The 72,089-nt window shown below is 43.8% G+C and overlaps 1 protein-coding gene and 1 pseudogene across 1 annotated transcript; one reads left to right on the forward strand and one right to left on the reverse strand.

The window, feature by feature from the left end:
- The first annotated feature begins 20,185 nt into the window (after positions 1-20,185).
- Positions 20,186-46,189, forward strand: LOC136506866 (uncharacterized; annotated as a pseudogene).
- Positions 46,190-55,519: 9,330 nt separating this feature from the next.
- Positions 55,520-58,340, reverse strand: LOC136506867 (uncharacterized). The gene is made up of 3 exons (XM_066501766.1): positions 57,479-58,340; positions 57,162-57,166; positions 55,520-57,002 (listed from the first exon to the last, which is right to left on the reverse strand). The coding sequence occupies exons 1-3, from the start codon at positions 58,228-58,230 to the stop codon at positions 55,657-55,659; spliced, it is 2,103 nt and encodes a 700-aa protein (XP_066357863.1). The 5' UTR covers positions 58,231-58,340; the 3' UTR covers positions 55,520-55,656.
- Positions 58,341-72,089: the final 13,749 nt, after the last annotated feature.

The following is a 72,089-nucleotide window of genomic DNA, read 5'->3' on the forward strand; positions in this document are numbered from 1 at the left end:
ATAAAAAATTTGTCACGTCATCAGATATAGTTAATCATCATGTTTGTGTGTATATATAGTTGCTAGAGATACCAAAATTACCTCTGGATAATATCTATCATATCTTGGTAGTCTTGTTGTGGTTTTCTCATCGAGTCATAGATTATCAAGTGACTTTTCACCAGATCGATGTCCATCAATATCCAGTGATTGCTGCATGTGTTTATAGGATATAACGCATAACACTCATTAATTAACTAGAATCAACATATGAGCCATTAAGGATGATCGACATTATTAACACTCACTTAAAGTTGTAGGGAAAGAGTATATCCTTCTTGTGGCGTTGGTTCACTAAGAAGTTCATGATGTTACTCTCTGACTCAGACTTCCAATTAGTCTTTGGAGTAACTGGGTCTTTGAATACTATATGGGGATCAACAAAACCAATTTCATTGCAGCCTTCCTTTCTGAGCTCTGTCATTGTAAATCTGCATATATATAGTACTTGTTAGGATAATTTATATGCATATACACACATATGATGAGTTTAATAATAGATCGAAAGAATTATTACTTACAGGCAATAGCAGCTAATGATAACTTTGTCCAGAGAGGTCAGGTGGCATAGTTGATGAAATTCTGCAAAGTCAACATACATAACATCATCGCCACGGAACCAATGTTCGTCTCTAATTCTGACACAAACGCAGAAGTCTCCACCGGTAGACGCCTGCATGTACCACTTGTTTAGCAGGTACATTTGCATCCCCAGATTAGATAAGGCTTGAGGGTTGTATAGACTCTGGCCTAGTACAAATTTTTTCTTCCAAATATCAACCTCCGCCGCACTCTCAATGTTTCCATCACCAAACATCTGGTAAAGGTCGAGACCAGTCTCATCAATAAATTCACCAAGGTGATCTAAATCGACATCCGGAGGTATGTTTGCCTGATGCATTAATCCTAAATTCAAACCATATTCATTACCAACAACTAGCGGGTGGACTGATTGGTGCGCTTGTTGTCCGAGTTGGGCAACTCCTTTCCCTGCCCGCTTCTTTTTCTGTGCCGCCTCAATTGACTTGGTGAGAGTGCGGTCATAGTCCGTTAACGTTGATTTGGACGGCTTACGAGATTCTCGCTGTTGTTGCTGGTAAGAAGCCACCTTTTTTCTTAGAATATCTGGAGCTACGAAGAAGTACGGTTTCTCCGGGTTTCTCCTTGCTTCTTGATTCTTTTTAAGTTTGTCATAGAATCTGGACATATCTTTTTTATATGCATCCGTTACTTCTTCCTTCTGTTCAGATATTATTTTGGGAATAGCCCTTGGTTTCACGGAGGCTTTCTTTGCTGGCGGGGACTGGTTCTTCGTTTGCGGGGCTGGCCTCTTGGTACTTGGCTTCTTGGTAGGCGGGGGCGGGGGAGGCGTTGGAGACCTCCTTGGAGGTGGTGGCTGTGGCGTTGGAGACCTCCTTGGAGATGGCGGCTGTGGCGTTGGAGACCTCCTTGGAGATGGTGTGGATGCAGCCTCGCCTTCCAACACATTGTCATCGTACAGAGCACTATGATGATCTGGCGATTGAACAATTGGATTTAGGTTGGGGGAGGATCTGCTACAAAAAAAGGAATGACATATTATTATGAGCAGATTGTTAATTATTTAAGCCAATATAAATTAATGATGTAGTGTTTTCATCTGCACCTATGGTGAGGTAGTTTAGGAGGAGGTGGAGGCGACATCCCGGGAATGATGATGTAGCGCTTGCGCCATAGAATGAATGTCTTCTCTGCTTCTCCTAGAGTCTTCTCGCCATCACCTCCAGGAATGTCAAGAGGCAAATCACTAAAACCTTTTTTAGCTTTATCTACCGAGATGTTAGCATATCCTTCTTAGATTATATTCCCATGAATCCTTGGTGTCTTGGTTCGATCGATAGGATTAACAAGACTGATAGCCACCTTGATTGTGGAATTCCCCTTCGGAATGTGTAGCTCACACGATGTAAAAGGTTCAGTGACGTCATCCACAGGGAAGTGTAGTCCTGTGTCCCCTTGATTTGGTATCTCTGTGGAAGCGCAGCTGCTTTTCAACTAAACAGATTAGCTAATGTTGATTCCTAGCTCTGATGTCTGCTTGCTTGCACTCACTGCTATTTGCACTTGCCTTCTGATTTCCTCCTGCATTCTTGCTTCAAGGTTTTTTTCCCGCTCCTGTGCTTCACGCACCGCTTCCTCCAACCTCTGGAGCCGCTGTGCCTCTTCTTCCTTCTTTCTATGGCCTGTAGGAAGGTCTGTCCTGAGGGAATCCATGCTCCCACAAGACACTTCCTTTGCCTCTAGTTCGGCCACCATGTTCAATAGTCCCGATGGCGTATGTGAGTTCATCCTTCTCTCTGTTGGGCCTGAACGCACCACTAGCAGTAGCTCTCTGAGCATAAAACAATCTTTCTGCTGCTTCTTGCAGTCTTGCACCATAAACGCACTTCCCTGTCTCCTGGTTCAGTGTTCCCCCATGAGCGAAAAACCAATTCTTTGCACGCTCTCCCCACTCAAGTGATTCTGGTGTGATACCCTTGGCAAGAAGGTCTGCTTCCATTTTGTTCCACTTCTTCATGGCAGTCGAGTAGCCACCTGATCCCAAGTTATGGTGGTATGTCTTCTGTTGGGCATTACGTTGGTTCTTTATCACCCGACTCACACCCTCTTCTGATGTTTTGTACTGTACAAACTCATCCCAATAGGGCCTCTGCTTTGAGATCGGGCCTAGGACAGTAAAATCTGGTGCTATGTTCTTCTTGACATACGTCGTGTATAAGTGTTTCTTCCAAGTCTAAAACTGGGTGGCCATCTTCTTCATTGCCCAATCCCTAACTCGCTCCTTCAATTCATCACCATCTATTATATCACCATAACCATCTGTTTGGAGCGTGAAATGTTCCAAGACATCATTCCAAATTAACGTCTTGTCACGATCGGAGACAAAACTGATATGAGGAGCATTGGTCTTCTTCTTCCATTCGTGGGTACTGATCGGGAGCCGGTCCCGTACAAGATAACCACAGTGGTGCACGAATTTCGTTTTATTTGGCCCCCCTGGTTCGCCTGTATCCACATTGAACTCCGAGATGATGAAGCGGCCCTCCAATGCCTTTTTGGGACCTCGAACATTTTTACTCTTCGTTGTAGTTGTTGATGTCGATCCAGAGGGCTACAAAACATAAACATTATTTTTAATGTCATGAGCACACATAAGACATATGATAATATATATAGCTAATAATAAAAAATATATACTTGGCCAATATGTTGTTGCTCATTTTGTTCAAGAGCTAAGTACTGACTCCCGTCATCTGCATCCTCTTGCACGTTATTGTTAGCACCATCATCGCCGGCAACTTGAGTGCCAGTGTTGATCAAATTTATCATCAACTCCTCCTCATCCATGTTTCTCGGGTCGGCCATCTAGCTTCAAAAAACAAAACCAATATATAGTACGTCAAATCTTTGCTTACATGCGTAAAATCTATGAACAATATGCATTATTAAATCTTGCCCCTCGGTCACGGATGCAATTTGCCACACTAGGGTGAATTAGGGCTATACATAAACGGCCGAGGGCGAATTGTGTCGATGACTAGGGCGAACCACGTTGGTGACATCAACGGCGCGGTTCGCCCTGGTGTGATTGTTTAGCATTAACGATAACGATAATACGAATGTTGATCGACTAGGCCGCGAGAGAGGGCGGTGTGACAAGAGTGGTGGTGCTCCACTCCACCGTATATATGTTTGTACACATGGGTGAACGAGGGCGGCGGTGCTCCGCCGTATACATAGAAACGCATGGGCGAACGAGGGCGGCGGTGCTCCACGACGTTTATATACATGCATATGAATACAAATGACGTATATATACGTGTCGGCGTAGGGGCCGATGTGCTGACGATGACGACGTGAGGCGGGCTGGCGTGCTGACGATGACGACGTGAGGCGGGCTGGGGCGGTGTCGGTGCGTGTTGTGATCCTATGTACCATGTGAACCATGTAGTCATTCATCATATGAGAAAATTCTATGCTGATAATGTAAGTATAAGTCATTATGAAATGTAAGTATATGTGTCTTATTGCTAATATAACCATTACTAATTCCGAAATGATAAGAATTTATTTTCTTCTTCTACAGGCATAGTACTTCGTCTCTGATGCTATGATATAAAGTTTGAAGATAGTCTTCCCAGAAAAAATATGTAATGCTCATATTACTTTAGCAACATTAATATATTATATCTGTATATTCAAAGTTCACAAATGAAGAAACGTTGAAGTTTTCCTTCATTTTTATATGATATTTGCGTATATAAAATCTAGGACATTTGTAATTTACTTTAGAACATCTATATTCGGTATCACAGCAAAATATAACATTTTTTGAAGTTTTCCGGCCACCGTCTGAGAATGTACAAAGAGACGAACTGATCACCTCGAGCTCAGCAGTGGAGGGCCTCAGACGCGCGCGGAGGAGGGCGCGGTGGAGGGCCACGGGCGCGCGCGGTGGAGGCCGCACGAGGAAGAAGAGGGCGGCGGTGTCACGGAAGGCGAACGGACGGCGGCGCGAGGAAGAAGAGGGCGGCGGTGTTCGACGAGGAAGAAGAGGAGCAGATCGATCTGCGCCAGGCGCTGGCGGTTATATACCAGGGAGATTTACTCCCGGTGCCAGCCACCAGCCGGGAGTAAATGGTCTTTACTCCCGGTGCGAGTTACCAACCGGGAGTAAAGGTCCCTTTACTCCCGGTGCGTGTTACCAACCGGGAGTAAAGGTATACCTTTACTCCCAATTGGTAACACGCACCGGAAGTAAAGGGTTTTTTTTGGCGGGCCACGAAACTGCAGGCCACCTTTACTCTCGGGTGGGCTTCCCACCCGGGAGTAAAGGTGGCCTGCAGTTTCGTTTCCTGCCTGTTTTGAGCAGACTTTTTTTAATAGAAATATGGATTTTCTTGTTAAATACATAGTAAATTAAATAAAAAGCATAAAATTATTTTGTTAAAAATATGGATTTTCTTTTTCTTTATTGCACATAGGAAAAATCTATAACCTAACTTTTTTTATTTTTTGTTATAATTGTAAAACATAATGTAACTAATATTTATTATTTCGTTAATGCAAAAATGTAGTGTTTAATTAAAATTATTAAAACTATTGGTTTTGGACAGGAAATTTGTTTTCACATCATTTTAACGTTAATATTTTAATTTTTCATCACTCAATATCCTAATTTTACTTTTCGAGAGAGAAATCCCACCAAATCAAACATTGATTTAATTTGAAACACGACATAATAAACATCTGAATTCACAATTATTACATAATATCTCAAACATACACTACATTAAATCACTATATCATCAAGTGGGCACAGCAGTGAACTTCTTCTTTATGTATGTCCCTTGGTTATGATCGCGTCGTAACCATGGAGTGTCCTCATCATTTACCAAGATGCTAGGGTCTTTGTTCACTTTGAAGGGCGGAATTCGGTCATACTTTTCATAATCTTCTGACATGTCCGACTTGTCCTCGATTCCCACGATGACTCTTTTCCCTGAAAGAACTATGTGGCGCTTTGACTCTTTGGTTGAGTCATTATCGTTTTTCCCTCTTTTTGGTTTGGTAGACATATCATTGACATAGAACACCTGATTCACATCCTTAGCAAGGACAAATGGTTCGTCTTTGTACCCAATATTACTAAGGTCTACTGTTGTCATTCCATACTCGTTGTCTACTGTTACCCCGCCTCCAGTCACCTTGACCCATTGGCACTTGAACCATGGGATCTTCAAAGTAGGTGCATATTCTAGTTCCCATATTTTATCTATGCGACCATAATATGTCTGCTTATTCCCATTCGGGTCTGTGGCATCTATACGGACACCACTATTTTGGTTGGTACTCCTTTTATCTTGGGCTACTGTGTAGAATATGTTCCCATTTATCTCGTACCCTTTGTATGTTACGATATGCCATGATGGTTGCATAGCCAATAAATACAGTTGCTCATGGATGCTCTTATCACCTTGACATTTTTTTCGCAACCAACCGCCGAAAGTTTCCATGTGCTTACGCGTAATCCAAGCTTCAGTCTTCCCTGGAAACTCGGATCGTAAGAGATCCTTGTGTGTTTCAATATACGGATCTACCAAAGAGGAGTTCTGTAGAACTATGTAGTGCACTTTATTGAAATAATCATCCTCCGTACCAATATATGTTTTCCTCCCTAGTGTCCCCTTTCCGCTTAGTCTCCTCTCATGTCTCGATTTAGGAACACCAATCGAGTCAAGGTCGGGAATAAAGTCAACACAGAACTCAATGACCTCTTCTGTTCCATAGCCCTTGGTGATGCTTCCTTCTGGGCGAGCACGGTTGTGAACATATTTCTTTAGGACTCCCATGAATCTCTCTAAGGGGAACATGTTGTGTAGGAACATAGGACCGAGAATGAAAATCTCCTTGACTAGGTGAACTAGGAGGTGTGTCATGATATCAAAGAAGGAAGGAGGGAACACCAACTCAAAGCTGACGAGACATTGAACCACATCATTCTGTAGTTTAGCTAGATCAGTTGGATCAATTGCCTTCTGAGAAATTGCATTGAGGAATGCACATAGCTTCACGGTGGCTAGACGTACATTTGGAGGTAGAATTCCTCTTAATGCAACTGGAAGTAATTGCGTCATGAGAACGTGACAGTCATGGGACTTTAAGTTATAGAATTTCTTCTCTAGCACATTTATAATACCCTTTATATTCGAGGAGAATCTAGATGGTACCTTGATGTTGTTTAAGCATTCAAACATGATTTCCTTCTCCACTTTGGTTAGAGTGTAGCTGGCAGGACGTAAGTAATGGCGTCCATCATCTGTCTTCTCTTGCTGCAGGTTATCTCTTTCTCTCAAACAACGCAGGTCCTATCGTGCTTCATATGTGTCATTAGGCTTTCCATACACACCCATGAAGCCTAGCAGGTTCACACAAAGATTCTTCGTCAGGTGCATCACGTCGATCGAGCTGCGGACCTCTAGGACTTGTCAATAGGGTAGGTCCCAAAATATGGACTTCTTCTTCCACATGGGTGCATGACCGTTAGCGTCGTTCGGAACAGGTTGGCTGCCATGTCCTTTTCCAAAGACGACTTTCACATCATTGACCATATCGAGTACATCCTCACCGGTTCGGTTGCGAGGCTTGGTCAGGTGGTCTGCCTTCCCTTTAAAATGCTTGCCTTTCTTTCTTATGGGGTGATTTGCAGGAAGAAATCGACGATGGCTAAGGTACACGACCTTTTGTCATTTTTTTAAGAATACACCTCTAATATCACCGAAGCAGTGTGTGAATGCATTATATCCCTTGTTTGACTGTCCTGAAAGATTACTTAGAGCAGGCCAATCATTGATTGTTACGAACAACAATGCTCGCAGATCAAAGTGTTCCTGTTTGTACTCATCCCACACACGTACACCTTCTTTATTCCACAAAATGAGAAGTTCATCAATAAGTGGTCTCAGGTACACATCGATGTCATTGCCAGGTTGCTTCGGGCCTTGGATGAGCACAGGCATCATAATGAACTTTCGCTTCATGCATAACCAAGGAGGAAGGTTGTAGATACTTAGAGTAACAGGCCAAGTGCTATGACTACTGTTTTGCTCTCCAAAAGGATTGATACCATATGTACTTAAAGCAAACCTTAAGTTTCTTGCGTCATTTGCAAACTCCGGGAATTCTCTATCGATTGCTCTCCACTGGGACCCATCAGTAGGGTGTCTCAATATATTGTCTACCTTACGGTCTTCTTTGTGCCATCGCAATAATTTTGCATGTTCTTTGTTTCTGAATAGACATTTCAAGCGTGGTATTATAGGAGCATACCACATAACCTTGGCAGGGATTTTCTTCCACGGACGTTTGCCCTCAACATCACCAGGGTCATCTCGTCTGATCTTATACCGCGATGCATGGCATACCGGGCATGCATCCAATTTCTCGTACTCTTTGCCATGGTACAGCATGCAGTCATTAGGACATGCATGTATCTTCTCGATTTCTAGCCCCATAGGACAGACAACTTGTTTTGCTTCGTAGGTAGTGGAGGGCAATTCATTGTCCTTCGGAAGCATCTTCTTTTGGATTTTTAGTAACTCTCCAAATCCCTTGTCAGATACACCATTCTTTGCCTTCCATTGCAGCAATTCTAGTGTAGTTCCTAACTTTTTCTGCCCTGCATCACAAGTTGGGTACAACAATTTGTTGTGATCTTCTAGCATCCGCTCGAACTTGATATTCTCCTTTTCACTTTCACATTCTCTTTGTGCCTCACAAATGACCTGACAAAGATCATCAGTAGGCTCATCTTCTGTGGCTACCTCTTCTTCAGCTTCTCCCATTGCAGTATCATTGAAGCACGCACCATCGAGAATAATATCATTATCGTGCCATTGTTCTTCTTCACCTTCTTCCATTACAACGCCGGTTTCTCCGTGCTTCGTCCAACAAATATAGTTTGGCATGAAACCCGACTTGAACAAGTGTGAATGAAGAGTCCTTGAGCAAGGATATTCCACCATATTCTTACATATGGCACATGGGCAGCACATGAAACCATCGCGTTTGTTTGCCTCGGCCGCACATAACAAAGAATGCACGCCGTCAATGAACTCTTGGGAGCGGCGATCAGCATTGTACATCCAATGCCGGCTCATCTGCATTACATGACATAAATACCATATTAAAACCTAGATCATAATTAATTATTTATACAACATGTGTGCCACCACAAAAGGTACAAATTTATGAAAGCATTGCTACAATGTAGACAATCCCAACTACAACTAAAAGAACTAAAGCTAAAATACATTTCAGGAGCACAAGGATTTCACGACCAATCACAACTAAAACAGACAGATCCCTTGATTGTGCAACATCTTTGGGCTTCTTCGGCTGGATCACTGCCTCATTAGCCGCCGTATCTGCCTGTTGTGCAAGATATTTTTGCATGAGTTCAACATACTCTTCCTCCCAGTAGAAGCCTGAACATCATCCACCGCCATCCCACTGAAATTAAAACAAAAAATTAGAACTTTAACCACAACCATCATGAAAATAGGTATAAACTAACCATAATCATTAAATACGATAAAATAACTCACATTGCGATCCGGACACTTGTAGAAGATACGATCCTTGTTGGGACCCTCCTTCTTCACTCGGTACTCCATCACAATCTTCGTCTCATCACGACACTTGTCGCATGGAATGAGAGGGAGGCCCGGCCGAAGTCGCTTTGGAAACCCATGAGAGGCCGAGGACCCGGAAGCAGTTGCCATCTACTCTCTAAACTCATTTTTTAATACACTATAAATTTCTCATTTTATAAACAAATAAAATTAAAAAACTATAAAATTATTTATATCTCTAAACAATGAAGCAGTTGCCATCTTCTCTCTATACTCATTTTTAATACACTATAAATTTCTTATTTTATAAACAAATAAAATTAAGAAACTATAAAATTATCTATATCTCTATACTCATTTTTTAATACACTATAGCTCAAAAACATGTTTTAATAAATAACCATCCGTACTAGTTGAACTTGCTTACGTGATCATCTCGGCGAGCATTTCTCCACCGGACGGCACCGTACTTGGCCACGGAAGAGCTCCAATTCTACGAGGAAGGGAACACGGTCTTCCACGACCGTTGCCGCTCTCCCTCGTAGAATCAAAGCTCCTCCTTGACGTCCGTTACCGCTCAGCAGAGAACATGCTCGCCGAAATGAACACGGTCCGCTAGTTCAACTAGTACGGAATTTCTATAATTTTCTAACTATTTTCTAAGTTTTTTATTTCATAAAAAGTTAAAATAAAAAGTACGGTGATTGACAGACTACTGCGACGATATCGGGACATGTGAATAAATAACCATCCGTACTAGTTGAACTTGCTTACGTGATCATCTCGGCGAGTATTTCTCCACCAAACGGCACCGTACTTGGTCAAGGAAGAGCTCCGATTCTACGAGGAAGGGAACACGGTCTTCCACGACCGTTGTCGCTCTCCGTCGTAGAATCAAAGCTCCTCCTTGATGTCCGTTACCACTTGACAGAGAACATGCTCGCCGAGCTGAACACGGTCCGCTAGTTCAACTAGTACGGATTTTCTATAATTTTCTAACTATTTTCTAAGTTTTTCATTTCATAAAAAGTTAAAATAAAAAGTACGGTGATTGACAGACTACTGCGACGATATCGGGACATGTGAATAAATAACCATCCGTACTAGTTGAACTTGCTTACGTGATCATCTTGGCGAGCATTTCTCCATCGGACGGCACCGTACTTGGTCAAGGAAGAGCTCTGATTCTACGAGGAAGGGAACACAGTCTTCCACGACCGTTGTCACTCTCCCTCGTAGAATCAAAGCTCATCCTTGATGTCCGTTACCGCTCGACAGAGAACATGCTCGCCGAGCTGAACACGGTCCGCAAGTTCAACTAGTACGGATTTTCTATAATTTTCTAACTATTTTCTAAGTTTTTCATTTCATAAAAAGTTAAAATAAAAAGTATGATCGTCGAGATGAACACGGTCCGCAAGTTCAACTAGCTACTTTAACATTCTTTCATGTAAATATGCAAGCTTGAAGTGATTTTGAGCTCAAATTGCTTACAAATGAAAAAAAACCACAAAAAAGAACCATATATATATAGTGAACAAAATGAGATAAGACAATGGTGAAAAATGAGAGTATGAGATTGGTAACCTTTACAACTGAAGAATCGACGGAGAAATCGAAGAAATCGACGGAGGAATCGAAGAATGGATGGAGGAACAATGGAGGGAGGGAGGAAGCAAGAACACTACTGCAGTGAGCTTCAAAATGTGATGAGCTCGGGCTCGGGGAGGAAGGAGACGGCCGGGATATATAAAGGAGGGACCTTTAGTCCCGGTTGGTGGCTCCAACCGGGACTAAAGGTAACTTTCCAACCCCGGGCGCAGCCACGGCTCGGGAGTAGACCTTTACTCCCGGTTGGAGCAACCAACCGGGAGTAAAAGTATACCTTTAGTCCCGGTTGGTGGCTTCAACCGGGACTAAAGGTCCCTGCCACCTCTGTCTGGCGCAGTAGCCGTTGGGCAGGGACCTTTAGTCCCGGTTGGAGCCACCAACCGGGACTAAAGGTATCTCTAGTCCCGGGCGCACAAAATTCCGGGACTAGAGCCCATTTTGGCCGAGGATCAAAGGTCTATTCTCGACTAGTGATGTGATCAAGGAAAATAAGAAGTCAAGCCCGTGTCACTTGTCTGGTTTCCAATTGTGCCATAACTTATACCACCTGCCAAAACAGGGAAGCACATCAGTCTGCGTTGGGGCACGAAAAGCCAAGCCTGGAACAGATGAACCACCAAACCTGAAATGTTAAGGAACACGTGACCAAGTGGTGGTCGCAGGTTTCCTCCACTTGATCACACACAAGTGACACAATGGGTGGGGTTCTAGTGGTTTCGATCCGTGGTTGTGGGTCGTAGCACAAGTAGGGCCCACGTATTAGATCGAACCATCATGGCTTTTAGGGTAAAAAGTGCTCATGAAAGGCTAAAATTATGTGGTTAGATTTGCAAAGTGACCATGCTTCGGTTCGATTGAAGGCATCTAAGAGTTTTAGCGGGTTATTTGTGAAAACACCAACTAACAAAGAAATGAAGATAAGTGAAAGGGGATGTTTTACGATTGAAACCTATATACCAAAAAAGAATTGCATATGACGCTTTGAGCGCCACATGTAGATCTCTCGAATGTGCAAGAGGACTGCGCATTTTTGTATTAAGATAGAAGAATAATTAAAAGTCTACACGACGTGGCATGGCCAACCATGCACTAAATTTGAAATGTGAACAACCATCGAATTGTCAATCTAAGGAGATTGGGCCGTCATCAAACTACCTAGATGGTCGTTTCTGACTCTGATTCATTGCTCCGCTTTGCCCTTCATTACCTGATCTGGAGCACCTGGCATTCCTCTCCTTCCAGATGCTCCAAATGATCAAGGAAAACAAGAAGTCGAGCCTGTGTTGCTTGTATGGTTTCCAGCTGTGCCGCAACTTATACCACCGGTCAAGCAGGGAAGCACATCCGTCTGCGCTGGGGCATGGAAAACCAAGCCTAGAACGGATGAACCACCAAACATGAAATGTATGGAACACATGACCAAGAGGTGGTTGTAGGTTTCCTCCACTTGATCACACAAGTGACACAACAGGTGGGGTTCTAGTCCGTCCATGGTGTCTTCGGCGATCCATTGTCTAGAATGTTTGTGCTTGACTAAGAGTCAAAAGAAGATCTTCACCCGGAGCACGTTGCCCAACACTTCCAAATCAGGTCATGGCCCCGGAATTGCTTGGCTCTTAGGTGAAGCACCCGCAACGTCACATGTAAAAAGAATACTAGAATAGCATGCAGGGACCCATGCTTGTGGCTAGAAAGTAAGTTTGTACTTAAATGCACATGTCCTCTCTGATGTGCACATATCACGCTACACATCAAACGGTGGACATCATAAGAGCATGTGACCTTGAGGGTAAAAAAACAGTAATGCTCTCATGAGGGCGTCCGGACGGAGGGACGTGGCTTCCACACTCGCTAATCACTACCGCGCCGTCCGTTCGCTCCCGTCCACACCCCTTCCGAAAAAATAATCTCTCCACTGCGCTGCCGCCTTCCCCACTCCGCGCTCCATCGCGCCGCTCGCCTGCACTACGGCATCCGCCCACAGTGGCCGCCTCCACCATGCTACCCACTCGCCACAGCCGCCTCCACCGAGCCGGCGAGCTTCCGCAATGGATGCACCAGCAAGTAGGCGATGGGAGGAGCTTCATGTGACGCCACCCCGCCAGCAAGTTACCCATGCCGTTGTTGCACCGCCAAGCTCCATGCGCTGTTGCTGACCTCCGCACCGGCATCGAGCTCCGCAACGATGAGCCTCCATTCATCCATGCCGCAAGGTGACATTGCGCTGAAAGCGTACGTTTCAAGTGTCTCGGAAGTTTCATCTGGATGTTGCATGTGTTTGATTTAGATGTTGCACATGTTGCAATGGCTATACACGTATGTTGCGAGTGTATGTTCCAAATATTTCAGTTGACACATGTTGCAAGTGTATGTTTCAGGTGTTTCAGACATATGTTGCAATTATTTTATCTAGATATTGCATATGTTGCAGTGACTATACACATATATTGCAAGCGTGTGTTCCAAATGTTTCACCTGTTTTAGATGGATGCTGCAGCAAGTGCTTCATGTTGCAACTGTTTTCATTAGTAAGCGCGGCAAGCGCCCAGGCAGAGGTGGAGGCGGTCCCCGTGGGTGCAGTAGCATACGTAGTAGTGGCAGGCGGGCAGCCATGCCGCCTGCATAGGTGCAGCAGCATGTGTAGCAGCAGCAGGGGGTAGCATGCGTAGCAACAGGAGACGGGCGCACAACAGCAGGCGCATGTCGACAGCGCAACATGCGCAGATAGGTGCAGCAGGCGGGACAGGCTCAGCAGGCAAGGCTTGGGCATCCGGACGGGGGCTAGCGTTCGGATGTCCGTGCACTAGCCACGCCAAAAAGAAAACTATAAAGCCTGTCTGCTGTACAACCATGTGTTTCAGCCAAAGCTAGCACACGGTTGTTGGCTGTCTAAAAAACACACGAATTCCAACAGACAAAAAACCATGTGTTTTAAGAGAAGCTAGCACATGGTTGTTGGCTATCTAAAAAACATATAAATTACAACAGGGAAAAAAACCATGTGTTTTAGGGGAAGCTAGCACACAAATTCTATCAGACAAAAAAGGCCCACGCAGACCAGATCTGTTGCTGTTGTTAGATGTAAGTTCTATGCAATTGAAAAGCCCAATAACTAAGATGAAAGAGAGAGGCCCACTAAACATGTAGCAGCCCATAAGCCCAACAAACAGGAATTCTATAGGAATATAACAGGTAAACTTGGGAAAGAAGCAAAGAAAACAGGGGAAAGGATCTGCGTGGAGATGAGATCTGCTTTGCGTGAGAAAAGGCGCCGCTCTACTCACGTAGAGCAGGAGAAAGCTAGAGAAATCATGCAGAACAGAGGAAAGGAGCACAGATCAGATGGAATAGAAAGCACAAACCTCAACAACCAAGGTTAGCACACAAATCTTATCAATCCAATCTATTTGTATATGTTACATCCATGGAATCTGTGGTCATCAGAGAGCAAAAGGATAGCCTACACCTTGTACTTCATCCAGCAACAGGGCTCGGCCCTGGTTCCATGGTTCCTCACTGTGAACAAGGAGAAGATCCAGCATATATTACGTGAGATAAGAGGATCTTATAGCTAGCAGAATAACACACACACATACAGACATAAAACACATTTTTCTTGGCCAATTTCTATAAGTAATTTTCCAGCCACAGCACACATAAATGTTCTGCATTTCCTATATTCCTCTTGTAAAAGAATTATAAAATCTGAAAGATAAAATTGGAGATTTCAAAATAGTGCAACTAGTATTTCCTATTAATGCAATTATTCTGTACATGTATATAATTTAAAAAACCAGCTCATGCAAGTATTCATACCGCTAGGACTATCAATTCAATTAGCAGTTTTGGCAAGATTTCACAAATACAACCAGAAATACTGCTACATGGCTTTTGTAATCAGACCAAAATTAAACACCTAATGCTAGCTTTTGCACAATATTAGGTTCAATGCATGGAGAAAAGGTCGTGCTCTACTCATGCAAAGCAGGGCAAAAGGGCAAAAATCAGATCAAAGAGGAACCACAAACCTCAACAGCCAAGGTTAGTAGACCGATCATTTGAATCCAATCTCCTTGTGTGTGTTAGATGCACAGAATATGTAATGATGAGAAACCTTCTAACTGTCAAAACATGAAATCTAGATGTTATAATAGAACATGAATCTCGAAAGAAGAACAAGGCAGCAGGAAATGTCAGAGGCACAATATCAGATTCAGAATTATGAGGAAATGATTCACCAAGAAGAAAGCAACAATGATGTAAAATTACTCCTAATTCAAAATAGTTGACACAAACAATAAATAAATGAGAACTAATGGCTTCTTTATTTTCTTGCAGGTTTCAATTGCTTCCCTTCTGCAACTAATACAAGCACCAGTCGAGTTTGATCAACTACTTGAGGTAAGAAACACAATTCAATGATGCAATGAAAAAAAGAAGAATCTGATAAAAAGCTATATAAGTACTCAGCTACTTGCTTTTTTTATGAAGCAGAATGATATGTACGTCACAACAAGCAGATGTGATGATTATCCAACATCAATGAACTCACAAGAAGCAATTAAAGAAGTGCAGTCAGCTCCTTATCAAATATTTGCAGGCACAAATTGTTCTAGTGACCTTTTAAATAACTTCACATACAAAAAGGTGAGCAAAATCATTGCTTAGATTAAAAAATGCCAAGATAAGAAGGTTATTTTTTGACTAAAATATATTTCAATGCAGGGAGGCTACACTAAACAAATCATGAACTCTCAGGAGGATAATCAGACGGACAGGAATATGAAGGTAAAATTTATAATACCAGTATACAAAAATTACAATTCAGACATATGCAAATTACACACATATGTGCAATGTAAATTCAGCATAACAGGACTGTAATTTCAATGCTTTATTATAAACTGTGCAGCAACATGAAGAGATGCCAGGATCATTAACAAAGATGATACTTGGAAATGACAGGAATGAGGTAAAACTATATTATATATGATTTCAAACTAGTTATATTATATTATAAATGGTAACCATTATCATTATCAAACAAATAAAACAGAATATGAGCCTTAAAGATCTAGATGAAATCTTTGGATCACAAACTGACTGGTCAATATCAGAGTCAAGAATATCATATGAGGTAGATACAAATAGCTGAGCCAATTTGATTACATTTATAAGCAATACAAATATGTACTGGTATCAAAGTAAAACTTATCTTTGCAAAAACAGGAAGGAGAAATGGCAATCGTCGTTGATGATGATGATGGAGCAACGACAAGCATAGCTGATGATTATAGATCTGAAATTCAACAATACCATTGCAAACTTATGTATTCAATAACATGGACGTTGATGAGGTACATAAAAAATGATCTCTTCAACTATTTCAGTACAAGGTTTTTTTATGAAGATTCGGGTTGAATGACATCCCAAGGACATGAGTACAAGGTTTTCGTGACTTTATTATGTACATATTCCATGCACGTACAACCTCTTGAAATATTTGTATATATAGTTTCATATATATTTGTATGTTATTTGTGTATACTGCTTGAACGGAACCTTACACTTACGTATTTATGGACGTATATTAGCAGCGTAGAATTCGTATACAAAAAGCTAGTCGAAACAAAAAAGAATTGAATTAAAAAGAAACTATAAAATGAAAAGGAATGAAATAGAAAAAAAGGAACCTTTAGTCCCGGTTGGAAACACGAACCAGGACTAAACGTGCCAGCCCCGGTGCAAGGTCTGGGGGACCATTTAGTCCCGGTTGGTAATAGCAACCAGGGCTAGAGGTCCACTTTTAGTCCCGGTTCCCAGAACAAGACTAAAAGGGGGGGCCTTTAGTTCCAGATTCGCCCGGTTGGGAAACAAGGACTAAAGGGGGTTTCCCAATAGGGACTGATGCTCAGTCCTGCACTAGTGGGTGGTAAGAGATGGATCCAATGGTCCTTTACATTGTCGAGTCAACCCAAAACCCTACAATGATACCACTATGACGCTGCTAAATCAAGCCACAACATGGTATCACTACCGGACTCCTTTAGTTTGCCGAGTGTCCGAAACACTCGGCAAAATACATAAAACACTCGGCAAATTGTTCGCCGAGTGTAACACTCGGCGAATAGCACTCGCTATAAACAGTTCCGGCAAAGCCAACTTTGCCGAGTGCCATTTATCGGGCACTCGGCAAACATTTTGCCGTGTGCAGTTTGGCTCTCGGCGAAAAGAAACGGTCATAACGCCAGACCCGCCGTTAACAGTGACTTCGCCGAGTGTCAAACAGCAAGGCACTCGGCAACTAATTTTTTTTAAAATATTTTTTGGTTTTTAGAATTCCTTGTCGCCGAGTGCTGCACTCGGCAAATGCTAAACATATGCCGAGTGTTGAACTGTCAGACACTCGGCAAACATTTTTCAAACAGTATTTGGTTTTTAAAAAAATATCTTTTCGCTGAGTGTCTTGGTGATAACACTCGGCAAATTATGTTTGCTTTGCCGAGTGTCTTGGTCATAACACTCGGCAAAGCCTCAGAACAGAAATCTGAATTTTTTTTTGTTTTTGCATTACATTTCACAGCACATATATATATCATAGCACAGATATGTTTCACAGCACAGATATATTACACAGGACATATATCACATATATATATCATCTCCACACACCACATATCACATACATCACAATAATCCACAATGGTACACAAATGTCATACCACAATACCAACATAAGGTTCGAGTTTAAAGTATCCACCACAAGTGCATTACAAGCATAAGTGCAACACAAGGAATAAGTTCAACACATGAAAAGAAGCAAATCACCAATTAGACCACGGCGACTGCTGCGGTGGGTCATGAGGTACATCATTTGATGCCGCCGATTGACCCTGCACAAAGAATAGATAAGATTACTTGATAGCTGCAAAAGGAATTGTTGAGACATATATAGCTAGTAGCATTGCAATTCAAAAGGCAATACAACAAATACAACTGTGTGTGTGAGTGTGTGTGTGCTGGTGTGCTGGTAGCATTCCTCAGCTAACACAGCAAAGCATGCATAACACAGTGATAATGGTTGTCATTGTCACTTCTAAGGCGGCAAAGCTCCGAGTGTATCTTGACTGGACTAGGACAGATCCCATGAAGCGGAGGCTTAGAGAAACTGCAGCATACATTCAAAAGATCAAGGTGCTTGTAGGAGGGAGAAGGCTGTCGCTTCAAGACAAAACGTTGGAGCAGTGGAGCCAAGTAAAATTTCCAACATGCTGGTAGCCAGAGTTAGCACCATCAGCTATGCTTAAAATACTATTTCCTTTACATGCAAACGTTACGCGAAGGAGTTGATCAAAAAGCAAGATGGATGAGCATTTCATCAATACCGTTAGTCCTATAGTATGATGCAAGATTACACTAAATGCTCGAGCATAATGGGTAAGTTAGCGCAGCCAGACACGCTGCCGCTGCTCTGCTGTGTATTACCAGAGTTAATTTTCTTGGTAGAGTTCGAAGCTTGCCATGCCAACCTTAATTTTAGTACAGCACAAAATAGTTGGACTGTATTATCTTGGCACAAATATGAGGGTTCACTACCGGACTCCTTGAGTGTGTGTGTGCTGGTGTGTGTGTGAGTGTGTGTGAGTGAGTGGACATGGGGATAGATGTACTCCCAGGAGTGTCTTCAGGAGGACGAGGAGGAAGGAATAGCGCTTGTGGCAGAGGTTCACCCATCTTCGCGCCGAGATTTTGCATCCACTGAAACATCTGCTCCTGCCTCTGCCGATCAGCGTCAATCTTCGCCTCCAACGCTATTCTCTGCCTCCTCTCTTTTTCTAGCTCGGCCTACAAAATTTCACCCTAATGTTACAATGGAAATCAAAGGTATGTAAGAAACAATGAACGACGAATAAAAGAGTAATAACCTGCAAAGTCTGCATGGCGTGCTGTGTACTGGTCGGCCGTGGGCGTATGGGCGGCCTCTGGCCCATGTCGCTTGCTCAGATCTGGGAGAGAGTGGGAGTAGTGGCCGTGTCGACGACACTGTCGCCAAGCCAGTACCTGCCATGCTTCTTGCCTCCTCCCACCCTCATGACAAGGTCTCCTTTGAAATCCTAGGTGCTCGGATCATACTCCGGCCCATGGACCGCCTTGGCCGCCGTTGTGTACTCGGTGAGATGGCTGTGGATGGAGGGATTGCTGTACGCCGAGGGAGGGTCCTCCGGGTTGAAGTCAACGGCGGACGTCGCCTTGCCCTTGTGGGCCATAGCCCATGCCTTCACCTGGGAGCAAGGTGCGCCACCATGTGACGCCGACTGTGAAACAAACAGTAAGATCATTAGAAACTATGCAGAAGCAAGCATTGGAATACATAAATGAAGTCACGTACCCATCTCTCCGCGTACTCGGCAAGGGTAAGGTTCCCCTGATGGTGTGGTGCACCTGTCATCATCAAACGCCGCTCCCGGCAAGCGGCGTGTGTCTCCGACCACTCCGGGGAGCACCACTTGTCCACCATCCTCCTACAGCACTCGCCTTTACCGGCCACCCAATTTGGAGGCACCTACACGTCAACAAGCATTTGTCATATAAGAACACAGTAAGTGTACTTAATCTCAGGAAGAAACAGTATTTACCAGCATGTATTGCTCTTTAGTCAGCGTCAAGGTTCTTGCGAGGTCTTTGTCGATCTTCACTTCCTCGAAGATAGCTTTGCATTGCTGTACAGCCAGGATACGCGCCTCGTAGTGCATGTCCTTCACGAGCTTGTAGCAGGCTTTGTGAGCGTGCCTCTCGGCCCTCTCCTCGTATCCCTCGTCACATCTGTAGAAATCCTGCATATAAACATTATGTATGTAGTCATTATTTCAAGGATGTGATAGGAATGCGATGTATTGAGCAAGATAGTGCGGGGAAGGCTTACCCACAGCTCTTTCACAACCCGCTGCGCCTTGTTGTCGAATTTCCTGCCTTCCCGATCTCGTGCATCGGGGGCAGACGCGTAGTGCTCGAACATGTAGGCCGGCTCCACCCCTCTTGCCCAGTCCACCAGGGCGGGGAAGTGTTCCCTACACAGAAGACCCAGGATTCCACCGGGAAGGTGTTTGTGATCACCTGCAGCCACAACCTTCCATCCCCTGTCCAAGTGATTAACGAAAAAATATTAGTTTGTATTTTGCCATGTTAAACATATCAAAAGAAGTAGCGATAACATCTTAAGATACTTACCTTGGCCCATTGGGGCGAATCACCGACCGTTTCGTGAAAGGTATAGGCTGTTCCGGGAGGCGTGAAGGGCCTCGCAACCAGATCTTCGAAGTAGAGGAAGAGGAACCCCCCGTCGAGGGCTCCTCCTCTGCCTCATGCTCGACCTCCCCCTCCTCGTGCTCGCCCTCCTCCTCCTCGCGCTCGCCCTCCTCCTGCTCGGCCTGCTCCTCGTAGACAATTCGAAACAGATATGGTTATCGATATGCAAAGAGCTGCATATTTCCAACCGTATCTCTTTCGAACGGGAGACGCCTAACCGGGTTACGTGCTCTACAAACATGCATGATACGGAAAAGAGGGGTGTTTTATGCCTCACCTCATTGTCCCGCAAACAGGAGAAGCCTCAACCGCTACAAGGTCCACGGAACACCAACAAACAGCCAGAAGCCTCAGTCCTCCCTAAAAGAATAAGTCATTTCACATGAGTAAGTAATTACCTTTATATCACCATAAACAAAGTAAAAAGAAACAAGATCTGGACTTTTCATCGAATAGAAGCTAGCTAGCTAGGTTCCCAAAAACAGGACCTAAAAGCATCTCTACGTTTCAAGGCCTACTCCAAAAACCATGATCTGGACTTTTTAGCCTCCTGGTGTGATGTGAGCTTTTTTAGTTCTCGCCTAGCCCTATAAATAGGGAGTCTAAATTTCTACTAAACTACTGGCAGATCAGTTTCTGAACTCTGAAAAATATTGTTTCTGTGAGACTAAGCTGATGTGACCTGTGAGCAATAGATTTTAGCAAGCAAACTGAATCGGTCTCATGTCTCAATTTCATTTGTTCATTCTCACGAGATTGCAACCAGGGGAACAGAATCAGGGCTACACGTAGTCAGTTGGTGTGTAAATCATACAACTTAGTTGATTGCTTGGGTGGAAACGTCCCACTGGATTCCATTACTTCCACTATCACTACTACAGAATGGACTTGTTGTCCCGGGCGGTAACGGCCTTTAGTCCCGGTTACCGCGCCGGGACAACGATCCCGGGACTAAAGGTGCCACCTTTAGTCCTGGGTTATCGAGCCGGGACTAAAAAGGGACCTTTAGTCCCGGTTGGTGTTACCAACTGGGACTAAAGGCCCTCCAGCCGAGCAAACGTGGTGGCACCCTTTAGTCCCGGTTGGTAACCCCAACCGGGACTAAAGGTTCCTTTTCTTTTTTTTTGTTTAATTTGTTTTTAGTTCAGTTACACGTATTTGTTTAATATATAATATGTTTTTATGTACGTATTCTATGCTGCTAATATAAATACACGCACGCATATAATTACATCTAATTCTCATCTCGAGCATTATTATATTCGAATAAAGTATGAACCTATATATATTATAGATATATATATGTATATATACAACACTTTCGTAATCTTGTTCTCGAAAATAACGATATCAATAAACATTTAATTTACATCATTTATTTCTTAGGATCAAAGTAGAACTCGCCGTTGGGATTGAGCACTTTTTCTAGAAGATATCCTGCTATTGACTCTTGAACTGCTTTCAGATGGTCTTTTTGCATGACCCTTCGTTTCAACCATTCAGTCTTGCATTTGAAATAAAAGGAAAAGTATTAATACATATATATATATATTCATTTAAAAATAAATAAAAAATTGATATATATGTACTCTGAGGACATCTTTAGGAGTTCTTTTTATGTGCGCAGTGATAAATTCACAAACATAGTATCCACACAAGTTATTACCTGGTTCCTGCCGCAAACACCACTGTACGAGAAGAAGATTATTCTCATCATCTCACACGTAAATTGAAGTACGATATAGTAATTAAACACGTGGGGAAGTGTATATAGTACAACTTACTGGTATTTCAACTACATTAAGTGGTGCCTTGCAATCCTTGCGATGTTGCTGAATAAACTCTTTCCAAACCATGTGCGACCAATAATGTACGATCGTTAATAAATTATGGCAAAGTCTATTCAATAATAGTTGTGCGCGAGAGATCGAAATTACCCCTAGATAATGTCTATCATATCTTGGTATAGTGCCCGCTCTTTTCTCAACGAGTCAAAGATTACTAACCGACTTGAGTTTAACTCAATGACAATGAGTATCCAGTGAAACCTGCATTGGTTTATACACACACGTACATGCATATAAGTTGTATTGATATTACATAAAATGTGTAGACTACATTATTATTAACACTTACTCAAAGTTGTACGGGAAAAGTATTGTTGTCTTGTCGTGCTGCTTCACGAAGAACATCATGATATTCTCCTGTGCTTCAGATACCCACCGCTCCTTGACAATAATACCGGTTTTGAATACGATATAAGGATCAATGAAGCCAACACTGGTGTCTTGTATTCTTTGGAGCTCTGACATCTGGAATCTGTATATAAATATAAGTTACATGTGAGGATAATTATATACACGTACACATGGAAGTGAGTTTATTAAATAAAAGTAAAAATCACTTACAAACAAAAGGAGCTAATGATTGATTTTTCTAGAGCGTCCATGTGGTATAGTTGATGCAATTCTTCGAAACTAATATGTAAGATGTCATCGCCACGGAAGTAATGATGGTCTCTAAATCTGACAAAGATCCACTGCTCACCCCTGCCACACGCCTGCATGTACCACTTGTTGAGCAAGTACATTTGCGTACCCAATTCATTCAGAGCCGCAGGGTTGTACAGACTTTTGCCATATTTATAAGTCTTCCAGGTATCAACTTCCAGGTTCTGGATTGGAGCTTTGCCCGTCAATTGATCCAAGGTTAAACCAGTATCTTAAAAAAAAGCATTAAGGGCTTGAACTGACACTTCTCCAGAGTTGTCTGGTCGATAGACTTCTATGTTGGAACCATATTCATTAGCAACAACAAGATTTTGCATTGGTTGCTTCTGTTATCCAAGCTGTGGGACATCCTTCCCTAATGCTCTTTTCCTTTTCTTATCTGCATCATGTGACTTCACGAGGGAGCGGTCATAGTCTGATAGTGGCGAAGGCTTACGAAGTTCAATCATCTTTTTCTTGTGAGCATCGACCTTCTGCCTCAGCACCTCTCGTGGTAGGTAAAAGTACGGCTTCTCCTTAAGCTTCGCTTGACTCTTGTTTTTGGTATCTATAAAAAAATCTTTCACTTTTTTGTCTTCTTCAGCTGCTATTTGCTCATCAGTCTTTTCAGGAAGTATTTCTTGAGAAATAACTCTTTTTCTCGGGGTCTTCTTTGCCGCCAGGACCTTAGACGTCTTTGTAGTGCGTCGCTGTGGAGGGGGTGGGGGCGGTGTTGGAGACCGGCGTGGAGGCGATGTGGCAGGTGTTGGTGGAGACCGGCGTGGAGGCATTGGAGATCGTTGTGGAGGCGGTGGAGCCAGTGTAGGAGTTGGAGATCGTTGTGGAGGCGATGGGGCCGGTGTAGGAGTTGGCGATCGCCGTGGGGATGAAGTCGTCTCGCCCCTCGCGACGCTGTGATGAGATGGGGAATGAATGATTAGGCTAGGCTGGGGGGAGACCCTGCTACAAAAACAAGTTGTGTGTCAATTATTTTTGAAGCCAATAGAAAATTAATGGAAAATAATATTTCATTCACTTTCATTCGTACCTAGGGTGAGGTAGGGGAAGCGGTGGCGCCCCAAGAATGATGATGAAGCGTTTGCGCCATTGAATAAATGTCTTCTCTGCTTCTCCTAGTGTCTTCTCCCCATCACCGCCTTCAATGTCAAGAGGAACATTGATGTAACCTTTGAGCACTCTATCGACCGAGACGCTAGCATATCCAGGTTGAATAACTGACCCATGGATTCTTGGTGTCTTCGTTCGGTCTATTGGAGATACAACCCCAACAGCCACCATGATTGATGCATTATTACCATCTAGAATGTGCAGCTCACATGTTGTTAGAGGCTCGGTAATGTCATCAACAGGGAAGCGCAACCCAGCGTCATCTTGAATAACTGGCAGCTCCGTAGAAGCACAACTGCTTTTCATCTGACCAACGGGGCTAATGGTGACTCCCGGCGTTGATTGCGATTGCATTTGACTCATTGCTAGCTGCACTTGCCTCTTGATCTCCTCCTGCATTCTTGCTTCAAGAGATTTTTCTCGTTCACATGATTCAAGCAATGCTTGTTGTGACTCATCAACAAATTGCTCCAATGCGCGGATTCGTTCTGCCTCCTCATCCTTCTTTCTCTGGCGGCTTCTGTAGGTATCCTTGTCTGCTGGAAATGTGTGTAGCCATGGAACCACCCCATAGCCTCTTGTTCGACCACCGTGTTTGGGATTCTCTAGGGCATATGTCAATTCATCCTTCTCTCTGTTGGGCTTAAAAACACCACTATCAGCTTCTTCCCTAGCACGAGCTAGTCTCTGTGTTGCTCTCTCAATTTTTTGGCCGAAAATTAGCTTGCTAGTGTCTGGGTCTAGGCTTCCACCATGAGCGTAGAACCAATTCTTCGCGCGTTGAGGCCAGTTCTTCTCTATTGTTTCAGGTATGATTCCCTTAGCAGTAATCTCTGCTTCTAGGTTCTGCCACTTGGGAATAGCACTCCTATAACCACCTGATCCCATGCGATGATGGTATTGCTTCTGTCGGGCATTCTGCCGATTCCTCATCACACGTTCCTCACTGTCTTGAGATGTCTTGTATTCTACGAAGGCATCCCAATGGGACTCCAACTTGACAAACGCCTTAGCATTGAAATTTGGCGTAGCATTCTTCAAGATAAACTTTTTATACAATGTCTTCTTCCAACTCTAGAACAATGTTGCCATCTTCTTCATTGTCCAATCCCTCACTAGCTCCTTCAAAGCATCATCTGCTTGTAATGTGAAATGCAGAGTGATATCTCTCCAAGCTAGGTTCTTGTCATGATCAGATATAAAACTAACATTAGGAGCGGATATCTTCTGCTTCCATTCACGAGCACTAACTGGGATCCTATCCCTTACAATGAAAACACATTGATTGACATATGTCTGAGCATGTGGTCCCAATGGTTTGCCGGTGTCAGTGTCGAATTCTGATATTATGAAACGGCCCTCTAATGGCTTTTTTGGCCCTCGGACTTTCCTACTTTTGTCGGTGGTTGATGTAGATCCAGAGACCGGCTACATGAGTAGAAACACAACGATTAACAACAAATATATGTATGCATGCATCTATAAGAGATGATAGATAATCAAATATACCTCGCCAGTATTTTCTTGCGCGACAATTTTGTTGATCTTCAACCACCGGCATATTCAGGATATCCTCATAATCAGCAAAGTACTGACTCATATCATCTACATCCACATTGGTGCCGGTGTTGATAATATCCGCCATTATGTCATCACTCAAGTTATCATCCGGAGCAGCCATTTGTATCTTCAAGATAACACATAGATAGAATTACTATGGTACATAACATAAGTACATGTGATAACACATATAGAATTACTAAATCCAATTAAATATAATAACATATAATATTTCATAAGGATAAACAATAATAAGGTATAGGCTTTGGAATCGAATCAAAAACACTTTCGATCCAAAAACATGGAAATAAGTACATGTATATATATACACATTGAATGATACAATATATTTTCTCTCTCTCAACACATAGAAATAAGTGCATATGTCTATATCTCTAGATATGCATGTGATACACATAGAATATTCTCTCTAGATACAATTTTCTCTCTCTCTCAACACATGAAAATAAGTACATGTATATATACATATAGAAATAATTAAGTACATATGTATACATATAGAATCTCTCTCTAGATATAATATATATAGAGAGATAGAATATATTATTACTAAATCCAATTAAATAAATCTAACACGAAATTAGATAAACTACTAATAGATAATACATTTTAATCTAACATATATCAAAAACTATAATAAAAAACTATCTAAAAAAACTATCTAAATAAAATACTAATTAAATTTTAATACATTTAAATCTAATATATCAAAACTATCTAAAAAATAACTAAAAAACTAACAATAAACTACTAATTAAAATTTAATACATTTTAATCTAACATACAGACGAGACTTTGTAAAAAAAAACTAAAAAACATGGCCGATCGAGAGCAGCAGATCAAGATTTCGACGGAGGCCGTACGGTGGGCGCACGGGAAGCGTCGGCGACGGAGGGTGGGGTCAGGTGCGGCGGCGGAGACGGGATGCGGCGATGCGGGCCGGGAGAATAGCGCGGCCGGGCGGGGGTAGACGACGGCGGCGCGGCAGAGACGAGCTCGACGACGGCGGATGGCGCGGCCGGGCGGGGCTGAGCGACGGAGGCGAGATCGAAGATGAACAGAATAGACGTTCGATATATATAGGCCGGGACTCTTTAGTCCCGGCTGGTAACACCAGCCGGGACTAAAGGACATTTAGTCCTGGCTAGTAAGACCAACCGGGACTAAAGGTCCAACCCTTTAGTCCCGGTTGGTCTTACCAGCCGGGACTAAATGTCCTTTAGTCCCGGCTGGTGTTACCAGCCGGGACTAAAGGTATTTTTGGGCGAGCAACGAAATTGCCGCCCACCGTTTAGTCCCGGTTCTTGGTCTGGGCCGGGACTGAAGGCCTGAAAATTTTGGCAACCCGCCAGTGTAATTGGAAAGGCCTGGGATTTTAATTTTGTTTAATACTAGGTTAATCAATTAATTCCATAGCAACTTCAATACTTTGCAATATTTATTTTAAAAAATACTATTGATTAACTAATTATTTATTGTAAATAGGAAATTTTTGTAACCTAAAGTTTTTAATTTCTTTTATGAATATAGAATATAAATATTACTAATACTAAGTATTTTGTTAATGCAAAAATATATTTGTAACTTAAAATTAATAAAACTAATATTATTCGATATGAAATTTATTATCACATTATTGTAACGTCAATGTTTCAATTTTGTCTCGGTTTTTGACCAAAATTGACAAGAAATTTTTGTTGAACCTATAAAAATAAAGAAAATGTAGTATTTTTTGTTCTACAACTTTTCAAATGAAAAAATGGCCTATATAAGGATTGTATATATTGATGAGCTGAACAAACTCGGTATTCAAAACTTTTCAATTTGAGACAATCTAGGGTTCTGAAAACTAGTTTGTAGGCATCGAAATTTAAAAATCACAAATTTGAACCGTCCAAACTTTCTCAAATGGAAAGTTGACCAAAACAACAATTGTAGATCTTTTTGAGTGTAACAAACTTGGTATTCAAAACTTTTCAATTTGAAGTCATTTAGAGTTCATAATACTAAAGTCAAAGTGTTGTTTTTTATTTGACCAAATTTGACTTGGTCAAACTTGCTCAAATGAGACACTAAATGACCTCAGATGAAAAAACTCTGAATACCAAGTTTGATCATCTCAGCAAGATCTACAATTGTTACATATTACATAATATCCGTCTCTAAAACATAATATATTAAACATGCATCGTTGTATCATGCGGGCACAACAGTGAATTTCTTCTTGACGTATGACCCTTGGTTATGATCTTGTCGTAACCATGGAGTGTCTTCATCATTTAACATGATGCTTGGATCTTTCTTCACTATAAAGGGTGGAATTCGGACATTTCTTTCGTAATCTTCTGACATGTCTGACTTGTCTTCAATTCCCACTATATTTATTTTCCCAGAAAGAATTATGTGGCGCTTTGGCTCATTGATCATTGAGTTGATGTCTTCGTTTTTTCCTCTCTTTGATTTTGTAGACATGTCTTTCACATAGAACACCTGACTCATATCGGCAGCAAGGACGAATGGTTCCTCTTTGTACCCAATATTGTTGAGGTCCACTGTTGTCATTCCATACTCTTTGTCGACTATTACCCCTCCTCCGGTCAGCTTCACTCATTGGCACCGGAACAAAGGGACTTTAAAATTAGGTGCGTAGTCTAGTTCTCATATCTCTTCTATGCGGCCATAATATATTTGTATATTCCCATTTGGATCTGTGCCATCTAAGCGAACACCACTATTTTGATTGGTGCTCCTTTTATCTTGGGCAACTGTGTAAAATATATTCCCATTTATCTCGTACCCTTGGTACGTGAGGATATGCCACGATGGCTGCCTAGCCAACAAATACATTTTCTCATCAATATTGTCATCGCCTTGACATTCTTTTCGCAACCAACCACTAAAACTTTCCATGTGCTGACGCCTAATCCAAGCTTCAGTCTTCCCTAGAAACTTGGATCGTAAGAACTCCTTATGTATCCCGATATACGGATGCACCAATGACAAGTTCTGAAGAACTATGTAGTGTGCTTTATTGAAATAATCGTCTTCCATGCCGATATATGTTTTCTTCCCTAAAGTTCCTTTACCACTGAGTCGCCCCTCGTGTCGTGATTCGGGAACACCAATCGGGGCAAGGTCAGGAATAAAGTCAACATAGAACTCAATGACCTCCTCTGTTCCATAGCCCTAGGCGATGCTTCCTTCAGGCTTAGAACGGACTTTCACATATTTCTTCAAGACTCCCATAAACCACTCGAAGGGGAACATGTTATGTAAGAACACAGGTCCAAGAATACTAATCTCCTTCACCAAATGAACTAGGATGTGTGTCATGATATTAAAGAAGGATGGAGGGAACACCAACTCAAAGCTGACAAGACATTGAACCACATCATTCTATAGAGTAGCTAGTTCCACTGGATTGATTGCCTTCTGAGAAATTGCATTGAGGAATGCACATAGCTTCACGGTGGCTAGACGTACATGTGGAGGTAGAATTCCTCTTAAAGCAACTAGAAGCAATTGCGTCATAAACACGTGGCAGTCGTGGGACTTTAAGTTTAGGAATTTCTTATCTGGCACATTTATTATACCCTTTATATTGGAGGAGAATCCCGATGGGACCTTGATGCTGCTTAGACATTCGAACATGCTGTCCCTCTTCTTTGCTAAGCGTGTAGCTAGCAGGACTTAAGTAATGACGTCCATCATCTATCTTCTCTGGATGAAGGTTGTCTCGTTCTTTCATGCCCTGCAAGTCCTGGCGTGCTTCAAGTGAATCCTTTGGCTTCCCGTACACACCCATGAATCCTAACAGGTTCACACAAAGATTCTTTGTCAGGTGCATCACATCGATTGCGTTGCGGACCTCTAGGACTTGCCAATAGGGTAGCTCCCAAAAGATGGACTTCTTCTTCCACATGGGTGCGTGTCCCGTAGCATCTTTGGGAACAGATTCACTGCCTTGTCCCTTTCCAAATACTACTTTCACATCCTTGACCATTGCGAGTACATCTTCCCCGGTTCGGTTATGAGGCTTCTTCCGGTGGTCTGGCTTACCTTTAAAATATTTCCCTTTCTTTCTTACTTGGTGATTCAAAGGAAGGAATCGACGATGGCCAAGGTACACAAACTTTCAACATCTTTTCAAATATATACTGTCAAGGTCATCAAAACAATGTGTGCATGCATTATATCCTTTGTTTGTCTGACCTGAAAGATTACTTAAAGCATGCCAATCATTGATTGTTACAAACAACATTGCTCGTAGGTCAAAGTGTTCTTGTTTGTACTCATCCCAGACACGTACACCTGGTTTGTTCCATAAAACTAGAAGTTCTTCAACTAATGGCTTCAGATAGACATTAATATCGTTGCCAGGTTGCCTCGGACCTTAGATGAGGATCGGCATCATAATGAACTTCCGCTTCATGCATAACCATGGAGGAAGGTTGTAGATACATAGAGTAACTAGCCAAGTGCTATGACTAGTGCTCTGCTCTCCAAAAGGATTCATACCATCTATACTTAAGACAAACCTTAAGTTTCTAGCCTCATTTGCAAACTCTGGAAATTCCCTGTCTATCGCTCTCCACTGGGACCCATCAGCTAGGTGTCTCAGCATATTGTCTACCTTGCGGTCTTCTTTATACCACCGCAACAACTTTGCATGGTCTTTATTTCTGAACAAACGTTTTAAGCATGGTATTATAGGAGCATACCACATAACCTTGGCAGGGATTTTCTTTCTAGGACGTTGTTCACCCTCGACGTCACCAGGATCATCATGTCTGATCTTATACCACGATGCTTTACATACCGGGCATTCATCCAAATTCTCATATTCATTACCATGGTAGAGGATGCAGTCATTAGGACATGCATGTATCTTCTGGATTTTTAATCCCAATGGGCAGACAACCTTTTTTGCTTCGTACGTAGTGGTGGACAATTCATTTGGCTTCGGAAGCATCTTCTTTATGAGGTTCAATAAATTCCCAAATGCCTTGTCAGATATACCATTCTTTGCCTTCCACTGTAGCAATTCCAGTGTTGTACCCAGCTTTTTTTGCCCCTCTTCGGCCATTGGGTATAGCAACTTCCTATGATCCTCAAGCATGCGCTCGAACTTAACTTTCTCTTTTTCACTTTCCCATTCTTGTTGTGCATCACGAATGGCATCGCCAAGAGCATCATCGAGATCATCTTCTACCACTACCTCTTCTTCATCTCCCCCCATTGTAGTATCATCAAAGGCACCATACTGAGCAATAATGTCATCAATGTCTAAATCTTCTCCTTCACCTTCTTCCATCATGACCCCGCTTTCTCCATGCTTAGTCCAACATATATAGTTTGACATGAAACCTGACTTAAGCAAATGTGAATGAAGACTCATTGAGCTTGAATATTCCTTTAAATTCTTACATAGGGCACATGGACAGCACATGAAACCATCCCGCTTATTTGCCTCAGCCACACCTAAGAAATAGTGCAAGTCCTCAATAAAGTCTTGGGAGCGGCGATCGGCATTGTACATCCAATGGCGTGACATAATCTGTATTACACGACAAATTATGAAAACCTTGAACATAATTAAGTATTTTATTACACAACATAAATGACACACACACGGTTGATTAATTAACTAAGTCTGGCTACAATGTAAGCAATCCCAACTATCACTAAACAAACTAAAACTACAATGCACTTCAGTAACATAATTATTTCGTGATCGTACGCAACTAAAACAGACAAATTATTCTTCTGTTGAATATCAATAAGCTTCTCCTGCTGGCTCACTGCCTCATCAGCAGCAGCCGCTACCTCAAGCACACCCAAATTCTACACGTATGTAGCATAATCTTCCTCCCAGTACCAACCATCGCATCCATTGCCCTCCCACTGAAATTAAAGCCAAAAAATATTTAGTCAAAAATATTCAAGAAAAGCAGGTCAATTAGCCATAATTATAAAATGCGTAAGAAACTCACATCGCGATCCGGGCACTTGTAGAAAACACGACCCTTGTTGGGTCCCTGTCTCTTAACTCGGTACTCCATCACAATCTTCTGCTTACACTTGCCGCATATAATGAGAGGGAGTTCTGGCCTCAGTCGTTTCACAACCGAACGAGAGGCCGATGATCCGATACCAGTTGTCATCTACTTTCTATACTTATTTTTGCAAACTAGTGTAAATTTCATATTTTCTAAAATAATATATTTAAACAAAACTAGTACGGATTTCACATGTTTCAATAAATAACCATCCGTACTAGTTGACCTTGCTTACGTGATCAGCTCGGCCAGCATTTTTCCACCGGACGGCACCGTACTTGGCCAAGGAAGAGCTCCGATTCTACGAGAAAGGGAACACGGTCTTCCACGACCGTTGCCGCTCTCCCTCGTAGCATCAAAGTTCCTCCTTGACGTCCGTTACCGCTTGGCAGAGAACATGTTGGCCGAGCTGAACACGGTCCGCAAGTTCGACTAGTACGGATTTTCTATAATTTTCTAACTATTTACTAAGTTTTTCATTTCATGGAAAATTTAATTCTAAAAAAAAGGCATGATTTCTAAGTAGTTCATTTCATGGAAAAAATAATTCTAAGTGACCTGCTCGATATCGGCGAGCTCGCGGACGTTTAGGTTGCCGAGGATAGTAACATTTGTAGATGACATTTGTAGGTCTGAAGTTATCAAATATCCATCAAATTATAGCTCAAAAACATGTTTCAATAAATAACCATCCGTACTAGTTGACCTTGCTTACGTGATCAACTCGGCGAGCATTTCTCCACCGGACGGCACCGTACTTGGCCAAGGAAGAGCTCCGATTCTACGAGAAAGGGAACACGGTCTTCCACGACCGTTGCCACTCTCCCTCGTAGAATCAAAGCTCCTCTTTGACGTCCGTTACCGCTCGGCAGAGAACATGCTCGCCGACCTGAACACGGTCCACAAGTTCAACTAGTATGGATTTTCTATAATTTTCTAAGTTTTTCATTTCATGGAAAATTTAATTCTAAAAAATAAAAGGCATAATTTCTAAGTATTTCATTTCATGGAAAAAATAATTCTAAGTGACCTGCTCGATATCGGCGAGCTCGTGGGCGTTTAGGTTGCCGAGGATAGTAATATTTGTACATAACATTTGTAGGTCTGAAGTTATCAAATATCCATCAAATTATAGCTCAAAAACATGTTTCAATAAATAACCATCCGTACTAGTTGACCTTGCTTACGTGATCATCTCGGCGAGCATTTCTCCACCGGACGGCACCGTACTTGCCAAGGAAGAGCTCCGATTCTACGAGAAAGGGAACACGGTCTTCCACGACCGTTGCCGCTCTCCCTCATAGAATCAAAGCTCCTCCTTGACGTCCGTTACCGCTCGGCAGAGAACATGCTTGCCGAGCTGAACACGGTCCGCAAGTTCAACTAGTACGGATTTTCTACAATTTTCTAACAATTTTCTAAGTTTTTCATTTCATGGAAAAATTAATTCTAAGATCACGTAAGCCACCGGGGACGAGGATGGCGCGTGCTCCAGCGAGGACGAGCGAGGCGTGATTTTGATGAACTAATTTAACTTTTGTTTATCCAAACATATATGCAAATCATCATGTGATTTTGAGCTAAAAATGACATATAAAATCATAATAAAGTCCAACATATAAAGTTACACATGCATCTACATTGCAAAATGAGATAAGCTACTAATAAAACATAAGAGGATTAAGTTTGTTACCTCCAAAATCGAAGAGCAACACCAATGGAGGGGGAGAAAGCAAGAACAACAGCAAGCTAAAGAACAGAGGCAGTGAGTTTGAATGGAATGGCTCGGGCTCGGGGAGAAAGAAATGAGCTGAATTATAGGCCGGGATGATTAGTCCTGGTTAGGGGTCCAAACCGGGACTAAACATTAATCTTTATTCCCGGGGCATCACCCAAACCGGGACTAAAAGCTTTTGTCCCGGTTGGTATTACCAACCGGGACTAAAGGTAAACCTTTAGCCTCGGTTGGTAATACCAGCCGGGACTAAAGATCCCTGCCCCGCGGACGACCGTTGGGCAGGGACCTTTAGTCCCGGTTGGTATTACCAACCGGGACTAAAGGGTCCTTTAGTCCCGGGGGCAAAAAATGCCGAGGCTAATGCTAATTTGGGACATCGTTCTAAAGTCTGTTCTCTAGTAGTGTATAACTCAAACTAATGAGGAGGGCAGTTCAGAATCAGTCCATCTAGAGGAATGGGAGGATTGTTCAAATCAGTGTGTACTGCAGTTAGTCTCTATGGAGAAGGCAATAAAATCAGCAAGTGACAAGATGGGAGACAAAAAGGTGGATAGTGAGGAGTTGGATCTATGGCAGTATGAGAATACAGCAGAAGCTGCTAAAACAATATGCTCCAGTGTAAAATTTCTGTGGTCTGCAATGGAACCGCACTTGCTGCAGATATTGGCATGCTTGTCTTTTGCAGGTTTGGTGTCTGCATTGTATAGGTACTATCAAAGATCAAGAGAGTGTTGCAACTCCACCATAACCTATGACTCACTTGCCGAACAACCATTGTTAGTTCAACATCAAGTTGTGCAATTGTCAGTGACTACTTCAGTTCAAGATGCAGAGCTACTTGTACACTCTTCAGAGCAACCTATGCAATTGACAATTCCTAACCAAGGCCTGGCTGGTAGTTTGGAGGTTCCTATGGAGTTGACATTGCCCATGTTGGACCCATTGGTCAGTCTTGAGGATCCTGTGCAAGAATCATTGCCCAAGACAGACCCACTGGTCACTCTCAAGGTTCCTATTATTGGTCATGGGATCCATGATCAGAAACTTAAACAAGGGGATCCCGAGAACATGAAGGCTTCCAGTGGTAGGTTTCTGAACCACAGCGATGTTGACAGCTCCAAGGCACCAGTGGTTGAACTACTTGGAGAGTTCATGTTTGCAAATAGCTCAAGAGGAAGATCTATCAAGAGATTGAATCAGAATCCTGGAGATGCTACAGTTCAGGAATTGTTGGAACATTTGGGAAAGGATGAGGATGTCAAAAAGATGCCAGGTGCATTCAAGCATCATTCAAAGACCTAGTGTTCGAGGAGCAATAAAAGAGGTAATCCAATCCTTACTAGTTTCATCTATGTGCGTGCATAGGAGGGCCGTACTGTCCATAGTGCTTTGCTTCTGCTATAAATAAGAATGAAATCCTGTCATCTTGACCAAACGCAGCCAGTACAATGATTTAATCACAGGAAGATAAGTAGTACTACTAAATATAATGAAGGATTCACAGATCAGATTAGCTGTATGCGGGGGGGCACGCACGTGCCATGGAACCGCTGGGGTTAAACCAAGTACAGGCTACCCTACTGCTCCTGCAGTCCTGCACTCAACTAGGAGAAGTGGAGGCCGACATGTGGACCTGAACCATCTGCCTGAGAACGGAATCCCAGTCAGTTCTCACTCATCTTCACTATCACACTGATGAAGATGAAATGGAGCATTAGGATTTGGAGCAAGTAGGGTAGCTGGAATACACATTTTCTCTTGAGAGATAAATCTGGATTGCTCCAGTTCCTGCCACATGCGTCCCGGCACTGACTGAGATCACGATCGGATTAATTAATAACAAAACAAATGTGCTGTCTACTCCTACATGACAGAACAAAACAGTGCAGCTTCAGCTCTACGGAGTACTTAATCCGTTCGGCTGCCGCTCCCGGTCTTAAAAATGCGTTGCTGCATCGACATTCTCGTGGACACGGAAGGGCTCTGATATGTTGGGTGTAAAAAATATCAGCAGCAGGGGCAACGTGTCTGTCCCGCGCCCACTACAATTTGCACATCTCGAGATGATGATGATCGTCCCGCCTCGTTTCATCAGCTCTGAAGTACACGAGGCAGGCATATACGAATACGGTAGCGATACGAATGCAACAGGCTAGTAGGGGGGTCGCTCAAGTGGTCAACGCAAGCCGGAAAGGAACAGCATCCGAAAAGATCGGATGCCCGCCCGTCCGCTCGGCGTCGTCTGATCGTCTCCAGTCCCTCGCGGTGTATCGGTCCCTCACTTTTCCTCGCTCGGCGCCCAGGTTTTTCTAATAAAGTGCTTCTGAAGGAAACTTTAGAGGAACTACGTCTAGAGTATTTGCTACAGTAGCATGTTCATGTCAAACTATATTATAGAAATTTGGATACTGTGCTTTGAGAGGATATGCAACCAACCAGATATCTTTCCAAAAACTTATTTCAGTGCCATATCCTAATTTGAATTTCTCTAAGCTCATGAATTAATCCTTCACTCCCAAAAGATCCATCCAAAAATTAGAATCATCAGGGCAATGTCTTGTCTTTAATGTACTTATTTATTTCTTAGCAGCTCCTGCGAAATACCGGCTTCATTGCACAATTTAAAAAACCATTTGTTCAACAAGCATTTATTCTATAAGTTCAGGTTCTGTATACTCAAACCTCCATGTTCCATTGGTTGACAGATAACAGACCACTTAGCAAGTATATTTTTTTCAGTTGATCATAGTACCAATAAAATCAAAATCTAAAATACTCTATTTTCTTTATATTAGAACACCTCTTGGGATGTCAAAGAAAGAAATCATGAACATGGGTAGGCTAAATAAGGCTGAACTAATCTGGACTAATGCTCCACCCAACGACGGTAATTTTCCTTTGCAGCTACTTTGTGGGATTTGTTGGAAAATGAATTTGGCATCCAAGTACTCCAGCACATAAACATTTTAAGACTAGGAACAATGTGTTCTTCAAATCAACAACAAAATTATGGCGTCTCCTATGGACTATGCTGGTACTTCACAAGACTGTCATGCTTATCAAGACATGGAAGCCACTTCTGAAACCGAAATCAAAACTGAAACGAGTCCCAAATCGGAAGCAACCGAGCAGGGCGACTTTGAGTTACCTGGGTCGCCGTAGAACAGCTGTCGTCGGAGAGGCGGCCGCGCTGTAGAAGCCGCCCAGGAGTTCGTCGGAGTGGCGTCGAGCAAGGGGCTCCCTGCGGGCGGGCACCGAGGTGGCGCAGGGACTCGCTGGGGGCAGGCGGGCGGGGTCGTGCTCGCGCTCGGTTTCACGGCGGGGAAAGGGGCGTGGGCCAGCTGGTGGCTGTGGCAGACCGACCGGGCGGGGTGGAGGTCGACGGCGGAGGCGGGCGGGGTGGGGAGGGAGGGGGCCACGGAGTGGGGAGGGAGGGGGCGGCAGAGGGGTTGCGGTGGAGGGTGTGCGGTCAGTGGCGCGTGGGGAGGGAGCTCGACGGTGGCGGTCGTGGGGAGCACGATGGAGTGGGCAGGGAGGAGGGCGCGTGGGGGGGAGCTCGACGGCGGCGCGAGGTGAGGGAGGTCGACGGTGGCGCGTGCGCGGGGATAGAATGGAGAAATGGCCAGAGCTGGCCAGCGGCCTAGCTATTTTGCGGCCTGTTTGCCGAGTGTCGGCCCGATACGACACTCGGCAACGTTTTTTTAAAAAAAATCCCATCAGTTTGCCGAGTGTCTGCCGATGGCGCACTCGGTAAACTACTTAAAAAAACCTAAACGCCTAGTTGCCGAGTGTCGTGACGATTGGGCACTCGTCAAACATTTTTTTTTAAAAAGTGCCCTCCTATTTTCCCTATTTTAAAAAAAAATCCCTGTTCTCCCTTAACAAGAAATTTTAAAAAAAGTTTATTACATTTTTGCCGAGTGCCACCTATGCAGCACTCGGTAAACTTATTTCTATATTTCATGCTGCCCTTTTCTTTCCTCTACTTAATTACTTTCCTCTATTTCATGTTTCACTAATTTCATGAAATGAACTTGCATTACACTTTGTTAGGTGCACTCACAAATGTATGTTTCAAGCTTGTACAAAAAATGGACTATTATTTCATGTGTTTGTATATCACGCATCTAAAATTCAATAATTGCGACGAAAGAATTAAAACTACGAAATGGCTCCGAAAAATTGCCAAAAATTCACAAGAAGCGATATTTGTTCTCTATTGTATATACAAAAAATTTTGAAGTGAAACTCCAAATCGACATTCAAATTGTCTCCTCATCTTACCGGATCTTTCTCAAATCTCAGAAAGCATACGTGTCAACTTTGCCGAAACACTCTCAATTTTTTACCATAGTCTCCACGTATGATATCATGACAACTCGACGAATTTCGTGATTTTCAGACTTCGTTTGCTTTTTATAGAATTTTCAGACTTTTCCGCCACGCGTTTCTGCTCATGTTTCACGAACACAATGTTCGAAATTTCTAGTCTGGCCCTGGATACGGTCTCAAAACAGACTCAGTGACAAGAATATCATTTTTTATTCACTTTTTCGGATATTCGAAGCACTTGCAGTTCAAATCAAAAAAATTACCGAAAATTCATTTGACTAAAATAAATTGTCAAAATATAGTAAAATAACTCAGAAATGTACAAAACTTCAACACAGAGCAACAGGTATTGTAAGACAACAGTACAAAAAGTTTGGGAGGCACAATAAAAAAAAAATTGTTTGCCGAGTGTCATATTCTGACACTCAGCATATAGTAGGATTTGCCGAGTGTTGTATTTTGACACTCGGCATATAGGTTGGTTTGCCGTGTGTTAACAGGTGGCACTCGGCAAAATGATAACGGAGGTCGACGGTGTTACCCCGGACATGAAGTTGCCGTGTGTCTGTTGTTTGCCGAGTGTCAGCACTCGGCGTAAATTGTTATGCCGTGAGTTTTGTTTTTGCCGAGTGTCGTCTTTGGGACACTCGGTAAACACCATGTTTGCCGAGTGCCCGAAATCTTGCCCACGGCAAAGGTGGGGACACTCGGCAACTTAGGTGTTTCCGGTAGTGTATTAGCATGTCAATGCCAGCTAGTGGCCTAAACTGGTAGCAATATCCCAACTAGAACTGTAGGTTGGTGGCCTAAACTGGAAGCAATATCCCAACTAGAACACAGTCGGTTGGTGGATGTAATTAACCGGGACATTGTCGGGTTATGCCTCCACTCGTAACAGTGATAGGTGTCTTAAGTGTTGGGTCTGTCGAATCCACACACTAGTAGAGAACAGACCTTTGATCCTCGGCCAAAATGGGCTCTAGTCCCGGAATTTTTTGCGTCCGAGACTAGAGATACCTTTAGTCCCGGTTGGTGGCTCCAACCGGGACTAAAGGTCCCTGCCCAACGGCTACTGCGCCAGACAGAGGTAGCAGGGACCTTTAGTCCCGGTTGGAGCCACCAACCGGGACTAAAGGTATACTTTTACTCCCAGTTGGTGGCTCCAACCGGGAGTAAAGGTCTACTCCCGGGCCGTGGCTGCGCTCGGGGTTGGAAAGTTACCTTTAGTCCCGGTTGGAGCCACCAACCGGGACTAAAGGTCCCCCCTTTATATCCTGGCTGTCTCCTTCCTCCCCGAGCCCGAGCTCAGCACATTTTGAAGCTCACTGCAGTAGTGTTCTTGCTTCCTCCCTCCCTCCATTGTTCCTCCATCCATTCTTCGATTCCTCTGTCGATTTCTTCGATTTCTCCGTCGATTCTTCAGTTGTAAAGGTTACCAATCTCATACTCTCATTTTTCACCATTGTCTTATCTCATTTTGTTCACTATATATATATGGTTCTTTATTGTGGTTTTTTTCATTTGTAAGCAATTTGAGCTCAAAATCACTTCAAGCTTGCATATTTACATGAAAGAAGGTTAAAGTAGATAGTTGAACTTGCGGACCGTGTTCATCTCGGCGACCATGTTCTCTGCCGAGCGGTAATGGATGTCAAGGAGGAGCTTTGATTCTATGAGGGAGAGCGGCAACGGTCGTGGAAGACCGTTTTCCCTTCCTCGTAGAATCGGAGCTCTTCCGTGGCAAGTACGGTGCCGTTCGGTGGAGAAATGCTCGCCGAGATGATCACGTAAGCAAGTTCAACTAGTACGGATGGTTATTTATTCATATGTCCCGATATCGTCGCAGTAGTCTGTCAATCACCGTACTTTTTATTTTAACTTTTTATGAAATGAAAAACTTAGAAAATAGTTAGCAAATTATAGAAAATCCGTACTAGTTGAACTTGCGGACCGTGTTTAGCTCGGCGAGCATGTTCTCTGTCGAGCGGTAACGGACATCAAGGAGGATCTTTGATTCTACGAGGGAGAGCGACAACGGTCATGGAAGACCGTGTTCCCTTCCTCGTAGAATCGGAGCTCTTCCTTGACCAAGTACGGTGCCGTTCGGTGGAGAAATGCTCGCCGAGATGATCACGTAAGCAAGTTCAACTTGTACGGATGGTTATTTATTCACATGTCCCGATATCGTCGCAGTAGTCTGTCAATCACCATACTTTTTATTTTAACTTTTTATGAAATGAAAAACTTAGAAAATCGTTAGAAAATTATAGAAAATCCGTACTAGTTGAACTTGCGGACCGTGTTCAGCTCGGCGAGCATGTTCTCTGTCGAGCGGTAACGGACATCAAGGAGGAGCTTTGATTCTACGAGGGAGAGCGACAATGGTCGTGGAAGACCGTGTTCCCTTCCTCGTAGAATCAGAGCTCTTCCTTGACCAAGTACGGTGCCGTCCGGTGGAGAAATGCTCGCCGAGATGATCACGTAAGCAAGTTCAACTAGTACGGATGGTTATTTATTCACATGTCCCGATATTGTCGCAGTAGTCTGTCAATCACCGTACTTTTTATTTTAACTTTTTATGAAATGAAAAACTTAGAAAATAGTTAGAAAATTGTAGAAAATCCGTACTAGTTGAACTAGCGGACCGTGTTCAGCTCGGCGAGCATGTTCTCTGCCGAGCGGTAATGAACGTCAAGGAGGAGCTTTGATTCTACAAGGGAGAGCGACAACGGTCGTGGAAGACCGTGTTCCCTTCCTCGTAGAATCGGAGCTCTTCCTTGACCAAGTACGGTGCCGTCTGGTGGAGAAATGCTCGCCGAGATGATCACGTAAGCAAGTTCAACTAGTACGGATGGTTATTTATTCACATGTCCTGATATCGTCGCAGTAGTCTGTCAATCACCGTACTTTTTATTTTAACTTTTTATGAAATGAAAAACTTAGAAAATAGTTAGAAAATTATAGAAAATACGTACTAGTTGAACTAGCGGACCGTGTTCATTTCGGCGAGCATGTTCTCTGCCGAACGGTAACGAACGTCAAGGAGGAGCTTTGATTCTACGAGGGAGAGCGACAACGGTCGTGGAAGACCGTGTTCCCTTCCTCATAGAATCGGAGCTCTTCCTTGACCAAGTACGGTGCCGTCCGGTGGAGAAATGCTCGCCGAGATGATCACGTAAGCAAGTTCAACTAGTACGGATGGTTATTTATTCACATGTCCCAATATCATCGCAGTAGTCTGTCAATCACCGTACTTTTTATTTTAACTTTTTATGAAATGAAAAACTTAGAAAATAGTTAGAACATTATAGAAAATCCGTACTAGTTGAACTCGTGGACCGTGTTCATTTCGGCGAGCATGTTCTCTGCCGAGCAGTAATGGACGTCAAGGAGAAGCTTTGATTCTATGAGGGAGAGCGGCAACGGTCGTGGAAGACCGTGTTCCCTTTCTCGTAGAATTGGAGCTCTTCCGTGGCCAAGTACGGTGCCGTCTGGTGGAGAAATGCTCGCCGAGATGATCACGTAAGCAAGGTCAACTAGTACGGATGGTTATTTATTCACATGTCCCGATATCGTCGTAGTAGTCTGTCAATCACCGTACCCAAACGTAGTATATATATAAATATAAACGATAATCGATTGTTATGTGTGTACACTCCCATTCTTCTGTTAATTTGCGGAAATATCATGTGAATTACTTACCTGCTGCAGTAAAAGACGAGAACACAATGACCATTAAAAATATCATTGTTTAGAGATATAGATAATTTTATAGTTTCTTAATTTTATTTGTTTATAAAATGAGAAATTTATAGTGTATTAAAAATGAGTTTAGAGAGTAGATGGCAACTGCTTCCGGGTCCTCGGCCTCTCATGGGTTTCCAAATCGACTTAGGCCGGGCCTCCCTCTCATTCCATGCGGCAAGTGTCATGATGAGACGAAGATTGTGATGGAGTACCAAGTGACGAAGGAGGGTCCCAACAAGGATCGTATCTTCTACAAGTGTCCGGATCGCAATGTGAGTTATTTTATCGTATTTAATGATTATGGTTAGTTTATACCTATTTTCATGATGGTTGTGATTAAAGTTCTAATTTTTTGTTTTAATTTCAGTGGGATGGCGGTGGACGATGTTCAGGCTTCTACTGGGGGGAAGAGTATGTTGAACTCGTGCAAAAATATCTTGCACAACAGGCAGATACGGCGGCTAATGAGGCAGTGATCCAGCCGAAGAAGCCCAAAGATGTTGCACAATCGGGGGATCTGTCTGTTTTAGTTGAGATTGGTCGCGAAATCCTTGTGCTCCTGAAATGTATTTTAGCTTTAGTTCTTTTAGTGGTAGTTGGGATTGTCTACATTGTAGCGATGCTTTCATAAATTTGTACCTTTTGTGGTGGCATGCATGTTGTATAAATAATTAATTATGATCTAGTTTTTAATATGGTATTTATGTCATATAATGCAGATGAGACGGCATTGGATGTACAATGCTGATCGCCGCTCCCAAGAGTTCATTGACGGCGTGCATTCTTTGTTACGTGCGGCCGAGGCAAACAAACGCGACGGTTTTATGTGCTGCCCATGTGCCATATGTAAGAATACGGTGGAATATCCTTGCTCAAAGACTCTTCATTCACACTTGTTCAAGTCAGGTTTCATGTCAAACTATATTTGTTGGACGAAGCACGGAGAAACCGGTGTTGTAATGGAAGAAGGTGAAGAAGAACAATGGGACGACAATGATATTATTCCCGATGGTGCGTGCTTCAATGATACTGCAATGGGAGAAGCTGAAGAAGAGGTAGCCGCAGAAGATAATCCGGCTGATGATCTTTGTCAGGTCATTCGTGACACACAAAGAGAATGTGAAAGTGAAAAGGAGAAGATCAAGTTCGAGCAGATGCTAGAAGATCACAAGAAATTGTTGTACCCAACTTGTGATGCAGGGCAGAAAAAGTTGGGAACCACACTAGAATTGCTGCAATGGAAGGCAAAGAATGGTGTATCTGACAAGGGATTTGGAGAGTTAATAAAAAATCCAAAAGAAGATGCTTCCGAAAGACAATGAATTGCCCGCCACTACCTACGAAGCAAAACAAGTTGTCTGTCCTATGGGGCTAGAAATCGAGAAGATACATGCATGTCCTAATGACTGCATCCTGTACCATGGCAAAGAGTACGAGAAATTGGATGCATGCTCGGTATGCCATGCATCGCGGTATAAGATCAGGCGAGATGACCCTGGTGATGTTGAGGGCGAATGTCCACGGAAGATAATCCCTGCCAAGGTTATGTGGTATGCTCCTATAATACCATGTTTGAAACGTCTGTTCAGAAACAAAGAATATGCAAAATTGTTGCGATGGCACAAAGAAGACCGTAAGGTAGACAATATGTTGAGACACCCTGCTAATGGGTCCCAGAGGAGAGCAATCGACAGAGAATTCCCAGAGTTTGCAAATGACGCAAGAAACTTAGGGTTTGCTTTAAGTACAGATGGTATCAATCCTTTTGGAGAGTAGAACAGTAGTCATAGCACTTGGCCTGTTACTCTAAGTATCTACAACATTCCTCCTTGGTTATGCATGAAGTGGAAGTTCATTATGATGCCTGTGCTCATCCAAGGCCCAAAGCAACCTGGCAATGACATCGATGTGTACTTGAGACCACTTATTGACGAATTTCTCATTTTGTGGAATAAAGAAGGTGTACGTGTGTGGGATGAGTACAAACAGGAACACTTTGATCTGCGAGCATTGTTGTTCATAACAATCAATGATTGGCCTGCTCTAAGTAATCTTTTAGGACAGTCAAACAAGGGATATAATGCATGCACACACTGCTTCGATGATATTAGAGGTGTATTCTTGAAAAAATGTCGAAAGATCGTATACCTTGGCCATCGTCGATTTCTTCCTGCAAATCACCCTGTAAGAAAGAAATGCAAGCATTTTAAAGGAAAGGCAAACCACCTGACCAAGCCTCGCAACCGAACCTGTGAGGATGTACTCGATATGGTCAATGATGTGAAAGTCGTCTTTGGAAAAGGACATGGCAGCCAACCTGTTCCGAACGACGCTAATGGTCACGCACCCATATGGAAGAAAAAATCCATATTTTGGGACCTACCCTATTGGCAAGTCCTAGAGGTCCGTAGCTCGATCGACGTGATTCACCTAACGAAGAATCTTTGTGTGAACCTGCTAGGCTTCATGGGTGTGTATGGAAAGCCTAAGGACACATTTGAAGCACGACAGGACCTGCGTTGTTTGAGAGAAAGAGACAACCTGCATCCAGAGAAGACAGATGATGGACGCCATTACTTACGTCCTGCCAGCTACACTCTAAGCAAAGAGGAGAAGTAAATCATGTTTGAATGCTTAAACAACATCAAGGTACCATCTGGATTCTCCTCGAATATAAAGGGTATTATAAATGTATCAGAGAAGAAATTCTATAACTTAAAGTCCCATGACTATCACGTTCTCATGACGCAATTGCTTCTAGTTGCATTAAGAGAAATTCTACCTCCAAATGTACATCTAGCCACCATGAAGCTATGTGCATTCCTTAATGCAATTTCTCAGAAGGCAATTGATCCAACTGATCTAGCTAAACTACAGAATGATGTGGTTCAATGTCTCGTCAGCTTTGAGTTGGTGTTCCCTCCTTCCTTCCTTTGATATCATGACACACCTCCTAGTTCACCTAGTCAAGGTGATTTTCATTCTCGGTCCTATGTTCCTACACAACATGTTCCCCTTAGAGAGATTCATGGGAGTCCTAAAGAAATATGTTCACAACCGTGCTCGCCCAGAAGGAAGCATCGCCAAGGGCTATGGAACAGAAGAGGTCATTGAGTTCTGTGTTGACTTTATTCCCGACCTTGACTCGATTGGTGTTCTTGAATCGAGACATGAGGGGAGACTAAGCGGAAAGGGGACACTAGGGAGGAAAACATATATTGGTACGGATGATGATTATTTCAATAAAGCGCACTACACAGTTCTACAGAACTCCTCTTTGGTAGATCCGTATATTGAGACACACAAGGTTCTCTTACGATCCGAGTTTCCAGGGAAGAATGAAGCTTGGATTACGCGTAAGCACATGGAAACTTTCGGCGGTTGGTTGTGAAAAAAATGTCAAGGTGATGAGAGCATCCATGAGCAACTGTATTTATTGGCTATGCAACCATCATGGCATGTCATCACATACAAAGGGTACGAGATAAATGGGAACATATTCTACACAGTAGCCCAAGATAAAAGGAGTACCAACCAAAACAGTGATATCCGCATAGATGCCACAGACCCGAATGGGAATAAGCAGACATATTATGGACGCATAGATGAAATATGGGAACTAGAATATGCACCTACTTTGAAGATCCCATTGTTCAAGTGCCAATGGGTCAAGGTGACCGGAGGCGGGGTAACAGTAGACAATGAGTATGGAATGACAATAGTAGACCTTAGTAATATTGGGTACAAAGATGAACCATTCGTCCTTGCCAAGGATGTGAATCAGGTGTTCTATGTCAATGATATGTCTACCAAACCAAAAAGAGAGAAAACGATAATGACTCAACCAAAGAGTCAAAGCGCCATATAGTTCTTTCAGGGAAAAGAGTCATCGTGGGAATTGAGGACAAGTCGGACATGTCATAAGATTATGAAAAGGATGACCGAATTCCGCCATTCAAAGTGAACAAAGACCCTAGCATCTTGGTAAATGATGAGGACACTCCATGGTTACAACGCGATCATAACCAAGGGACATACGTAAAGAAGAAGTTCACTATTGTGCCCACTTGATGATATAGTGATTTAATATAGTGTATGTTTGAGGTATTATGTAATAATTGTGAATTCAGATGTTTATTATGTCATGTTTCAAATTAAATCAATGTTGATTTGGTGGGATTTCTCTCTCAAAAAGGTAAATTAGGATATTGAGTGATGAAAAATTAAAATATTAACGTTAAAATGATGTGAAAACAAATTTCCTGTCCAAAACCAATAATTTTAATAATTTTAATTAAACACTACATTTTTGCATTAATGAAATAATAAATATTAGTTACATTATGTTTTATAATTGTAACAAAAAATAAAAAAAGTTAGGTTATAGATTTTTCCTATGTGCAATAAAGAAAAAGAAAATCCATATTTTTAACAAAATAATTTTATGCCTTTTATTTAATTTACTATGTATTACACAAGAAAATCCATATTTCTATTAAAAAAATTTGCTCAAAACAGGCGGGAAATGAAACTGCAGGCCACCTTTACTCCCGGGTGGGAAGCCCACCCGGGAGTAAAGGTGGGCTGCAGTTTCGTGCCCCGCCAAAAAAAACCCTTTACTCCCGGTTGGTAATACGCACCGGGAGTAAAGGACCTTTACTCCCGGCTGGTGATTGACACCGGGAGTAAATCTCCCTGGTATATAACCGCCACTGCCTGGCGCAGATCGATCCCCTCCTCTTCTTCCTCGTCGAACACCGCCGCCCTCTTCTTCCTCGCGCCGCCGCTGATTCATCTTCCGTGACACCGGAGCCTGTGCCTCGCCTCGTGCGGCCCTCCACCGCCGACGACCTCGTGTGGCCCTCCACCGCGCGCGCCCATGGCCCTCCACCGTGCCCACCTGAGGTGAGTTCGTCTCTCGGCTTTCGTGGCAATGGCGCGCGGCTGTCATGGCCACTGGTCGGGTTCCAAAAACCAGTGAGCTAGACAACGCTAACAACGCTAGCAACGACGAGAGCTTCCACAACATTCAAAGCTTCCATTTTTTTTATCCCACCCAACCCAGACTACCCAGCCAGGCAGCCATGGCCGCCTCGCCGGAGGATTTCGTGGCTGACCCTGCCGAGCCCTTCTCCCCCTCCATCTTCCTCGACCTGCCCCCGACGCCCTGCTCGAATGGCAATGGCGAGGGCAAGGACCCGGCCTCGCGACGACCTCGGCCTCCCCTTCATCGAGCGCATGCTCATGGAGGAGGGGATCGACGAAGAGTTCTTCTACCAGTACCCGGACCACGCATGCAACTAGGGGATGCTGGCGTCCAGAGTGACGCTGCCGCCGCAGAGATGGAGAAAATGGCCAACCGTACCATGCTTGCAGCCATCGATGGTGACCATGCCGCGCTGGCCTCGGCGTTCTTCAGCGCCCAGCAGGATGGGGGAAGCAACGCCATGCTCAACTTGGCATTCCTGAAGGGCATGGAAAAGGCCAACAAGTTCCTACCTAGACACATCGATCTGCTGCGTGGCTCTGCCACCGTCCTTCAACAAGGTCACCTTTCAAGGTTCAAGCCTTCTATTGGTACCTAGGGAGCATGTAACCATGCCGTAGATATAAGGGTCGCTCGCCTAGGAGCCGTCATCCACATCCTGGTAACGGTAGGTGGCCTCTCGAAGCTGCGGTGCGTGAATCATTTCCTTGATTGTTACTAGCGAATCATATACGTCGCGGAGCACCGGCCCGCCGCCCTCGTTCACCTATGCGTTTCTATGTATACGGCGGAGCACCGCCGCCCTCGTTCACCCATGTGTACAAACGTATACTTAGCTAATTTTCATGGCACATCGCACATGGCGTTCAGACGGGCATTATTCTCTGTCACGCTAACTATTATAAGAAAGAAAGCGCCAAAGGAATAGATCAAAAAAAAATTCCAGTGTATACGCGCCATCTATAAGCGCCATGCGTTTCTATGTATAAGCGCCATGCGTTTCTATGTATACGGCGGAGCACCGCCGCCCTCGTTCGCCCTAGGGTTTATACGGTAGAGCACCACCGCCCTCGTTCACCCTAGGGTTTAGGGTTTATACGGCGGAGCTCCGCCGCCCTCGTTCGCCCTAGGGTTTAGGGTTACGCCGCCCTCGTTCGATCATTTTTGGTGGGTGAAGGTTGGTTTGTAGGTGGTTGTGGATGATATAGCTGAGTCTATGAAGGATATAGCTGAGTCTATGAAGAGTGTGCTTGAAGTGGTTTTGTTGTAAATTTGGCGTGTTGTTGTGAACCTCTTCGAGGGTTCCAATCATTTTAAACATTATTTGGAGTTGTTTACTCGACGAGTCAGGATGTAGTGTGATTTTGTTGTCACTTTGGTTTGCAGCAATGCCCCCTTTTCTTTTAGGCGATGCTCATCGTTTATTGTTCTCAGAAACTTGACGCGCAACAATGCCCCCTTTCTTTCAGGTGAGGCTCGCTATTTTCTGTTTAATAAAACCTAATGCATAGCGATGCCCCCCTTTTGTTTCAGGCGGGATCGCTGCCAAAACCTACTCGCTTCCTGATTCTTCTTATCATACAAACCAACCTTCACCCGTCAAAACCTACTCGTTTAGGGTTTAGGGTTTATACGGCGGAAGATTTTACGCATGTAAGCAAAGATTTGACATACTATATATTAGTTTTGTTTTTTGAAGCTAGATGGCCGACCCGAGAAACATGGATGAGGAGGAGTTGATGATGAATTTGATCAACACTGGCACTCAAATTGCCGGCGATGATGGTGCTAAAAATAACATGCAAGAGGATGCAGTTGACGGGAGTCAGTACTTAGCTCTTGAACAAAATGAGCAACAACATATTGGCCAAGTATATATTTTTTATTATTAGCTATATATATTATCGTATGTCTTATGTGTGCTCATGACATTAAAAATAATGTTTATGTTTTGTAGCCCTCTGGATCGACATCAACAACTACAACGAAGAGTAAAAATGTTTGAGGTCCCAAAAAGCCATTGGAGGGCCGCTTCATCATCTCGGAATTCAATGTGGATACAGGAGAACTGGGGGGCCGAATAAAATGAAATTCGTGCACCACTGTGGTTACCTTGTATGGGACCGGCTCTCGATCAGTACCCGCGAATGGAAGAAGAAGACCAATGCTCCTCATATCAGTTTTGTCTCCGATCGTGACAAGACGTTAGTTAGGGATTGGGCAATGAAGAAGATGGCCACCCAGTTTCAGACTTGGAAGAAACACCTATACACGATGTATGTCAAGAAGAACATAGCACCAGATTTTACTGTCCTAGGCCCGATCTCAAAGCAGAGGCTCTATTGGGATGAGTTTATACAGTACAAGACTTCGGAAGAGGGTGTGAGTCGGGTGATAAAGAACCAACGTAATGCCCAACAAAAGACATACCACCATAACTTGGGATTAGGTGGCTACGCGACTGCCATTAAGAAGTGGAACAAAATGGAAGCAGACCTTCTTGCCAAGGGTATCACACCAGAATCACTCGAGTGGGGAGAACGTGCAAAGAATTGGTTTTTCGCTCATGAGGGAACACTGGACCAGGAGACAGGGAAGTGCGTTTATGGCGCAAGACTACAAGAAGCAGCAGAAAGATTGTTTTATGCTCAGAGAGCTACTGCTAGTGGTGCGTTCAGGCCCAACAGAGAGAAGGATGAGCTGACATACGTCATCGGGACTATTAAACATGGTGGCTGAACTAGAGGCAAAGGAAGTGTCTCGTGGGAGCATGGATTCCCTCAGGACAGACCTTCCTACAGAAGCCACCAGAGAAAGAAGGAAGAAGAGGCACAGCGGCTCTAGAGGTTGGAGGAAGCGATGCGTGAAGCACAGGAGCAGGAAAAAAACCTTGAAGCGAGAATGCAGGAGGAAATCAGAAGGCAAGTGCAAATAGCAGTGAGTGCAAGCAAGCAGGCATCAGAGCCAGGAATCAACATTAGCCAATCTGTTCAGTTGAAAAGCAGCTGCGCTTCCACGGAGATACCAAATCAAGGGGACACAGGACTGCGCTTCCCTGTGGATGACGTCACTGAACCTTATACAACGTGTGAGCTACATATTCCGAAGGGGAATTCCACAATCAAGGTGGCTATCGGTCTTGTTAATCCTATCGACCGAACCAAGACACCAAGGATTCATGGGAATATAATCCAAGAAGGATATGCTACCATCTTGGTAGATAAAGCTAAAAAAGGTTTTAGTGATTTGCCTCTTGACATTCCTGGAGGTGATGGCGAGAAGACTCTAGGAGAAGCGGAGAAGACATTCATTCTATGGCGCAAGCGCTACATCATCATTCCTGGGATGTCGGCTCCACCTCCTCCTAAACTACCTCACCATAGGTACGTGCGGATGAAAACACTACATCATTAATTTGTATTGGCTTAAATAATTAACAATCTGCTCATAATAATATGTCATTCCTTTTTTTTTGTAGCAGATCCTCCCCCAACCTAAATCCAATTGTTCAATCGCCAGATCATCATAGTGCTCTGTACGATGACATTGTGTTGGAAGGCGAGGCTGCATCCACACCATCTCCAAGGAGGTCTCCAACGCCGCTGCCAACACCTCTAAGGAGGTCTCCAACGCCTCCCCCGCCCCCGCCTACCAAGAAACCTAGCAAGAGGCCAGCCCCGCAAACGAAGAACCAGTCCCCGCCGACAAAGAAAGCCACCGTGAAACCAAGGGCTATTCCCAAAATAATATCTGAAGAGAAGGAAGAAGGAACTGATGCATATAAAAAAGATATGTCTAGATTCTATGACAAACTTAAAAAGAATCAAGAAGCAAGGAGAAACCCGGAGAAACCATACTTCTTCGTAGCTCCAGATATTCTAAGAAAAAGGGTGGCTTCTTACCAGCAACAACAGCGGGAAACTCGTAAGCCGTCCAAATCAACGTTATCGGACTATGACCGCACTCTCACCAAGTCAATTGAGGCGGCACAGAAAAAGAAGCGGGCAGGGAAAGGAGTTGCCCAACTCGGACAACAAGCGCACCAATCAGTCCCCCCGCTAGTTGTTGGTAATGAATATCGTACGAATTTAGGATTAATGCATCAGGCAAACATACCTCCGGATGTCGATTTGGATCACCTTGGTGAATTTATTGATGAGACTGGTCTGGACCTTTACCAGATGTTTGGTGATGGAAACATTGAGAGTGCGGCGGAGGTTGATATTTGGAAGAAAAAATTTGTACTAGGCCAGAGTCTATACAACCCTCAAGCCTTATCTGATCTGGGGACGCAAATGTACCTGCTAAACAAGTGGTACATGCAGGCGTCTACCGGTGAAGACTTCTGCATTGGTGTCAGAATTAGAGACGAACATTGGTTCCGTGGCGATGATGTTATGTATGTTGACTTTGTAGAATTTCATCAACTATGCCACCTGACCTCTCTGGACAAAGTTATCATTAGCTGCTATTGCCTATAAGTAATAATTCTTTCGATCTATTATTAAACTCATCATATGTGTGTATATGCATATAAATTATCCTAACAAGTACTATATATATGCAGATTTACAATGACAGAGCTCAGAAAGGAAGGCTGCAATGAAATTGGTTTTGTTGATCCCCATATAGTATTCAAAGACCCAGTTACTCCAAAGACTAATTGGAAGTCTGAGTCAGAGAGTAACCTCATGAACTTCTTAGTGAACCAACGCCACAAGAAGGATATACTCTTTCCCTACAACTTCAAGTGAGTGTTAATAATATCGATCATCCTTAATGGCTCATATGTTGATTCTAGTAAATTAATGAGTGTTATGCGTTATATCCTATAAACACATGCAGCAATCACTGGATATTGATGGACATCGATCTGGTGAAAAGTCACTTGACAATCTATGACTCAATGAGAAAACCACAACAAGACTACTAAGATATGATAGATATTATCCAGAGGTAATTTCGGTATCTCTAGCAACTATATATACACACAAACATGATGATTAACTATATCTAATGACGTGGCAAATTTTATTGGGCAGTGTTTGGAAAACCTTTATTGAGAAGCAACACATGGGAAAATGCAAAGCGCCACTGAATGTAATCCCTTTGAAAGTAAGTCCCCTAAATCGCATCATCTTTATTAATTAAACATATAGCTTTCACCGGCTCACCAGATTGGATGACAAATCTTTTTCTCGTAAAGTGGTGTTTGAGGCAGGAACAGGGGAACAACTACTGTGGTTACTATGTTTGCAAGTTTATCAAGGTGGTCTCCCAAAGAACTCCTACAGAGAGACTAAAAGTACGTTAAAAATACACTATATATTCATTTAATTATTATTATTGATTGTGTTACTATGTCTTTATATATATATATATGTACATATATTAATTTATTTTCCTTTAATTCAAACCTGTAGACTCGATGGTTGGAGGAAAAGGTCATACGGCAAGACCAAATCAAAGCAATTCAAGAGTCTATAGCCGGATTTTTTAATGAGCAGGTCATCGATTCCAAGGGCGAGTTCTACTTCGACCCAACACTGCCATGGAAGCCAAGCTAGAGGATGAGAGAAAACTTGTTATATCACAACAACTGTAATGCAATCTTTTTGTAATATATGCACATGAAATAATATAATGTAAAATACACATACGCATGCATGCATGTAAATATATATATATATATATATATATATATATATATATATATATATATATATATATATATATATATATATATATATATATTAATACGTTCATTGTGTGATTTAATATGTTCATTGTGCTTGAACCGAAACATATTATACGCGCGTATAAATGTATAATTAGCAGCGTACAATACGACTTCGAAAACCTATTTTGATAAGAAAACAAAAAAATGAAAAGAAAAGAAAAAAGAAAAAAACCTTTAGTCCCGGTTCGTATTACCAACCGGGACTAAAGGTGCCGGCCATCGTGGCATGTCAGGAGGCACCTTTAGTCCCGGTTGGTGTTACCCACCGGGACTAAAGGTCCTCCTTTAGTCCCGGTTCCTGACCCGGAACTAAAGGACCCCTTTAGTCCCGGATGCTTGCTCCCGGGTGGGGAACCGGGACTAGAGGGGGTTCCCCACCGGGAGTAAAGCTCTGTTCTCTGTACAATCATTAATCGGATCCTAGCCTAACGAGCCATTAGTGAAGATGGATCACTGTCGGCTCCAACATACCCAACAGTCATGTGCCGTTAGGCCGGGATTGCCTTTTCTGTAGCAGTGAATCAATCATTTAGCATTTAGCATTCGCAGAGAAACACTTCCTACGGACGTAGTGATGATATAAAAAACAATATTGTTGTGTATATAATGTCACTGCTAAACTAGAGTTACAGGCTCAACAGACTATCATTATTAGTATTATTATTATACTACGAATGAACACACACGACCGACTGCAATAGAAGCAAGCAGCATGCACACTAGCTAGACCAGAGCAACATAGCAATGGATATGGAAATAAACAACAAATAAATCAATATGGCTGACGGTGAAACATTCTGGCTTCGGGATCCCACCCAGGCATCGTACCTTTCTTGCCCTGGTATTCTTATTCCCGCTTTTGGTCGTCCAGATCGTCGTCCCCTTGTTCTTTGTCTGGCATCTGAAGCTTGTCTGCCAAGGTCTTGGCCCCCTGGAGCGAGATGAGGAGCCAGACATAGGAGAGGAACTCCCCGCCTATGAATGCTCTCTTGACAAGTCATATTAGGCGTCGCTAAAAGCAAAGAGAGTAGGGAAAGATGTTGCACAGCTCGAGCAGCAATCTAAGCAATCTATCGACCCGCTAGTTGTTGACGATGATTGTACAAACGCACAAGGTGGTCCAATCGATAGGGAGGCACTCCAAGACTTCATGGACACAACAGGTCTCGCACCTCAACAACTCATTGGGGGAGGATCGATACCAACAACCAAATTTGATATTTACCCGACCTATGTGTATGGCAGGAGTCTTGTCAACCCTAAGTCCTATTCATCACTATGTACGCAAATGTTCTTGTTAAACAAGTAGTACTTAAATGCGTGTACGAAGGAAGGGGCATGGCTTCTTGCCAGAGTTAGACCAGAGCATTACTTCAATGGCTATGACATTGTACATATTGAGTTCAATGAATTACACCAACTATTAAACCGGGACGCTCTCGACAAATCTCTCCTCAGCTGCTGGTGTTTGTAAGTGATTCTTTCTAACATTGAAAGTAACTTGCATGTTAGTTCATTGTCTATATATAGTTATCCTCACACTATATATATTCTTTTGTACTATATAAATGCAGATATGAGATGCTGAAACTAAAAAAAAGTTAACGGATGTTGGTTTTATGGATCCGAATCGCACATTCAAAGACACGGTTACTCCATATGATAGATGGCGAACTCAAGTAGAGAAGAATCTGTTTAGGTTCTTTGATAAGCAACATGACAAGACACTGATACTCTTTCCTTACAACTTTGAGTGTTAATGTCTCATTTTATTTTGCTTACTCCATGTTGACTTTAGTTAATGAGTCATGCCTATGTATAAACATGTAACTTTCACTAGATACTGTTGATCATCGTATGCCTAGGAGTCTTGTAAAGATCTTTGACTCAGCGACAAAACCCCAAGAAGATTACTAAAAAATGATAGATATTCTCTTGTGGTAATTTCAGTATCGCACACTGTATACTCTCTTATGCCATTTTATTGATATAACTCCATTTATTTATTTTGTTGGGCAGTGCTTGGAAAAAGTTTGCCTAAAAACACCATTATGGTCATTGGAAAGTGCCTCTGGATATAGTCCAATACCCAATAAGTACTAGCTAGGTCACCGCATATTTATTTAGTTTAGTTCGTTATTACCATGCTTCATTGGTTGATAATGAATCTTTTTCTCGTCAAGTGGTGTCTGCAGTAGGGTTCGGAAAACAACTTATGTGGATATTACGTCTGTGAGTTCCTCATAGAATACTCAAGGAGAACTCCAGAAGGGATCCTCGAAGTATATACACAATTTATTACCATTGTGTTGATATATATAATTAGATATATATTCATACTTTTTCTTTCATTCGAATTGGAGGTTGAATAGAGGAAGCAAAAGGTTCTGCGATGTGACCAGATCAAAACAATTCAAGAGGCATTGTCAGGATTTCTTATGGATTGAGTCATAGATCCCAAAGGCACGTACTACTATGACCCTAACGAATTATTACCTAGTAGCCATATGACTGAAGATTCGGGTTGAATGACATCCCAAGGACATGAGTATAAGGTTTTTATGACTTTATTATGTACATATTACATGCACGTACAACTTCTAAAGTATTTGTATATATAGTTTCATACATTTAAGTGTGTTATTTATGTATACTGCTCGAACGAAACCTTACACGTACGTATTTATGGACGTATATTAGCAGCGTAGAATTCGTATATGAAAAGCTAATCGAAACAAAAAAGAATTGAATTAAAAAGAAACCATAAAATGAAAAGGAAAGAAATGGAAAAAAGGAACCTTTAGTCCCGGTTGGAAACACCAACCAGGACTAAACGTGCCAGAGCCCCGGGCCAAGGTCTGTGGGATCATTTAGTTCCGGTTGGTAATAGCAACCAGGGCTAAAGGTCCACTTTTAGTCCCGATTCCTAGAACCGGGACTAAAAGGGGCGCCTTTAGTTCTGGATTCGCAATCCCAGTTGGGAAACCGGGACTAAAGGGGGTTTCTCATCCGGGACTGATGCTTAGTCCTGCACTAGTGGGTGGTAAGAGATGGATCCAACGGTCCTTAACGTTGTCGAGTCAACCCAAGACCCTACAATGATACGATTATGATGCTGCTGAATCAAGCCACAACATGGTATTAGCATGTCAATGCCAGCTAGTGGCCTAAACCGGTAGCAATATCCCAACTAGAACTGTAGGTTGGTGGCCTAAACTGGAAGCAATATCCCAACTAGAACACAGTCGGTTGGTGGATGTAATTAACCGGGACATTGTCGGGTTATGCCTCCACTCGTAACAGTGATAGGTGTCTTAAGTGTTGGGTCTGTCGAATCCACAATCATTAATGGGATCCTAGCCTAACGAGCCATTAGTGAAGATGGATCACTGTCGGCTCCAACATACCCAACAGTCATGTGCCGTTAGGCCGGGATTGCCTGTTCTGTAGCAGTGAACCAATCATTTAGCATTTAGCATTCGCAGAGAAACACTTCCTACGGACGTAGTGATGATATAAAAAAACAATATTGTTGTGTATATAATGTCACTGCTAAACTAGAGGTACAGACTCAACAGATCGATCGACTATCATTATTGGTATTATTATTAGACTACGAATGAACACACACACGACCGACTGCAATAGAAGCAAGCAGCATGCACACAGCACACTAGCTAGACGAGAGCAACATAGCAATGTATATGGAAATAAACAACAAATAAATCAATATGGCTGACGGTGAAACTTTCTGGCTTCCGGATCCCACCCAGGCATCGTACCTTTCTTGCCCTGGTATTCTTGTTCCCGCTTTTGGTCGTCCAGATCGTCGTCCCCTTGTTCTTTGTCTGGCATCTGAAGCTTGTCTGCCAAGGTCATGGCCCCCTGGAGCGAGATGAGGAGCCAGACGTAGGAGAGGAACTCCCCGCCTTCTCCCAAGCTCTTGGCGTGCAGGTAGCCCCTGCACATGCTGGCGGAGTAGCACAGCATGCCCACCCACACTAGGTGCATCAAATGCCAACGGTCATTTTCGTCCTCGATGTCGAGCAGCTCCTTTGCGAGGTTGCAGGCGTCGTCGATGACGCTATATGCCTCTTTTTCTTTGAGGCTGGCTGCTTTTTCCTTGATCTTGTCTAGGAGGATTTCATCGGAGAGTGGTTGCTTTTGCTTCTTCTCATTTTCTGTCATTTCTTTGCTGGCCTGGGTGATGATGCGATCCATCTGCTTGGTGGCTTCAGTGAACAGATCCCGCCTGCTGCCGGTCATCAGCATGTCGGGTCTAAACATGAGGAGGTAGGCCATGTAGTTGGATATTGCCTCTGTGCACACCTCACGAAGCACCTCGCCATGCGGAGGCCTGCACCTAAAGTGCCTCGGAGGCTTGCTGCCGAAGCAGAGGTCGGTGGCGATGTGCCAGATGAGTACGCTTGGGTCGAATGGCGTCTTACGAAGGCTTCGCCATATCACCACGTTGGACATCTTCAGCGGATCTTCAGTCGCCGAAGAAATATCAATGTTGGCCACCTTCTTCGGCTGATCCATCTTCTTGGAATAATAGTTCGTCTGGAGCAGCCTCTCCGGTTGGTCCATATCCCAGTAGTCCTTCTTGGTGAAGCTTCTGTAACCGGAGAGGTCAGCGTTTTTACTTTTTCTGAAAACCTTCACCAATTGATAGGTGATAGCATCCGAGACCGTGCGGTACAGGCTACTACGATCGCTAGCTTCCTCCGGCCTGTAACCAAACCGCCAGGCATAGTTGAGGAGCGACCCGGTGACTGGACGTCTCGCCGTCCGGAGAACCGAGTCGATGAGGTTATGCCCCGGAAGGTTCTCGCACAATGCTGCGAGTTTTGTTCTGGACATGAGCTTGTACATGAGCTCACTGATGAGCAGCCCAAAGACATCCACCACCGCGGTGAAGCACAGGAGGATGTACGTCGTCTTCACGTCAGTGGCGCCGTACCCATGCTTGCGGCTCGCCGCGAAGAGCATGATGGCATTGATGTACAGCGACGGGACCAGCATCACGTGGCAGACCAGGTAGGCCGGTGTGAAGATCACGTACGTTCGCTCTGGTGTAGATGAGCCCAAAGGTTTTCGTTATCGGAAATAAAAATTTATCGGAGGTCATGGATAAATAGGATATAAGCATGATATATCGGAAATATCGGACCAAATTCAAAAAAAATTCAAATTGTTTTGAAAAAATTCCGTAGAATTTGACTTAAAACTATTCCTAAGCTATTAAACATCACTTGTTCACAGATAAAAACAAGAATAAAACATTATAGTGTGGGATTGTCGCACGGCTGAATTTGGGTTGTCTGTGTGAAAGCAGGAAAGAAGGGAAAAATTTGGCCGGCGTCAAATTTTATCGGACCCTTTGGATAGAAAGGAAATTTCGGAAATTTTCGTGAATTTCGGCCGATAAAAAAAAACCTACTGAGCCCGAACGCCTGACGAAGCATGGGCTTGAGCGTCTCGTCTTTCTCTAACTTGAGAGGCTCCAGGATCTTCTTCTCGTGATCACCACCACCACCACCCTCACCCTTGCTCCGAGCCTGCAGGGTGACCTCGGCAGCGAACAGCGACAGGTCCGAGAGGATCATCTGGACCTGGTCGCCCTGCGACAGGATCGGCACATCGTCTTCCGGCAGCTTTGTCCAGCACTTGTACCTGTCGCCGAGCTCGGTGAAGCACCAGTCCCACCCGCCCGCCGGGGCTCTCCCTCTTCCCTTTCATCACGGACCACATGGCCACCAGCCGCTTGATGCTGGCCCTCCGCAGAGCCCACGGCTTCTCGATGAAGCTGATGATGCCGATGACGAACAGCAGGATTGCCGACAGCAGCAGCTTCCGGTCGCTCGAGTCCGGCCACGACTTGTAGGAGTACACGGCGACCGTGACCTGGGACACCATGGTCACGGTATGCCGCGTCCACAGCTCGTTGTCTTCGATGGTGTAGGCGGTGATCTCCTCCCGTCCACCTAGGTAGACGAGGATGAGAGGCGCCCACAGGACCTCCAGGGAGCTTCCTTTGTTCCCGTAGTCACAGCAGCTGCAGCTGCTGCTGATGCTGCTCGCCTTGGAATGGCGATTGAAGAGGGTGGCGAGCGCGTAGATCGCCAGAGCATCGGCGCTCAGGTACGCCACCCAGATGGAGAATCTGAACAAGCGAGGGATTGTGTAGTTGCGCATGGGAGCTGCCAGCAGCAGGAACTGGAGACCCAGGCTGCCGAGGACGAGGATGCGCAGCTGCCACTCGTCCCACCATTGCACAGCTCTCAAGATGTCAATCATGTTTCTCGGATCTACCCAAGTAGCAGCTTAATTGTTAGCTCTTGATGTGTCTATGTCTAGTTTTGAGAGTGTCACTACCACCACTCAAGTCTGTCTTTTCTTTTTTGGTGTTTGTGTATCACTGCCCCTGATGTTACACCTATACCGATCACTAGTGTTTATAATGCATGCGTGTTGGGTGTTGCCTTACAATGCAATAATGTGTGCCTTCCATTAAACAGTGGAACAAACATTTAAATATCCCTACTTTATTTCTATTATTAGTATCACACGCTTTGTCAAAAAAAAGTAAAAAAGAAAAGGAAAGAAGAAAAGAGAAAAGCGGTCACACTCTCTAGTAGCTACTACAACATTGTTTCTATGTGTTGCTTCTTGCTGCCCAGCCCTTTGAGAATTTTTTTTTAATTTTAACATTTTTTTATAACTAATTTTAAATCTAACACAGTCGGTTTTTTTTAAAACTAACACTTTTGGCCGCGCCTATTGCCCTGGCACGGCCAAATGCCTGTGTCGCGCCATGCATGCTGGCGCGGCAGCGGGCTGACGTGGCGACGACCGGATTCGGGGACCGTTGACATGGCTGGTCCTGCCGCGCCACCGACCTTGGCGTGGTAGTGCCGCGCCCTGATTTGTGGCGCGGCTGGGCCGAATAAATACCGTGGCCAGTCCCGCTTGCCCGAGCAGCCCGGCCGCCGCGCCCGCCGCCCGCCCGTTGGTACCTGGACGGTTTAATCGAAACGCGTCGCGCCGATAGTGGGAGTTATTCTAAATATTGCTTGACGTAAAATCAATAGTAGTTTTGTTGTTGTCTTTTGTTGAATTTTTTTCACGGCCGAGTAGAGAATTTGATAATCCAATGATTTGTTTTCCGTCTTTCATAATACGGTTAACCACCATTTTAACTAATCGATTACGAAAAATTACCACCGGCGTCGAGATACGCCGGGACTACCGGTTCCCGAACTAGTTGGTACTTAATCTCGCCGGGAGTGCTGCCGCGATGCAAAGAAACGAATATGAAGCAAATAAATGAAGTCCGTGCGCAAGTTGACAAGCTGCCACATAACATTTTCATTGTTTTGACATAAGTTTGACATAACATAACCAAATAACCCCGCAAGTTTCGGACGCCAATATTCGCTTGACCTAACAAACTAAGACCCAGGAGTGTAAGGATCCCTCGGACGCCTCTGTCTCTTCGGATTTGTTGGCAACACATTGGGAGTGTAGCCAACGTCGGTATGGTCACGTCGACGGTGCGTACGGCTCGTACCCTGCAAGTATATGATATGCACGATTACTTATAATTCTTTATGATCGTTAGTTCATGGAGCCTACGTATTTAAAGAAACTATCTTTGATAGTACCTGTGAGGCTCCTTGGGTACCAAGCGGGCCACCACCTAGCTGAGACATGCCGATCTCATCCTGTGGCCAATCGTCCCACTGGTCGTGCTGTCTATGGAAACCCGAGGGGTCCTCGTCGTCGTCATCGTCGTCCTCGGTTGTAGGGTCCTTCCCAGCGCTATGATGTGGTGGTGTACGCACCGCGGAAGTGGCACATGCCATCGGCTGAGAAGAGCCGGCTGGTGTCCTCAAAGAGGCTAAAGACGTGCCACCCGACCGCGCCGGGAGTGGCGGTTCCTCATAAGGAGTGTCCATGCAGCTCAGCTTCTGAGCTAGCTTCCTACAGCTCTTCTTCACCTTCTGCATAAATAGACGTTAAAGTTAGTGCATTACCCAAACGCATATACACTAAAGAAACATTTTCGGAACGGACAAGTTTATGTTTACCTCCACAAAAGCCGCGAGAACGCCTGGCCCCTGCCCTCTAGACTCGTGAAGCCGGAACGCTGCTTCGTTGGACAGCCTTGACAATTGTGTCGCTTGGGTACAAAAACGCGGTTGGACAGTTTTAGTACACATACTTAATACCAAAAGGATAACAAATTGTACCATTCAAGTATATTACCACATATCTTTGAAGCGGGGCTCTCTGTAGCTGTGTGTTCTCCCTAGTGGTAACGTCGTATACATCTTCGATGACATCTTCCTCCAAGTCCTCGTCAATCGCCTCCTCAGTACGTGGGCTTGATATGTGTCCTCGTAGACTTGTGAAGCCACCGCAAGTACTCGTCGAAGATGTGCTGGTCGTGTGGAGGACCTGCATGGACCGGATATCATACCCTGTTCTGCCACAAATGGATGTGCGCGCTGTGTGTCACGCGTCAATCCTTGGTCTTGTACCTCTTCCTACGGTCATACTTGCAACAAAACGATGTTAGTTGTACCACACACCTCTGAATTCTAGCATTGTTATTAATCGATAATGCACTCGTGCAATTGTTGGTTGGTGGAGTAAAGCGGTGGTGGGCAGCCTATCATTCTTCCAAACTGTCTACAGACCCAGATGGGCAAGTGAATCTTGACCACATGGAAGAAAATAAGAGAGATGTCGCAGCGATACTCGTTTCACTCGTCCCTACTGACAGGACTGAGATAGTCCTGGAGCTCCGGAGAGTTCCAAGGACACCAATGTACCTGAAATTTGGTAATTGAGTTAGGTTGTGATATAGTGTACATCGAAGAAGACACAGGTATGATAGTAAAGAGAGCGTAACATGGTGTTGTGTTAGGATGTCGAGACCGTCCGTGTACTCCCTGTACTTGCGCCACGCATTCCCTCTAACTAACTCTGCTTCCGTCCAGATATACAGAGCTGTAGGGAGTGTATCCTGCCCGTTCCATCGCTGTATTGAACACGATAATGAATTAGCCATTAATAATCTCATCATACGTAACTGCCTCGAAGAATATAGTGAACCGAAGTACTTACCGGTAAACCATTATTAAGGGGCCTCCCAACGGGCCATCATTCCCAACACCAAACCTGGAGTAGGTAGGAGCAACCCCCAAGGTTCGCATGTCCTGAGGTGTGACGGTAGACAATGCATAGCTGTCGATACGCCCATGCTAGGACTGCGCTGCCTCAGCTGTACGCCGCTATGTTCTCCCACGGTTAGCGTAGTATGTCAAGGAAGATCCAGCTGATGGTGTTGCCCGATGCGTCTAGGAAGAGGAAAGCACCAAGAAAGTGCCAGAGCCACACTCGAGCGAGCCTGTCGATCAGAGCCTCCTCAGCCTGTGGGTCCAAGTAATCAAAGCGCTCTGTGATCCAGGACGACAAAACACCGAAACTTTTCCTGAAATTGACCAAAGAAAATGAGACCCCATGGCTGCAGGAAAACAATGCAAGTATTAAATAGGCTTGAATTACTCACTTATTTTTCTTGGAAGCCTCATCGTCCGGTGAAAGAAAGCTAGTAAACTGAGCCACTAGCTCCCTCCTGTGATTGTTGTCAACTATCCCTGTCACTGGAAGTCCCCACAACTGAAGGCCTAAAATAGCCTTCACGTCCTGCAACGTCAAGGTCATCTCGCCACAAGGTAGGTGGAACATGTGGGTCTCAGGCCTCCACCTGTTATAAGAATAGAACGACTGTTAGTTGCCTCAAATTTGTTACAAGAAAGTTTACGTACAAAGAATGCACTTGCACCTGTCTACAGCTGCAGTAAGTAGTGCTGTGTTAAGGGACGGAAGACCGTGGTTGACAACACGGACAAGCTCGAGGAAGCCAGCACGCCGTATGTACGGCGCATAACGCTCATCCCACTGGTGCGCCCTGGTTTGCGTGCGGTGCCTCAAAGGAGGCAAGGCCACCTCTGCGTCGTTGTCACTCAAGATGTGTGCTCGGTGCTGGTCGTCGTACTCCACCTCAAGAATGGAGTACAACGGGTGCTGCGTGGGAGGGGCCATCCTGTTACAAATTGATAAACAAAGCATTAGAGTATTCAAATTAACAAAATTTAAATTAATATTAGTAAGTTCACAAACAAATTTACTAACCTAACTATCCTAAATCCCTAAACCCAAAATCCTAACTATACTAGATAATAAATACATAATCAATCCCTAAAATCCCTAAACCCTTTTGGGTTTAGGGTAAACTAGTATCTATACACAAAATCCCTAACTAAATAACTAACTATAAACTAAATAATAAATACATAATCAATCCCTAAACCCAAAATCCTAACTATACTAGAACACACAACCTCAAACCTCAAAAATACCTACGTACATCACAAACAAATTCCTAACCTGACTATCATAAATCACTAACTATCCTAAATCACTAACTATCATAAATCAATAACAATCATAAAACCCTAACTATCCTAAATTACTAACTATCCTAAATCAATAATTATCCTAAATCAATAATAATAAAAAAAAATGAAATCGAGAGGGGGTATCTTAGGAGCGGGCGGCCTTGACGCGCCGGCGTTCGTGGCGTGGTCGGCGTGGGCGCTGTGCGGCGGGTGTGGCCGGGCGAGGCCAGGCCAGGCGGGCGCGTGCGGCTGGCGGCGGGCGGGCGGGCGGGCAGGGGTGCGGGCAGGCGGGCGGGGTCGCACGCGATATTTATTCGGCCCAGCCGCGCCACGGATCAGGGCGCGGCACTGCCGCGCCAAGGTAGGTGGCGCGGCAGGACCTACCACGTCAACGGTCCCCGAATCCGGTCGTCGTCACGTCAGCCCGCTGCCTCGCCACCATGCATGGCGCGGCACAGGCATTTGGCCGCGCCAGCGCAATAGGCGCGGCCAAAAGTGTTAGTTTAAAAAAAACGACCCTGTTAGATTTAAAATTAGTTATCAAAAAGTGTTAAAATTAAAAAAAAACCATTGATGTCCGTGGCAATATTCCAAAGTGCTAACGTGTATTAGAGACGAAATATACCTGCTTTGTTGTCAGTTATTCCTGTCTCTGAACTTTCCCGCCTTTGATGTTCCCCTCCTTTCGTGATGGTCACAGTATTAATCGTCCAACCGCGCACCACAACTGCTGGTAGATCGATCTGCATGCAAGGCTTGTTTGGATGGAAACTAAACAGGGCAGGCGTTGCCTTGCCTTGCCTAGCCAGGTAAAATTTTGGGCCACTATCGTCCAAACAACCCGCAATGTCTTCAATTCTAATTAGATATAGTGTAGCCCTTCCAAAACTTCAGAGACAAAAAACCAAAGAAGGCTAAGCGAAATCCCTGAGATATATGGTTTAATCCTTAACGTGACTCTTCTGAGTTTTCTTGTGTAAAACCGCATGTGTTCTCCTTAAGCGAAATAGCTGTGCCCGTGCTGATTTTTTCAAAAGAAATAGGATCTATACAAAGATTAAAGTGGAAAACTCTTTGCATTCGCTGCCCTTTGCGTGTCATGGTGATATTCTAAGTTCTCACATGTTACAGATGCCCTGCTTTAATTTACTTTTGCTTTTTGAATAAACTAACATTGTCAATGTGGGAGGCTATCTGTTGTTGGTTCGTCAGCACTGTGAGTACTTAGAATGTTAAGAACCAATTCCCTCAGTGCCATTAGAAATTTTATGATTTTTCTGTGTGCCATTAAAATTGCTGAATTTTCTTATCAGCCAATGCTGAATTTTACTCCCATATTTAAAGATATATAACCGTTTGCACGATCCAGCAAGTGCGGCCTGCCCAGTCCAAATTTTCATTTCGTGGCAGCAGCTGAAGGATCACATCACATGAATTAATATTGGATATGCCATTGCCACGTGTTTGCCAGAGTAATTCAATTCCCTGTTGAGCAAATCATTCCTTGTGAGCACGCGCGCGTATATCCTTTCTTGTAGCTGTCTAGCCATTCGATACACCTTTGACAAACTTAAAATTCTATCTTGCTCTGATGCTCTCCTTGTTAGTGTAATCTCTGTACTCTACAGCCAAAATTAATTTATTTGCCATCGACTCCACCAATAATATATATATATATATATATATCAGACACACAATACGTACATCAGTCCACCAGGTTAGCTTACAATAATTATCATCAACAATAAAACCAGTCAACTCTCCATAAATAACCCCAGCTGTTTGGTTCAAGGGCATGCTTAAGCCTGCAACTAATTAAAAACAAAACAAAAGAAAAAAGGAAAAGAAGAAGAGAGAAAAGCCGTCACACTCTCTTCTTGCTACTAGAACTTTGCTTCTATGTATATGTTTCTTCTCTATGTATTAGAGAAGAAATATACCATCTTTGTTGTCAGTTATTCCTGTCTCTGAACTTTCCCGCCTTTGATGTTCTTCCTTCCTTTCGTGATGGTCACAGTATTAATCGTCGTCCAACCGCACGCCACAATTGCACTCTGATATACAGTAATTAATTATTTGACCAACAGATCGATCTAACAGCAGTCAACTTATATGCTTACAGTTTTCCCTTGTAATACAGTATTGCATGCAAGGCTTGTTTGGATGGAAACTAAACAGGGCAGACATTGCCTTTCCTGGCCAGGTAAAATTTTGGGCCACTATCCAAACAACCCTGCAATGTCTTCAATTCAACAGTCGAAAGAAGAATATTGGTCATGCAAAGACTGCAATTTAGTTAACAGTCAAATCGACATTAATTCAGTTCTTCCACTGTTGGGATAACATTCTGCTTTAATTTGGTGTGTACTTTAATCATGTGTGGGAATAATGTGACTTTAAAATCATGCATTACACACAATACTCCCTGTCCAATGTCCATGCAAAGACTCTGGTTTAGTTAACAGTCGAACCAATATTCTGTGCTTTGGTGTCACCTTATCATCAAGACAAAACAAGAGAGAGAGAGAGAGAGAGAGAGAAACTACTCTCTAGTGTGCGCTTTGCGTGCTCGTCATAATATTCTATGCCCTACGTGTTAGCCCAATGATACATGCTCTATATCGCTGCACTGTGCACCATGCATAGTCCCAAAACAGCAACTAGCTAGGCCTGTGTAAATGGCATGGCAACCAAGATGGGGAAGGAGGGGCACAACCTTTATTCAGCGCATGTTTTCTAACTATGACTCCGATTAGTTTCCTTGCATAACTGATTGAATTTTCTTTTTCATCCATTAATATATCTTCTAATTTCCTTGTATGTCAGTTTTTAATCTCTCCTTCCTTATATGAATGTCAATAAATATCTCTGATTAGTTCACCCTCTTGATTAACTTCCTTATATATGGCCGATGGACTTCATTCGCTGCTAACATTAGAAGCGAATGAGCGTTCAATAAGGGTCTTGGAAAATAACGCGCGTGGGGTAGTGATTTGGTGTGTGGTGTGACAGAATGGGGTACCGGGAATTAGCAATAAAGTTGTACGGTTTGATGCTGACCTTGGCCATGGTGATTTTTGAGGGGCCTACCTACCAATTGACAATTTGACTCATAGTCATATATATATGAGGAATTGCTAATTGACCTTTTTGTAGCATATGTTATTATTTTTACTGACAGGTTGGCAATAAAAAACGTTGAATTACCTGTTGAATGTTTGCCATATAACTCTTTGCCCACTGACAGTTTTAGCGACAGATGTCTTATTACGATATATTGATGTTGTGGTGTAATGTGTTTAGTATCCCCTTCTCGTTTTTCCCTCCACCATCATTCATTGACTTAGCACATCAGAATGACCTTTTTGAGTCCAATGAAAGACTTTGGCATGAAAATGGTTGTAAATAATGTGGCAACTTCTACTCGCTCCGTTTCAAATTCTAAGTCGTTCTAACTCGAAATGGAGGGAGTAGAAACCAGTCTGCATCAATAATTCTTAGTTAAAGACTAATAAAACTGATACAGTTTTGTACACTAAATATGTGTCGGAGGTGTTGACCCTAGCAATGGAGATTAGTGTATCACGCAAAAGGAATAAGAAAGGTATGTAGCACACAAGACACAGATTTATACTGGTTTAGGTAAGTGGTACCTTACATCCAGTTTGGAGTAGATCTCTTTATCTCGTATGCTTGAGTTTACAAGGGGTTGATGATGACTAACTGTCTATGCAACGTAACCCAGAATATGTTGAGATTATCTCTCAATACTGATCGGGGGATCCCTACCCCGCCTTATATAGCCTAGGGGTAGGGTTAAACGGATACCAATCGGTTTACGTATATGTTTCCTAGTCGGTTACAAAGAAATCTACAACAGGATAACTACAACATCTTGTAGAAGTTGGCATCCAAGCTTCCTACGTTAGGTTACTTGCTTGTCCACCGCGTCTGATAATGGGCCTTGGTTCAAGTGGACCTCATCTTCGTCAGCTTCGGTCCATCCCGATGGCAATGGGCTAATATTCGGAGGGTGAGGTACCCTAGGTCCATATCACCGATAGTAGCCCCTAAAGGACTTGATGACGAGACAGTCGGATGAATCAATCCTTCGAGTGCCAATGCTGAAGGTCCACGTGTTGATGTGCCCAAAGTTCCGACACTACCGATGGCCATTAAGTCCTACTGGGTTTGACTGGTGCTTCACCGAGCTCTCATATGTCTTCCGGTTATTGTTTGCCATTAAGTCCTATGATAGATAAGGATGAATGGGTCAAGGAATCTGAAGTGTGTCATCTTCCCGGGCCCATCACAGATCTTGGTTTTTGGTTTCCCTTTCTTCCTTCTTCAAGGTGGGGCTATTTAAGCCGAGGTAGGATACGCCTCTTAGCTCACTCCAAACCCACCTCCTCCTTGAACTCATTAGATCTAGAGAGAACTCCTTAGCCAATTGTCTATTGTCATGGCATCCCTCGTCCTCCAGTGACCCCGACAACGACAGTGGCGCTAGTAGAAGGCTGTCATGGCGTCCCTCATCCTCCATCGACCCCAATAGCGACAGTGGCGCTGGTAGAAGGCCACCAGTATCTGGGTGTAGCAGTGGATGCTCACCCTAGGTGCTAGTGGAAGTTTTGCAAAGATAAGGTGGAACGTCGCCATTGGTTGCTCGAGGGTACTTATTACACTTTATGATCCGGGTTCCCCAGGTGCCGCCATGGCGAGCGGGCTTCATCGAGGCCGCTGAGATGCCAGTGGTTATATTACCATCGATGCATCTGTGGTGGCCCTGAACAAGTGGGGCATACTGCGGTGTTGGTCACTCTCTTTTTGTCACTACACCAAAGTGTGCCCTACACAGCCACTGGTGCCGGTTCGTCAGCTTCGGCGCTAGGCGATCCTCCTTTCTCTAGAGCAGCGAGGATGGCCCACCTCTCTTATGCTTCCGCTGAACACTATCGCTATCACTCAATGTGTTGTGTTGTGTTGTATTATTGTGGGTGGATTTTTTTAATTTCTAGCTAGTGAGCTGGGGCACAAGTATAGTTTTCTTTAGTGCACCCTTCTCAATCGATGGGTATGCATGCCAGCTTGGCTGCCCTCAAGTCTCTCCGCCTTATTATCAGAATTAATGACTATTGCTTGTTCAACACATTTAATTTCACCAAGACGACTTTATACCATGTGTTGTACTTTAATCATATGCTTGTATGGGAATAATATGACTTCACACCATGCAATTTTTATCATACGCAATAGTACTCCATACTGGCCTGATAATAGTTTGGATCGGAATCCAAAAGGCTGGATCCGAACATGGTTTTTTAGGTTCATCAGAAGTTCCTAGGATGAACCCAGAAACCCAACATGGAGATGGGTTCGAACTTCCGATGTTGGAGCTTCTTCCCGAGAGCGTAATTTCTTCATCATTTGAACTCAAAATTGGGCATTCCATATATGTTTTTTTGACCATCTTGATGAGAGGAATGCAGTTGTGAAGTCCATTCTACATTTTGACAACTTCACAAAATGGACTATTTTGGTTGTCAACATGATGTATAGCGGTCGTCGTAGCTCGCTGATGCAACGTGGTTGTCATCGACACTCAACTTCAACGCCACACCCATCATCGACCACCTTGACCCACGCCTACAGTAGGAAGCATCGTGGAGATTTCAGCGGGCATGATGATTGGCAACAACACTACCGGATTCAGGCTCTTTGCCGAGTGCCTGTGACACTCGACAAATCCCCATATACACTCGGCAAAGGATTTGCCGAGTGTAACCGTCGGCAAAGATCACTCGGCAAAGCCGGTGACGGCAAAGGCCTCTTTGCCGACGATCTTTTGTCGGACACTCGGCAAAGGCTTTGCCGAGTGCCCATAAACCACTCGGCAAAGAAAAGTTGTCTGATGGCGCCAGATGACGGTTACGGTCGCTTTGCCGAGCGCCTAACGGGGGCACTCGGCAAAGCCCGCTCTCTTTGCCGAGAGTCACTCGTACTACACTCGGCAAAGGTGGCCGCTTTGCTGAGTGCCTATATGTGACACTCGGCAAAGGCAGGGAGGCTTTGCCGAGTGTCTCACTTGTAGCACTCGGCAAAGGAAGCGAGGCTTTGCCGAGGGCTTCCGGTTGACACTCGGCAAAGCCTCCATGGCTTTGCCGAGTGTTATGGTCATAACACTCGGCAAAGCCTCCCACCTTTGCTGAGTGTCTTGGTCATTGCACTCGGCATAGCTGGGAAATTTGCTTTTTTTTACATTTTTTTGTTTATTGCATCCACACATACATATATCACACAACCATCACATATCACACAACAATCACATATATCACACAACCATCACATATAATCCATAACCATGACAAATATCATCACAAGTTGTCCACAAGCATCACATAGTCCATAAATATCATCACAAGTTGTCCACAAGTTGATATAATCCACAAATATCATCCAAGTGCCGCCACAAGTGCCACCATTCACAAATAAGCATCACAAGCACAAGTCCATCTACCTCTATTGTTGACGGCCACTCTACCGGTCCCACTACGACGGAGGTGTGCCCTAAGCTGGAGGTGTGCCATGAACATCATTCGACGCCGCCGATTGCCCCTACACAAAAGAGAAGTGATTGCATGTGAGACAAGATTTAAGGTAGGTTCTAAAAACTTGAAAAAAAGCAACATATTAGTGTCAGTTCGAAATTTGTGAATGATGTAAGAGAGGCCATTGTAGAGCCTGCCAAAGGTGCAGGTTTGAAGCATGTACTCCTTTGGTAATACTGATTTTTTTCTCATTCATCCTAAACCGAAATTCAGCAGAACTGGACCTATTAGTAATTCATTGTGAAACATTTAGCAGGTTTTAATGTTAGAAAATATTCCTGCAGTATCAACCCCATATAATTGACATGATCTATGATTCTTATTATCTGTTTGATTTGATATCAATTACTTTTTGTTTGAAAAAATCATTTTTCCGGCTAGAGAATGATCTTTCCTACCCCCTCTATTTTCTTCATATCATTATAGTACAAGATTTATTTCATTATATGACAAGGCCGGACGTAGGGATGAGGAGCCATATACAATTACATATGACAAGGCATGGCAAGCAAAACAGAAGGCATTGGAGAAGAGGTTCGGCACATTTGAAGACTCATACCACAACTTGCCTCCTCTACTTAAACTTCTAAAAACAAGAAACCCGGGCACATACACTGCAATTGATGATTTTGTGAACCCAGATGGGAAAAGAATACTTCGTCGGGCCTTTTGGTCGTTTGGTTGCATGATTGAAGAGTTTAAGCACTGTCGCCCTATCTTGTGCGTACGTGGATGGAACATTCTTGACTGGGAAGTACAAAGGTCAGATCCTAACAGCAATCGGGGTTGATGTGGAGAACCGTGTTGTGCCTATTGCCTTTGCCTTCATAGAATCTGAGAACACAGACAGTTGGCTATGGTTTCTGAGGCATGTGAAGATTGGTGTTGTCGGCGACATCTCTAATGTTTGCATTATCCATGGCAGGCATGCCGGTTTGCTCTCGGCAGTCCATAAGTGCAAACAGACCCGAATGAGCTGCGTGCATGGTCAGACCTGCATAGCAGATGGTGTATGCGATACTTGGGGGCCAACTTCTAGTTTTTGTATCAAGTTTTTGTATCCAGGCAGCAGCTTCCAGAGCCTGCAGCTTGCCACAGGTCCCCTTCCTACTCCACTGATCTCACCCCACCAAACTACACTAGCGACAGCTCCATAAAAAATGCAATTGTTCCTATGTTTCCATACTTCCCAATCAGTGAGAATAATGAGTGTATTCAGAATTTCTGTGGTTCATTGTTTACACTTTTGATCACTTGGCAGTTGGCACTACCAATCCAAATGTTTTCTATGACTGTCACATAACACTTACTACTTACAGAGTTTCAGTTCTCATAGTTTCAACTTATCTTGGATTCATTTTCTACTACTACTACTACAGCGTTGGATGCTGCTAGCTACTGAGTGGATTTGGAGTAAACAAATGGCGATACACACACAAACATAGTACTACTACTACTACTACAGCTGTTGGACCTTTGGGATAGTAGAGTGCCAATGCACACTTTCCCATTTCTGCTTTGTGAAAGGAAAGACAACTACCCTTGCAAAAGCCACATTCACATATCATGGTACATTTATCTCAACATATCATTTGGATTCACATTCATATATCCATATCCACATTCACATTTAGATTTAAGGTAGAGAAACTCACAGGAGTGACAGCAGGATCATTTAGTGGAGTGAATATCATCGGTGGCAGAACATAGCCTGAGTGAGCTCCAAGACCTTGAATATACTGAAACATCTGCTCCATCCTCCGTCGATCCTCCTCAGCCCTCGCCTCAGCCTCCTCCCGTCGCCTCCTCTCTTCCGCCACCTCGGCCTACAATATTTCACCCTAATGATACAACGCAAAGCAAAGGTATGTAAAAATCAATGAACAACGAATAAAACAGAAATAACCTTGAGTGCCTGCACCGTGTGCTGTGTACAGTCTAGCCGTGTGCGTATGGCCGGGCTCGAGCTCGTGCTCCTTGCTCGAATGTTGGCGAGAGACCTAGTACGGGTCGGGTCGATTGCGCCGTCGCCAATCCAGTACCGCCCGTGCTTCTTCCCTCCTCCCAACCTCATGACGACTTCTCCATCAAGGTCCTCGGAGGTGGGATCGTACTCTGGCCCATGGACCTCCCTTGCCATCGCTGTGTACTCAGTGAGGCGGGTGTGGACGAACGAGTTGGTGTATGCCTCGGGCGGCTCCTCCGGGTTGTAGTGGACGTCGGATGTCGCCTTGCCCTTGTGGGCCATTGCCCACGCCTCGAACTGGGAGACGGGCGCGCCACCATGTGATGCCGACTACGAAAGAAACAACAGGATGATTAGAAATTTGCATAGTTGAGCTTTAGAATAAAGAAATGGATTCAGCGTACCCATTTAGCTGCATAGGCCGGGAGGCAAAGGTTGCCTTGATGGTGTGGTGCACCAGGCATCATCAAACGCCGCTCCCGGCAAGCGTTGTGCGTCTCCCACCACTCGGGGATGCACCACTTGTCCACCATTGCCTCCCAGCAGTCTTCGTGCCCAGTGCACCACCACGGAACCACCTACACGACATCAAGTATATGTAGATCAAATTAAGCTTATTTAATCTTAGAAAAAAATCAGTATTAATCTTATATATTTACCTTCATGTATTCTTCCTTGGTCAACGTCTCCTTTCTTGCCTCTTTTTTCGTGACCTTCCTAAACTCAAAGGTCGCGCTGTATGTCACGACGGCCTGGAGGCACGCCTCGTAGTGCATGTCACCCACGAGTTTGTGACAAGCTTTGTTAGCCGCCGCCCTCGCTGCCACCTCCCATCCCGGCTCGCATCTGAAGAAATCCTGTATGTAGATGCAACGTATCCTATCATTATTTAAAGAATGTCCAATGAATGCGATGAATTGAGCAGTGTGGTGAGACAAATACTTACCCACAGCTCTGTAATCACCCGCTCTGCCTTGTGGCCGTAGATCTTGCCATCCCGATCATATGCATATGCGCAGACGGCGTAGTGGGCAAACGTCCAGGCCGGCTGCTGCACTCCGGCAAAGTCAACAAGGCCAGGGAAGTGTGTCTTGCACAAAAGACCAAGAACGC

The sequence above is a fragment of the Miscanthus floridulus genome, chromosome 15 (genome assembly GCF_019320115.1).
Source record: "Miscanthus floridulus cultivar M001 chromosome 15, ASM1932011v1, whole genome shotgun sequence".
Taxonomy (NCBI): domain Eukaryota; kingdom Viridiplantae; phylum Streptophyta; class Magnoliopsida; order Poales; family Poaceae; genus Miscanthus; species Miscanthus floridulus.

Excerpts from the sequence above, each read along its gene's own strand:
- LOC136506867 (XM_066501766.1), bottom strand. The coding sequence starts at position 58,230 with ATGATTGACATCTTGAGAGCTGTGCAATGGTGGGACGAGTGGCAGCTG.